At 50.5% G+C, this 70,335-nt stretch overlaps 4 long non-coding RNA genes across 6 annotated transcripts in view; all 4 read right to left on the reverse strand.

Annotated features, from left to right (window-relative positions):
* Positions 1-12,267: 12,267 nt before the first annotated feature.
* LOC142076713 (uncharacterized) lies at positions 12,268-29,329 on the reverse strand. Of its 2 annotated transcripts, XR_012671276.1 has the most exons (8): positions 29,276-29,329; positions 16,785-17,121; positions 15,745-15,807; positions 14,537-14,939; positions 14,101-14,316; positions 13,066-13,260; positions 12,849-12,934; positions 12,268-12,384 (listed from the first exon to the last, which is right to left on the reverse strand). It is a non-coding gene; the product is annotated as an uncharacterized LOC142076713 (long non-coding RNA). The 2 variants fall into 2 exon arrangements; XR_012671277.1 differs by lacking the exons at positions 14,537-14,939; positions 15,745-15,807; positions 16,785-17,121; positions 29,276-29,329 and adding an exon at positions 28,984-29,073.
* Positions 29,330-30,869: 1,540 nt separating this feature from the next.
* LOC142076714 (uncharacterized) lies at positions 30,870-49,609 on the reverse strand. Its single transcript, XR_012671278.1, has 4 exons — positions 48,227-49,609; positions 46,975-47,060; positions 46,394-46,510; positions 30,870-31,324 (listed from the first exon to the last, which is right to left on the reverse strand). It is a non-coding gene; the product is annotated as an uncharacterized LOC142076714 (long non-coding RNA).
* A 14,703-nt stretch (positions 49,610-64,312) lies between these two features.
* On the reverse strand, positions 64,313-66,323 carry LOC142076715 (uncharacterized). Of its 2 annotated transcripts, none has more exons than XR_012671280.1 (3): positions 65,785-66,323; positions 65,341-65,556; positions 64,313-64,400 (listed from the first exon to the last, which is right to left on the reverse strand). It is a non-coding gene; the product is annotated as an uncharacterized LOC142076715 (long non-coding RNA). The 2 variants fall into 2 exon arrangements; XR_012671279.1 differs by having other exon boundaries at positions 64,319-64,507.
* A 1,891-nt stretch (positions 66,324-68,214) lies between these two features.
* Positions 68,215-70,335, reverse strand: part of LOC142076716 (uncharacterized) — a 2,154-nt gene continuing 33 nt past the window's right edge. Inside the window, exons 1-3 of the long non-coding RNA XR_012671281.1 lie at positions 70,210-70,335; positions 69,574-69,678; positions 68,215-68,373 (exon numbers count right to left, since the gene is read on the reverse strand). The exon at positions 70,210-70,335 is cut by the window's right edge and continues 33 nt beyond it. This is a non-coding gene — a long non-coding RNA (uncharacterized LOC142076716). The remainder of the gene's footprint in view (positions 68,374-69,573; positions 69,679-70,209) is intronic.

Below are 70,335 nucleotides of genomic sequence, written 5' to 3' on the forward strand. Positions count from 1 at the left end.
TTTGTCCAGCGTCCCAGCCCACACCCTTCCCCACCTCACCTGATGGGGCTGCTGCTCAACCTTGCTGCTCCAAGGGGCTCTTTACGGGAGCTGTCTGTGGGTTTACCCACGGGTACCTGAAAGAGCGAGCAGAGCCACGTCTGTCCCTCTTTTACAGGACGTCCTCTTTTGCCTTCAGCGTGGCTGTGCTGGTGTCACGCTGTACAGCACAGCACCTTCAAACCCATACTGCAAGCAAAGTATCCCTCTCTCTAGAAGACCCATTCTTCTCTTCCTACCGTTTACATTTAACGACATGAGGTATTTAAATCCCATTTGCTGCTCTTCTGCCTACAAGAGGGCTAGCACTTCATTGTGTGTTCCAAGAAATCCATCTTATATTCTGCTTCCAAGAAGCTGTCATTTGGGCCAGTTTATGGCTCCGGGTAAGAAGTCTAAAGCCAAGGAATTTCCCTAAAATCTTTACCTTGAACTAGCACAGCTACAAGTCCTGAGATGTCATAGATGCCCAAACCTCTCAACCACTTTTTTCTTTTTAAACCAGAAGCTACCTTTGAAAATAATGAAGGAAGTGTAGCAATTTCCCTGTCAAGAGAAGAAGCTGGCACTTGTCCATCTCCTGGTATTCTGGCAATAAGTTTCTGTTGAACAGGAGGGTCTTCCTCGAGTATGATGAGGGATTTTTAACAGGTATATCTTTGTATATTTATCTATCTTTGCATCCGTGTGCGTGTGTGTTTGTACCCACTAGCAAATAGAGTCTGCTAAAATCTTATGATTTATCTTAAGATCGTGAATGATCCTCAGACTGCTGCTAAACACATATAGTCCCTTAGACATAAACCATTGTCCGAGTCTGAGACTAAGATTGGATCCAGCGGGGTCTTCTCTGAAGCTCGTGACTCAACGGGAGGGTCTCCCTTAATCTTTCTGTCCTTGGCCTCTCTATAAATCGTCCCAACTCAATTGTAACACGATACCCTGCTTTCGGCTGGGATAGAGGTAATTTTCTGGCTAATAGCCGGTATAGTGCTGTGTTTTGGATTTAGTATGAGAATAATGTTGATAACACGCTGATGTTTTAGTTGTTGCTAAGTAGTGTTTACACTAGCCAAGGGCTTCTCAGCTTCCCATGCTCGTTTCCTTTGTGCGCTTCATCTGTGGAGTAAGTGACAGAGTGAACCTTGCCATCGAACTCTGCTAAGTCATGCTGTTATCAATTTCTATTAAGATCACTTTCTGCTGATAGCTTCGACAGTGATTCCTTGAGCGGCCTCTAAACCGCTCATTCGTGATAGGCAGGAGCAGGCCCCTGGCTTCTGCAGGTGCACGTGAGGTCACTGGTGACCCAGTAGGTGGTAGGGCAGAAGCAGGGCCCTGGCTTGCGAAGGTGCTTTTGAGGTAACTGTTGTCCGAGCATGCGATTGGGAATGACAGGACTCCTGGCTCGTGCAGGTGCTTGCGATGTCACCGGTGGTGAGGATGTTTCAGACCAGGCGCAGGCCCCTGGCTTGTGCAGGGGCTTGTGACGTCTCTGGTGCAATGGTAGTTTAGAGGGCAGCAGCAGGCTGCTGGCTTTTGATGGTGCTTGTGAGGTCATAGGTGGCTGAGTGTGTGAAAGGGCAGGAGCAGGCCCCTTGCTTGTGCGGGCACTTGTGAGGTAACTCGCGGCTGAGTAGCTGTTTGGGTATGAAAGGACACCGGGCTGTGCATCTGCTTCTCACGTTCCCTTTGCCTGGGCAGCTGACTGGCTATGACGAGTTACCTGGCTCGTGCAGGCGTTTGTGAGGTCATGAGTGGCTGAGTAAGTGATAGGGCTAGAGATGCTGCATGATCCTAGTAGGTGATAGGACAGGAAGAGGACCCTGCTTTGTGTAGGTGCTTGTGATGTCACTGGTGGCTCTGTGGCTGATTGGGTATGAGAAGTCACCTGGCTTATGCGGCTACTTGGGATGTCACTGGTGGCTACCTGTTAGGGCAGGCACAGGCCCCTGCAGGGTTCAAGTGCTGGTGATTTCACTGGCGGCTCTGTAACTGTTATGGCAGGAGCATGCACTGTTGCGAAGCAGTGGAATGCACCTCACCCAAAGAGAGGGGCAGCGATATGTTTTACTGAGGTAAAATAATAATTTGACAGTTCAGGAAGTTCGATGGAATTTAAGAAAGTTTAACAGTGCTCTGACAAGGTTCAGCAAGTTTGATGGCAAGGTTCACCTTACTAATTACTGCATGGAAGAAACATGCAACGGAAAATCGAGTTAGAATGATTTACGTAGAGACTGGAGATGCAAAGAGTAAAGAGGACCTGCACAAGCCAGGTTCTCACGCCTGCCCTATCAGCTACTGAGCCACCCGTGACATCATAAGCATGTGCAAGACCAGGATTCATTCAATGTCCTATCAGCATTCCCGCCACCAGTGACATAAGACCTGAACAAGCCAGGTTCCTGCGCCTGTCCTATGAGCTTCTAAGCCACCAGTGACATAAACACCTGCACAAGGCCGTTTCCTGCCCCTGCTCTATCAGGAACTGTGCCACAGCTGACATAAACACCTACACAAGCTTAGTTCCTGCACATGCCCAATCAGGAACCGTGCCACAAATGACCTCGGAAGCACCTGCATGAGCCAGGTTCCAGCACCTGCCCTATCAGGTACTAAGCCAGGCGTGACATAAACAGCTGCACAAGCCACGTTGCCGCACTTGCCATGTGAGATGCACAGTTCACCAGTGACATCAAACAGCAGCATAAGCCTGGTTCCCGCGCCTGCAATATCAGCTAATGTGCCAGGCGTGACATCACAAGCCCCTGCACAAGCCAGCTTCCGTTCAATGCCCTATGAGCATTCCTGCCACCAGTGACATCACAGGCACCTGCCCAGTCAGGAACGGTGTCGTAACTGACATCACAAGCCCCTGCACAAGCCAGCTTCCGTTCAATGCCCTATGAGCATTCCTGCCACCAGTGACATCACAGGCACCTGCACAGGCCAGGTTCCTGCACCTGCCCAGTCAGGAACTGTGTCGTAACTGACATCACAAGCACCTGCACATGGGCACCAGCAGCCCATCTCGTCCCTCCTCCCAGAGCCACCTCTGGCCAGGAGGAGCTCAGAGAGACCTTCGAGAGACACTGACCGCTCTGCTGGCCCACCCACCTGCCCACAGGTCCCTCCAGGAAGAGCTTTAATCCCTGTTCAGCTGTTGGGATTGCCTTGGAAAAACAATACTCAGTTGGTACCAACAGGCTGAAAAGCCAAAGCCAGAATTAAAAACACGTGTTGAACTTGCATATGTAATTCATGGGGTAGTTTTTCTCTCTACGTGTAGAGTCCATTGGTGGGAACTGGTAACTGGCGGGACTGGTAAGAGCGCAAGTGTTGTGCATCCAGGGAGCCCCTGGCACTCGGGCTGGCACCTTTTGGGCCATGAAGCCCTCCGAGGACCCAGGCAGCAGCGCCTGCGGAAAACGCAGACAGCTGCCTGCAGCTGCCTGCCTGCAGAGGGGCCGCCTTTCACCAGAACGAAACTGAGGGACAAGGAGCCCCCAGGGCCCGGCGGCCGCTCGCCCCATCCCCGCCAGCCCCACAGCCACAGTGCCACCGCAGACCAAAGCCAGGTACGGGGTTGTGCGTGGGAGGGGACCACGGCGCAGCCTCCCCGGCCCCTGCCCCGACGGGACACCGCCTAGTCAGGAGAAACGCCCGAGCCGGGACTGGAGGGAAACGAGAGGTGCCGGGGCAGGAGGGACTGGGGGGCAGGCAGAGGCTGGGGCAAACCGGGACCCCAGCTGGGCAGGGCAAAAATATCTGCTCCAAGCGGGGCGGGGGCAGGGGCAGAATGACATGCCCCATGGGGGGCCAGGGGCACAAAGAGATGCCCTGACCAGGACAGGGACAAACCAAATGCCCAGACAGGGCGGGGCAAAACTAGCCACCCCAATTTGGGCAGGGGCATAAAAGGCCACCTGAGCAAGGCCACAGTAAAGCCAGGTACCCTGTGTGGGGAAGGGGCAAAACGAGCCTCCGCAAGCAAAGAGAGGAAAAACTCAGCCGTCCCGAGAGGGACATGAGGAAAGCAAGGCACCCGAGCAAGGCTGTGCCCAAACTGGAAGCCTCAAGCAAAACATGAAAAGAGAAAAGCCTCCCCGAGTGGAGCAGGGGCAAAACTAACTGCCCTGAGCTGAGCAGGAGTACAACTAACTGCCCTGAACAGGACTGGGGAAGAGCAGATGCCGCGAGTGGGGCAAGGGCCAAACCGAGCAGTTCAAGCGTGGCAGGAGTTACAACCAGCTGCCTCGTTGGGGCAGGAGCAATACTCACTGCCCTCCGGGCGAGACAAGGGGCTAAACCAGATGCTAAAAAGGCACCCCCAAACGCTTTTCAGAGCTCCAGGGTGAGAGAGCGGCTGGGTGGGGGCCTGGCAGCCAGCCAAGGTCCACCCAGCACGGTTGCTGAAGGTGCTTCTTTGGTAGCTCTAGTTCAGAGTCAGCCTGTGGTTGAATCTTGGGGGGCAGATAAAATTTATTGGAAATGAAGCTGTAAGCGATCAGGTGCTTTGCTACATGAGTCTCACGGACACAGTTCCTGTACCTGGGAAGAGTGGAAAAGAAACCCTCGGCAACCCGAATGTTCCAGCCAAAGCTGTGAACAGGCACGCTTACAGCCCGGGGCAGGTTTTTATTCATCCGGCTGGTGCGGCTCAGGGAAGAGGCGGGGGCTCTGCCAGCGGACGTACGGCCCTTCGCCGGCAGCGTGTGGGGAAGCCCAGCGGCTGCCGGCTGCCGGAGCTGCCCGGGCTGCGGCAGCTGCGTGGTCACGTGGCTCAAGGGGACACGTCCCCGTGCGGCCCCATGTCACAAAGGGGCAGTCATGCGGCACCCGCCCGGCGCTTGTGAGCTCACCTGGCCAGGGCTTGGTATCCTGAGGAGCGGGTCAGCGAAAGCTAGTTGGGCTGAGCTGGCCTTCGGGATAACTCGGCTCCTTCCTTTGCTACTTGCGTGCCTACTTTTTCCAACCATTTATCGTTTACTGCCCGCTTCTCTGCAACTCCCATCCTCTTTCAAAGGTGATTATGATTTGACTTTCAGGACAGATCATAGAGTAGGTAGATACGGGATAAAAGTATCGGCTGGTCTATACCTTCCGAGCTCTAGGCTTAGCTCTTACACCTTTATAGGCTGGCCAGGGCTATGGGCAGAGTTTCTACTTGCTAATTCTTAGTTCTTTGCCATATCCTAGGACAGGGAAGTAGGGGGGTGGCAGTGCAGTCTGAGGCGTTGGGCTCAGCCTAGAATGACAAGAAGCCCACCCTGACTGATGCGGTAGGAAGGGAGACAGAAAAGGAGCACGGCAAAGGCAGCCGTTAAAGCAGCGGCTGAAAGCCAGTCACTCCTGCATACAAGGTGGGCAAGCGTGGGCTCGAGAGCCAGAGGGCTCTGCTGCTAACGCTAGCCACAGGTAAGCAGCAGCTCCTCCTCAGAGAAGGTGACATGCAACGCAGTCTTTCAAAAGGGCCTTGGTAATTGCTGTCAACTGGAGTCCTGTGACAGGGTCAGTAGGGCCATCAGCCTGCAGCTCTGCAGCAGTTACAGGTACCACTGGAACACTTTGGATAGCGGATGCTGTTGTGTAGGTTGTGCTTGGGGGGGGTTTTAATCGTTTTATTGAGCTACAATTATTTCTTTGCCATCAGGTGACGGGATTGGCGCTGATCGTCTCTTTCTGGAGCGCGTCCTGACATCCTTTGTCATCCCAAACTTTCCCCTCTGTTCCTGAGAGGAGCGATGGCTGCAATGGGGAATGACTCCCGTGAGTAACGGCTTCACCAGCAGGCTTGGACTTTGTGAATCCCTAAAGGCAACGGACGTGGCTGGTGCTCCATCCCTGAACGTGGATGTGCTGACAACCTAGAGTGAATTCTGGGGTGTCTCCTGAGAGCAGCCAGACTTACCCAGGCGTTTTCAATTCGACACAGGAAAATGCATTTTGTCACTCCTCTGCCGCTATGTGCAAGACTTTGAAAGATGACATTGCTCGTAGAAAGATCTGACGTCAGTAGGGTTACTTTCTGTGCTAGGGACTTGCTTGTTTTCATCAAGTTACAATCGGGAAATGGGAAGACTTGCCCTGATAATCCAATTCAAGACTCTGGAGGGAAAGGAAGGTAGCCCGAGGCACAGAAATCAGAGTGTGGGTTTGTTGGACTTTAGCAAAGTAAGCAGGGGAACAGACTATTTTCCAAAACTGTTTCTTGCGATGGCAGTGTCAGGCTTCCCCCGATGTTTCTGTGTTGGAGGTTAGAGCTGGTTGTCCTGGGTGCTCCTGTACAGAACTCGACTTTTCAAATAGGCTTTCAGGCAACAATATCATCTCATCTCTTTTCAAATGTCATTTCCCTGCAGTCATTGCCGAGGGAATGGCTCCGCCACAAAGGATCCTCTGTCCCCCGGAGAAGATTTGCATGGAGTGGCAGCAAAGACAGAGAGCTGGAGCAGGACTCCATAACCTGGGCAATACCTGCTTCCTCAACTCCGTCCTGCAGTGCCTGACGTACACTCCCCCTCTGGCCAACTACCTGCTCTCTCGTGCGCACGGCCAGTCGTGTGAGTACTTTTATGAACTTCTCCTTGTAAATTTGTCGGGCACTTCCCAAGGATTCCCAGAATCTCGAATTTGATTTAGGAGAAAAGCATCCCTTCTTTGTCAGCCCCCCGAGTTGGTGTTCTTTGAACTCTCAAGCCTGAAGCCTCTTGTCCTACCTAGGTGTGTTCATCTTCAGAAAGGCACCGCTTTCTAGTCCCGGGTCTCGGGCCCTTTTCCTGCACATTAAACTCTCTTTGCTTATTGCACAGAAAACTTCTGTCAGTTAAGCATCTCTCTGAAGACAGTTTCCTATGCACTAAAATGTCCCGGGCTTGTTGGCACATTGGCACCTTGGCAGAAGAGTGGAGACTGTTCTTATAACTTCAAGATCTCCGTTAGGTTTGCCATTGCTATGGTACTTTGCTAACCTGAGAAGCTTGCTTCCCTCCCTCCCTCTTCAGGTCGTCAGCAAGGCTTCTGCATGATGTGCATAATGGAAGCGCACGTTAACGAGGTCCTGCATTCTTCAGCCAGTGCCATCCAACCTAAGGCTGTCATCCGGGTCCTCAGAAGTAAGTCATTTCAGGTGCTTTTACACGTTTCTTCCCTTCTTGTCAGAGAGAACTATTAACAACTTCTGTCTTAGGAATAGGAGAACATTTCCAGCCTGGCATGCAGGAAGATGCCCACGAGTTCTTAAGCTACACTATCAATGCCATGCAGAGAGCTCGTCCGAGTGGAAGCAGCGAGTAAGCACAAGCAAATTACCTTTGCAGTGTTCCTGAGCCCTCTGGACTCCTTGATGTTCTCCCATCAAGGAAACCCTATGCCCAGAGTTTTCACACAAAGCAAAACTCTTGGAGGAGATAACTCTCTGCCTTACGATTTGTTTCCAGCTTGGGCATCTCTTCTCAAGAAACTACCATCGTCCATCAAATATTTGGGGGCTTTCTGAGATCCAGAGGTACTTTTTAAAAATATTACCGTCCTTAGAATGATCTCTGGCTCCTTCTCTCTTTGTGGTAAACAAACTTCTAGTTTCTAGTATGCAGCAGTATGTCCAGTGCCTCTAAAGTAGTATGTGTTGGTTGTTGAAACGGGCAGAGTTAGTCTCCTTCCCAACCTGAGAAGCATTTCTCTTTGCCTTCCAGTAACGTGCTTGAGCTGCAAAGCCGTTTCCGACACCTACGAAGCATTCCTTGATATTCCTTTGGATATCAAGGTAAGATGGTTTGAAATTGTGGTGCACAATGTTTCAAGACCCCTGCAGGGGGCCTAGTTTATCTCCAGTAAGCTCCGTTGATTTAAAACTGTGGGCTGTTACCACGCAAGAGCTTGGTGCTGGATGGGGAGGGAACCGGGCTTCTGTGCTCCTTCGGTGGAAGTCCTGTAAACGGCCTCCCCGTGCTGGGTGTCAGCTGGGCAGAGAGTAAGGATGGCATCTACAGCCCTGATGACACTGCCATACCACCCTGCTTTGGACTACCTCAATTCGCCTCTGATTGCTGCTCGGATGGCTTTGATTGCTTTTGCTATTTTTGACCATGCGTACCACAGGCAACTCTGGTACCGCCCAGGGGTAGCTCTTTCTTGGGATAACGCTGGCACCACACGGGTAGCTATTTCTTGGGATTTTGGGTTTCCAGGAGCTTAGCGCTCTCCTTTCTTTCTCATCCAGGCAGCCTCATCTGTCACTGAAGCTCTGGAAGACTTTTTCAAACCTGAGCAGTTGGATGGTGAAAATGGCTATAAATGTAGCAAGTAAGATTATTACTAAAGACATCTTCATAGTAGATACTGGGTTACGGTATTGCATGTCCGGGAGCCCTAGTTACATTTTGACTTAATTGAGAAACACAGTCATGAGACAGCCTGGGTTTTTTCTTTTTTTTTCTTTCCCATACAACTAATCCACCCGAGTCATCCGGAACTTGGAAAATAATGCACTTGTTTCTAACACGGGTAATTTTTTTCCCTTCTGCCTGGATATTTGGAAAGCTTTGATGAGAATTTTCTTCCTGGCATTGTCTGCCCTGGAGGTGGTCAACCTTCCTAGCTATGAAGTTGCCCGCTGAACTACCCCCATGGCCAGAAGGGAGAAGACACGTCCCATACGCAGTGGTGAGCTGAAGCGAGGAAGAGCTCTGGACAGTGATTTGGCAACAGCAGCTGCCTCGAGAAAGCAATCAACAGTTTCATTTCCAAGGCTTTTTGGATGCTTGCGTCTCTGTCCAGGAGACCGCAGTCCTCGGAGCAATAGCAGCCTCTGCCGGCTCTCTGAACAGTGTCGTTCCTAGTTCTTGTAAAGACTGTAGACTGCTGCTCTCCAAAGTGAGCCACCCTAGACCGAAGCTACCTTCCGTGAGAGCGTACGGACTTAAGGGGTCTGAAATGCAAACCTGCGCATACGATAGTTGGGCAAAACAAGCCTTTACGCAACCATACGTGGATGGGGGGTGAAGCGGGGAGAAGATTGGTTGCAACAGTTGGGTCTGTGCTTGTTTTCAAGGTGTGAACAGCTGGCCACTGCGTCCAAGAGGCTTGCGATACATCGCTCCTCCAATGTCCTGACAGTGTGCTTGAAGAGATTCGATCCTTTCTCTGGCAGAAAGATTAGCAAGGTATGTATACAAGTGCACTGCAACTTTGTCTGCTTGGAAGGAGACCTTTCCCGAAGGAGAACCCTTTTTTGGAAGTTGTTAACGTCTGCACACGATGGCTATCGAGTGCAGCTGCCTAAGAAAAATCAATGCAATAGCTCTGGTAGCTGTGCCTTGCTCTTTCCCTTGTGGTAAGAGGAAAGTTCCAATGCGAAGATAAGCACTCCGCTGTGCTCGTAAAGAGCTGGTTTGGCCGAGAACAGTTTTCTGCCACTTCAATGACGAAATGGCAACGCCTTTTTTTGATGAACCGAGAAGATCTATTTCTATACCTCTAGCCTGTGTTTGGTGGCAAGGTTTTCTCAGGCTGCTTCCTAAAGACTCTCAGGATAACTTTTAGTCTTCTCGGTCTCTCTTTAGCTTGTGCAGTATCCGGAATATTTGGACCTTGGTGCATACATGTCTCAAGCGGCTGGAGAACCACTCCTCTACTCCTTGTATGCTGTCCTGGTGCATGAAGGTTCCAGCTGTCAGGCAGGACACTATTACTGCTTCGTGAAGGTAAAAGTCAACTCTGCGATTTGCGTTGGCGCATGGTGTCCTTCAGTGGTGTTCTCTCTGTGTTTTTGTGTTAAAAATCCTGCAGTTCATCTAAAGATAGCGTTGCCTTTCTTTGCAGGCCGGCGATGGACGGTGGTACAAGATGAATGATGACTCTGTAGGTCTTTGTGACATCAAGACGGTTCTCCGCCAGCGTCCGTATTTACTCTTCTATGCCAGGTAATAACAAGTGTGGAAGGGTGTTCCGAATACACTCCCTCTCCTGTTACTGATCGTGGTGGTGGTGTTCTCCTGTGGTGGGTTTTGCTTTCTGTCCTAGGAGAGAATGACTGTTTGTCTAGTTAAGTTCTGTCTGTTCTGCAGTTTGCCCGCTCCTTTCTTCTCCCTCCTTGTCTGGCACTAAACTCTTGTGCTGGTGTAAGTTGCTGGCTGTCTGCTCTCTGAGACTGGCTAGCTGCGAAAAGAGGCGAAATGGAGGTCCGAGAGGGTATAAAGATGAGTTACTGCTCTGAAAGGGACAGACGTGGCTGGAAGACCGTGATCTCATTTCCAGCTTCTAGCGCTGGTTCAGGCTTCTGCGTGTCACACCAAGTGCTGCCAGACAATGAAAGGATGAGACTGAAGGCACGAGGAGGCTGCGAGAACAACCCCAGACTAAGATCACTGTTGTTTCTCCAGGCACCATGATCTGAGCCCTGGAGCAGGTGCTGAATGCCAAGAGACAAAGAGCACTTGTGGGGCAAAGCTGGACCAAGTGCAGAAGAGTCCATTTTCTGGCGTCACCGTGGGACTGAGGAATCAAGAAGGTGGAGAAAATATGCAGAGGACCCAAAGGAAGAGACAAGCACGGGACTCTGCAGGAACTCCCCCTCAGCGCTGCGGCAGGAAGAGAGCGCGCTCTGACTCTGAGCAGGGGGGGAAGCTGAACAGAAGCCAACCAGACTGTCGCCTCCCAGCCCGAGGCGCACTCGCCACGCAGAAACGCAGAAGCGCGCTCACCGTCAGCCGGCGCCTGGCAGTGGGAACCTGTGCAGCTCTTCCCACAGGGAGAGAAACAGCCCCCGTGAATGGCAGAAGCTCCAGAGGGGAAAGCGTGCACGGCTTGAGCGGCCACAGAGCAGACACGCAGCCTGGCTCGGTAGGTGAGCAGCAGCCGGGGAAATACTCACTTGGACAACGTGCGCTCCCACCAGTGCCGGTTCACCCAGAGCCTGCAGGCTCTGGCCAGGCACACGGAAAAGAAACGTGCAGAAAGAGGAAACACGCCTGTGCAGAGGGGGATGAAAGTGCACCCAAAAGAAAGCGGTGAAAGGCAGAAGCGAGCATTCTGGTGATGCAGAATTGAAAAAGAAATGCAAGAAAGTGAAGAAGAAAAAGAAATCCAGAGAGAACTCCGGAGAGGAGGACTAAAAAGTAAGCATTTGCAGCATCACCAGCAAATGTTGCCTCACTCTTTGCCACGTGTTTCAGGTGCATGGCTTATGGACAGAAGCGTTCAGTACTTGTGACGGAGCTTGCCATCACAACCTGCAATTTACCATCAAAGGCCGCAGACAAACATTATCATAAGAATGCTAATCATCAAACTTGACGTTTAGGATCGAAACAATAAAATTGCATCATAACCAAACCCAGTCCTAAGTGGTGCTTCTGATTTCTGTAGAGAGTTTGACCATGTGAGAAAGAACAGACGGGTTTGGGGTTTTTTTGAAATTTTTTAACTCGAGACTTCCTTCATGAAAGCACCCGTGTGATCCAGAAGGGTGGAAGCTTTCTACACCTACTGAGCATATTAAATTAGCACGCAGAGATCTCAGGGAAAAAAAATGACCGGGAACAGAGCATCTTCAGCGCTGCTCGATTAGAGGCTCGGGTCGCCTTTGTGTGATTCATGTTGTCTTCTCCAGCTACTCAGCCACCAGGAACATGACAAGCACCTGAAAAAGCAACGGGCTAGTTCCTGCCACGAATGACATCACAGGCACCTAAGCAGGCCATGCGTCTTTTCCTATCCAGCTGCTACTCAGTCACAAGTGATATCACCCGCATCTGCACAAGTAATTTAAAAACTCCTACCCTATCCATTGCTCAGCAGCAAGTGACACCACAAGTACCTGCAGCAGAAGCCAGGTTCCTGCTCCTTCCCCGTCAGCTGCTCAGCCACCAGTGTCTTCACAAGGACCTGCACCCTCACTTTCCACATGCCATCTTTGTCACCTCCATCTCTACCTTGTCTCCTCTCTCTCCGGGCTCTTCTCTCTGCCAGGCACTTTCCTCAGTCACTCCATGACCTCCCAAGGCCTTTTACTGTTATTGTGCTTCTGTGGCAGATGTTACCTTGCAAGCACTGTCCCAGCCACGTGACCTGAACCTATTTCTCTTCTCCCTCTGCTTCGTGCTCTGGCTGTTTGATGCATTTTTTGACCTCGGAGGCCCTTGTACCCTGGCTCCCTCCTGCTCTTAAACCCTGCTCCTGCAAGAGAAGGGGCAATCAGTCAGTGTCTCCTCCATGGCATCTTACCTGCATCTCTCTGACATGCACATCTGGTGGGAACTGTCACCACCAGCCCCAGCTGTGCGTGAAGTCTTCTCCTGGCACAGGCGCAGCTCTGGGTGTGCTTGCTGTGGAACACGGCTCCTGAAGGAGAAGAGCAAAACTCAAAGTTGCTCCTGGGCAACGTCCTGCTGGGAGAGCTGATTTGAAGGCAGGTGTGCCGCAGGTCCTGAGGCTGGTCCAGGGGTGCTCCCTGTCCCCCAGCTCGGCCACAGCTCCCACATCTGGCTCCTTCCAGCAGGATTCTGGAAAGCCCGTTCCCAGCTGTGAGCGCCAGGCCAAGGGCACGGGGCAGAAACAGCCCCCACCCCCGAGGGTCCCAGCCCCCAACTGGCCTCTGCCCCCAAACTACTGAAACTTCCAAACAGGCTCTCCCTCTAACTGAATTACCTTCAGTTTTCAGAAAAGAAACTGTATGCTTTCCCTTATACCCTCAGACTACCGCAGGAATTAGCTGTATATTATCTGTATACTGTAATTCTGTAATGACCACCAACCTGAAAACCCTCCAAAGCATGGATGAGAAGCATCACTAACTACGCACCCACCTCTTAGTCCTCCTGCAGCAAGGAGCCAGTGCTCTGTGACCGAGCACTTCTGCATGGACACCTCTCTCTGACAGGAGACTGCCGGGCTGAAAACAAAACCAAAATCTTAAGTTGTCTTGGCTCCAGGGAAAGCAAAGAATATTTGATACCGATACAAACAAGTTCAAGAGAAAGCAGGATAGTGGAAAAGGCGGAAAATGTGATGTGTCTCACCCACCTTTAATTTCAGAGGAGGTTTCAAGGGTGGTTTTTTTTTCTCATGTACAGCACAGGTGAGGAAGCACACACCTGCCTTTTCAGGAGAACTGAAAAGAGTAAGACTATCAAGTCCGTGCAATTACTCTTCTTTGCAGGATACATGACTCCTTTTTTTACATCTCAGTGGAGAGCTTTAATTTACTATCACTAAGTTCTGATAAGGAAACAGCAAAACGTTCTCTGTAAATTTTTGAAAAGAATAGTAGACTGTTCATATAAACTGTAAATGACTTGTTTCCACTGTCAAAGGTTATAACGCTTTTGAGTATCTTTGCCATCTTCATCTTCTTTGCCAAGACTTTCTTCTGATAACGCTGTAACTACAGTACCTCAACATAACATTAAACTCTTCAAATATCCTTGCAGATTCTATGAAATCCAAAATGCCCTACATGGATGCCTACAGGTTTTGCTATTACCATCACATTTAAGCACCAATCGATCCTACCAAACCTAGAACCTGCAAAACCTGGAGACCAATTTACGCAAGACATGATGGAATTTACAAGCGGCACAGAGGAACATACGTATCCATCTTGTTCTGTCCTTGCCAGAACTGCTGGGTGACCTGTCATCAGCCTCAGTGACTAACAGCAGGCAAGACTCTCTCATCTGGCTTAGCGCAGATGCAGCTCCTAGGAAAACGGCTATTTCAGAAGTCAGGTCTTGTGATTTTGGGACAGCGTTTCAAGGAAATGTTTTAAATACTCTAGAATGGTAAGACTAAGCATGGTAATCTCACTCCAAGTCCTAGCTCTGCCACAGATTACATGAGCAATAACGGGCAAGTACCCGTTATTACTATTACTATTACCCGTTATTACTATTACCTATTACCCGTTATTACTATTACTACCTTTGGTAGTTTTTTTCTTGAAAGATGGTAAAAATGCAAAAAACCAGGGTATAATTATCTAGCAGGTTCTCATCGTAATACCCCCTCGCATTAATAGCTGGACACCAGGTAAGGAGTGTATGTGCTCTATTCACCTACCTACTCACTAAAACGAAGTAAATTTTAGTCCTTGGAAAGCACCACCTTTCTTTTTTCTTTTTTCTTTTTTTTTCTTTTCATGAAAAGGGTGGCGCTGCTTTCTGAATTCAAGATGAGGTACATGGAGTACACAGACAACTCGCTACGTATCTGAACTCCCAAGTCAAGCTCAGAAGCAGGACGGATCATGGCACTGATCGGCTGCATACAGGCCACCTGAAAAAAACCACACACACACACAAAAGAGAAAACTTCTGAGCATGGACTGGAAGTCACTGGTTCAGGACTTATTAGGAGGCCAGAAGATAACACAGCAGAAAAAAAGCAGTAAAGCCAAAGGCATTTCAGCCACACCAAATTCATCCCACTTCAAGCTCTCCAGCTCCTGAGTAAGATTTCAAGTGCCATGTCCACACAAACCTGAGGAACTAGGTACCTTCAGCGCCACCGAGGTTCCGCTCCCCAGGCCAGCCAAGAGGGGTTTGAATCGCTCCACCCCATCTGTTTCTGCTCTTCCAGCAAAAGTCTCCAGCACCTGCTCACAGCTGCACTGAGAGAGGATCAGCAGCTAACCCACAAGCCAGGGCAGGAGGGCGCACGTGCAGACCAATTACAAAATGAAGAGCCAGAGGCAGAAGAGAGACTCCACAGAGAGGCCAGTCGAAAGCTCAAGAGCAGCAAAAGGCAGGATTTCTGTCACCACGTCCACGCCTTCGCGTTGAGGCAGAGGGTACACAGAACCTTCACTGCATCGATCATCAGACAAGGGACTTTGATATCAACAGCTCTCGCCAGGAGCAGCACCCCCTCTTTTGTACCCAGCGGTGTTTGATTCCAAACTGAAAAGAAAGGAAAGCTGGAATTCATGTCCGAGACTAAGCCAGCTCTAAAGAAGAGTGAGATGGGAATGCCTCGTGATTGACAATGCTCTGAGGAATAACCATGAGAAAACACTTGTTCCAAAACCTTGTCCAAACCCCTGTGTTACCCTTGTTTCGGACAGGGCACAGAGGAGTGACAAGGAAGGGAGCGATGCATCTCAAACCACACGCTGCCAGCAAGAGAAAGCCTTTCAGGGAAACTTAAGAAGCCTCAAAGGAACATGTGGACTTGGGAGGAAACAGAGACTCTCCGTTTACCCAAGGAGAGCGGGGAAGAGCACACAGAGGGACAAGGAAGCGCCCCAGCTCATTCACGGGAAAGGGAAAACAGGTGTCCACTGCACAGGAGTGTCAAATAATAAAAATTTTAGAAACCCACAGATACAGAGAAAGACAAATGGGAAGAAATACTGAAGGGCATCAAGCCCTCATACGTAAGTTAAGAGGCATAATCAGAGAGGAGCAGAGAAAGCCACAAAAGAGGGCAGAGCAGCCAAAGTCCCACAGGCCTGTACAAATACACGGAAAGTGTTTTGTAAGTCCCAGGAAAGTATGTGATGGTGATGGTACCAGGAAATGTACAGTAGGAGAAAAAGCAAAACAAGCAACGGGACGATATCAAGGATTTACTAAAGAGCAGGAAACTTCCAGCACTATTTTCCCTGCCCATTCCAGCAACTGCTCTGAGATAACTGGGCAGACACCGTGCAGCGGGAGCTGTGGCTGTGTGAGGTTGTCTCTACACACTGCACAAGGCTCTTACCTGCTTGTGCATAAAGCCTTCAGGCACTGGATGGTCTCTTGTCTGCATCATGTACTATGTGACCTGCGAGGAAGAAAATCAGCGAGCTGACAAACTTATGGAACAAGACACCTCCTCTCTTTCCTCCAGAGCTCTTAGGTAAGGCGATGATGAGGCCCTCAGCACCCACAATCACACCAAGATTCCACCTTAATGGACTTTCAAAAGACGGTACGATAGGTTGTTTATGCAGGAAACCACCAGACTGAATTCCAATACAGCCAATATTCACACTGCTATCAATCGCCCCCCCTACTCACAAGAATCCCTCAGCTCAATCCCAAACACCTCCTCCCACCATCTCCATCTCAGGAGAGATCTTTAAGCCCCCAAGCAAACCACTGCCTCATCGCATCGTGAGCAACCTGCCCTGATCCTCTTTCTTCTTCCCTCCTGCCCTGGCCATACCTCCCTGAGCTGGTATTTTGTTCCCCCCTCACACAACCAGACCACATACAGACACAGTACTAATCCTGCGTTTGAAAATGTCTGCGGTCACCAGGGACCAGTCTTCCCCAGCCTCACCACTGTGTCGTGGTGAGCATCACTGAGGTAGCCGTCATCCATTCTCCTTACACCCTGGGACCAGGATGGCCACCCCGCTGGACACACTGGGAGAACAATCACGTGGAGAGGAAAGGGGTTGCCATTGGACCGTGAAAAAGCCCAGGGCTGAACCAGTTTCTCCAGGTGCTACAGTTCTTGGCCTGACCCCAGGCGTAACCAGTCCTGAGGAGCCACGGGGCAAACTGCAAATACTATCTGTTGGTCAGTTATTGCAGTATGTTCGGTATGATTATACCCGTCAAATTCAAACTCAGTAGGAAGAGGAAGAACACAGGAAGGTTAAGAACACTTGAAACCCAGATGGACGCAGAGCTCCATGTCTGTGGGGCTGCGCCAGGAGAGCCAGGAAGAGCGTGGAGCAGCAACGAGCCTTGTGGCTTTCTGGACACTATGACAGACACTCAGCAATGATGCCCACGCGATCAGCTGCTCACCCTGCAGCACCTTTTCCTCCTGGAGCCTTTTCAGGTCTCCAGCAGAGTGGCGAGGCCATCAGGACCGAAGCTCTGCACCCAGCTGTCAGGAACAGACAAAATCATCAGCACACACAAAAACCCCACGCGCTTTTGCACGGCCTCCACCCTTCCTCACCTCTACTCAGCCATAGCGCAGTTCCCAAGGTCAAAGCTCCCAGTTTCTCATTGACAGCCCTGGTTTTGTCCAGCGTCCCAGCCCACACCCTTCCCCACCTCACCTGATGGGGCTGCTGCTCAACCTTGCTGCTCCAAGGGGCTCTTTACGGGAGCTGTCTGTGGGTTTACCCACGGGTACCTGAAAGAGCGAGCAGAGCCACGTCTGTCCCTCTTTTACAGGACGTCCTCTTTTGCCTTCAGCGTGGCTGTGCTGGTGTCACGCTGTACAGCACAGCACCTTCAAACCCATACTGCAAGCAAAGTATCCCTCTCTCTAGAAGACCCATTCTTCTCTTCCTACCGTTTACATTTAACGACATGAGGTATTTAAATCCCATTTGCTGCTCTTCTGCCTACAAGAGGGCTAGCACTTCATTGTGTGTTCCAAGAAATCCATCTTATATTCTGCTTCCAAGAAGCTGTCATTTGGGCCAGTTTATGGCTCCGGGTAAGAAGTCTAAAGCCAAGGAATTTCCCTAAAATCTTTACCTTGAACTAGCACAGCTACAAGTCCTGAGATGTCATAGATGCCCAAACCTCTCAACCACTTTTTTCTTTTTAAACCAGAAGCTACCTTTGAAAATAATGAAGGAAGTGTAGCAATTTCCCTGTCAAGAGAAGAAGCTGGCACTTGTCCATCTCCTGGTATTCTGGCAATAAGTTTCTGTTGAACAGGAGGGTCTTCCTCGAGTATGATGAGGGATTTTTAACAGGTATATCTTTGTATATTTATCTATCTTTGCATCCGTGTGCGTGTGTTTGTACCCGCTAGCAAATATAGTCTGCTAAAATCTTATGATTTATCTCAAGATCGTGAATGAACCTCAGACTGCTGCTAAACACATATAGTCCCTTAGACATAAACCATTGTCCGAGTCTGAGACTAAGATTGGATCCAGCTGGGTCTTCTCTGAAGCTCGTGACTCAACGGGAGGGTCTCCCTTAATCTTTCTGTCCTTGGCCTCTCTATAAATCGTCCCAACTCAATTGTAACACGATACCCAGCTTTCGGCTGGGATAGAGGTAATTTTCTGGCTAATAGCCGGTATAGTGCTGTGTTTTGGATTTAGTATGAGAATAATGTTGATAACACGCTGATGTTTTAGTTGTTGCTAAGTAGTGTTTACACTAGCCAAGGGCTTCTCAGCTTCCCATGCTCGTTTCCTTTGTGCGCTTCATCTGTGGAGTAAGTGACAGAGGGAACCTTGCCGTCGAACTCTGCTAAGTCATGCTGTTATCAATTTCTATTAAGATCACTTTCTGCTGATAGCTTCGACAGCGATTCCTTGAGCGGCCTCTAAACCGCTCATTCGTGATAGGCAGGAGCAGGCCCCTGGCTTCTGCAGGTGCACGTGAGGTCACTGGTGACCCATTAGGTGGTAGGGCAGAAGCAGGGCCCTGGCTTGCGAAGGTGCTTTTGAGGTAACTGTTGTCCGAGCATGCGATTGGGAATGACAGGACTCCTGGCTCGTGCAGGTGCTTGCGATGTCACCGGTGGTGAGGATGTTTCAGACCAGGCGCAGGCCCCTGGCTTGTGCAGGGGCTTGTGACGTCTCTGGTGCAATGGTAGTTTAGAGGGCAGCAGCAGGCTGCTGGCTTTTGATGGTGCTTGTGAGGTCATAGGTGGCTGAGTGTGTGAAAGGGCAGGAGCAGGCCCCTTGCTTGTGCGGGCACTTGTGAGGTAACTCGCGGCTGAGTAGCTGTTTGGGTATGAAAGGACACCGGGCTGTGCATCTGCTTCTCACGTTCCCTTTGCCTGGGCAGCTGACTGGCTATGACGAGTTACCTGGCTCGTGCAGGCGTTTGTGAGGTCATGAGTGGCTGAGTAAGGGATAGGGCTAGAGATGCTGCATGATCCTAGTAGGTGATAGGACAGGAAGAGGACCCTGGTTTGTGTAGGTGCTTGTGATGTCACTGGTGGCTCTGTGGCTGATTGGGTATGAGAAGTCACCTGGCTTATGCGGCTACTTGGGATGTCACTGGTGGCTACCTGTTAGGGCAGGCACAGGCCCCTGCAGGGTTCCAGTGCTGGTGATTTCACTGGTGGCTCTGTAACTGTTATGGCAGGAGCATGCACTGTTGCGAAGCAGTGGAATGCACCTCACCCAAAGAGAGGAGCAGCGATATGTTTTACTGAGGTAAAATAATAATTTGACAGAGTTCAGGAAGTTCGATGGAATTTAAGAAAGTTTAACAGTGCTCTGACAAGGTTCAGCAAGTTTGATGGCAAGGTTCACCTTACTAATTACTGCATGGAAGAAACATGCAAAGGAAAATCGAGTTAGAATGATTTACGTAGAGACTGGAGATGCAAAGAGTAAAGAGGACCTGCACAAGCCAGGTTCTCACGCCTGCCCTATCAGCTACTGAGCCACCCGTGACATCATAAGCATGTGCAGGACCAGGATTCATTCAATGTCCTATCAGCATTCCCGCCACCAGTGACATAAGACCTGAACAAGCCAGGTTCCTGCGCCTGTCCTATGAGCTTCTAAGCCACCAGTGACATAAACACCTGCACAAGGCCGTTTCCTGCCCCTGCTCTATCAGGAACTGTGCCACAGCTGACATAAACACCTACACAAGCTTAGTTCCTGCACATGCCCAATCAGGAACCGTGCCACAAATGACCTCGGAAGCACCTGCATGAGCCAGGTTCCAGCACCTGCCCTATCAGGTACTAAGCCAGGCGTGACATAAACAGCTGCACAAGCCACGTTGCCGCACTTGCCATATGAGATGCACAGTTCACCAGTGACATCAAACAGCAGCATAAGCCTGGTTCCCGCGCCTGCAATATCAGCTAATGTGCCAGGCGTGACATCACAAGCCCCTGCACAAGCCAGCTTCCGTTCAATGCCCTATGAGCATTCCTGCCACCAGTGACATCACAGGCACCTGCCCAGTCAGGAACGGTGTCGTAACTGACATCACAAGCCCCTGCACAAGCCAGCTTCCGTTCAATGCCCTATGAGCATTCCTGCCACCAGTGACATCACAGGCACCTGCACAGGCCAGGTTCCTGCACCTGCCCAGTCAGGAACTGTGTCGTAACTGACATCACAAGCCCCTGCACATGGGCACCAGCAGCCCATCTCGTCCCTCCTCCCAGAGCCACCTCTGGCCAGGAGGAGCTCAGAGAGACCTTCGAGAGACACTGACCGCTCTGCTGGCCCACCCACCTGCCCACAGGTCCCTCCAGGAAGAGCTTTAATCCCTGTTCAGCTGTTGGGATTGCCTTGGAAAAACAATACTCAGTTGGTACCAACAGGCTGAAAAGCCAAAGCCAGAATTAAAAACACGTGTTGAACTTGCATATGTAATTCATGGGGTAGTTTTTCTCTCTACGTGTAGAGTCCATTGGTGGAAACTGGTAACTGGCGGGACTGGTAAGAGCGCAAGTGTTGCGCATCCAGGGAGCCCCTGGCACTCGGGCTGGCACCTTTTGGGCCATGAAGCCCTCCGAGGACCCAGGCAGCAGCGCCTGCGGAAAACGCAGGCAGCTGCCTGCAGCTGCCTGCCTGCAGAGGGGCCGCCTTTCACCGGAACGAAACTGAGGGACAAGGAGCCCCCAGGGCCCGGCGGCCGCTCGTCCCATCCCCGCCAGCCCCACAGCCACAGTGCCACCGCAGACCAAAGCCAGGTACGGGGCTGTGCTTGGGAGGGGACCACGGCGCAGCCTCCCCGGCCCCTGCCCCGACGGGACACCGCCTAGTCAGGAGAAACGCCCGAGCCGGGACTGGAGGGAAACGAGAGGTGCCGGGGCAGGAGGGACTGGGGGGCAGGCAAAGGCTGGGGCAAACCGGGACCCCAGCTGGGCAGGGCAAAAATATCTGCTCCAAGCGGGGCGGGGGCAGGGGCAGAATGACATGCCCCATGGGGGGCCAGGGGCACAAAGAGATGCCCTGACCAGGACAGGGACAAACCAAATGCCCAGACAGGGCGGGGCAAAACTAGCCACCCCAATTTGGGCAGGGGCATAAAAGGCCACCTGAGCAAGGCCACAGTAAAGCCAGGTACCCTGTGTGGGGAAGGGGCAAAACGAGCCTCTGCAAGCAAAAGAGGGGAAAACCTCAGCCGTCCCGAGAGGGACATGAGGAAAGCAAGGCACCCGAGCAAGGCTGTGCCCAAACTGGATGCCTCAAGCAAAACATGAAAAGAGAAAAGCCTCCCCGAGTGGAGCAGGGGCAAAACTAACTGCCCTGAGCTGAGCAGGAGTACAACTAACTGCCCTGAACAGGACTGGGGAAGAGCAGATGCCGCGAGTGGGGCAAGGGCCAAACCGAGCAGTTCAAGCGTGGCAGGAGTTACAACCAGCTGCCTCGTTGGGGCAGGAGCAATACTCACTGCCCTCCGGGCGAGGCAAGGGGCTAAACCAGATGCTAAAAAGGCACCCACAAGCGCTTTTCAGAGCTCCAGGGTGAGAGAGCGGCTGGGTGGGGGCCTGGCAGCCAGCCAAGGTCCACCCAGCACGGTTGCTGAAGGTGCTTCTTTGGTAGCTCTAGTTCAGAGTCAGCCTGTGGTTGAATCTTGGGGGGCAGATAAAATTTATTGGAAATGAAGCTGTAAGCGATCAGGTGCTTTGCTACATGAGTCTCACGGACACAGTTCCTGTACCTGGGAAGAGTGGAAAAGAAACCCTCGGCAACCCGAATGTTCCAGCCAAAGCTGTGAACAGGCACGCTTACAGCCCGGGGCAGGTTTTTATTCATCCGGCTGGTGCGGCTCAGGGAAGAGGCGGGAGCTCTGCCAGCGGACGTACGGCCCTTCGCCGGCAGCGTGTGGGGAAGCCCAGCGGCTGCCGGCTGCCGGAGCTGCCCGGGCTGCGGCAGCTGCGTGGTCACGTGGCTCAAGGGGACACGTCCCCGTGCGGCCCCATGTCACAGAGGGGCAGTCATGCGGCACCCGCCCGGCGCTTGTGAGCTCACCTGGCCAGGGCTTGGTATCCTGAGGAGCGGGTCAGCGAAAGCTAGTTGGGCTGAGCTGGCCTTCGGGATAACTCGGCTCCTTCCTTTGCTACTTGCGTGCCTACTTCTTTCCAACCATTTATCGTTTACTGCCCGCTTCTCTGCAACTCCCATCCTCTTTCAAAGGTGATTATGATTTGACTTTCAGGACAGATCATAGAGTAGGTAGATACGGGATAAAAGTATCGGCTGGTCTATACCTTCCGAGCTCTAGGCTTAGCTATTACACCTTTATAGGCTGGCCAGGGCTATGGGCAGAGTTTCTACTTGCTAATTCTTAGTTCTTTGCCATATCCTAGGACAGGGAAGTAGGGGGGTGGCAGTGCAGTCTGAGGCGTTGGGCTCAGCCTAGAATGACAAGAAGCCCACCCTGACTGATGCGGTAGGAAGGGAGACAGAAAAGGAGCACGGCAAAGGCAGCCGTTAAAGCAGCGGCTGAAAGCCAGTCACTCCTGCATACAAGGTGGGCAAGCGTGGGCTGGCGAGCCAGAGGGCTCTGCTGCTAACGCTAGCCACAGGTAAGCAGCAGCTCCTCCTCAGAGAAGGTGACATGCAACGCAGTCTTTCAAAAGGGCCTTGGTAATTGCTGTCAACTGGAGTCCTGTGACAGGGTCAGTAGGGCCATCAGCCTGCAGCTCTGCAGCAGTTACAGGTACCACTGGAACACTTTGGATAGCGGATGCTGTTGTGCAGGTTGTGCTTGGGGGGGGTTTTAATCGTTTTATTGAGCTACAATTATTTCTTTGCCATCAGGTGACGGGATTGGCGCTGATCGTCTCTTTCTGGAGCGCGTCCTGACATCCTTTGTCATCCCAAACTTTCCCCTCTGTTCCTGAGAGGAGCGATGGCTGCAATGGGGAATGACTCCCGTGAGTAACGGCTTCACCAGCAGGCTTGGACTTTGTGAATCCCTAAAGGCAACGGACGTGGCTGGTGCTCCATCCCTGAACGTGGATGTGCTGACAACCTAGAGTGAATTCTGGGGTGTTTCCTGAGAGCAGCCAGACTTACCCAGGCGTTTTCAATTCGACACAGGAAAATGCATTTTGTCACTCCTCTGCCACTATGTGCAAGACTTTGAAAGATGGCATTGCTCGTAGAAAGATCTGACATCAGTGGGGTTACTTTCTGTGCTAGGGACTTGCTTGTTTTCATCAAGTTACAATCAGGAAAAGGGAAGACTTGCCCTGATAATCCAATTCAAGACTCTAGAGGGAAAGGAAGGTAGCCTGAGGCACAGAAATCAGAGTGTGGGTTTGTTGGACTTTCAGCAAAGTAAGCAGGGGAACAGACTATTTTCCAAAACTGTTTCTTGCGATGGCAGTGTCAGGCTTCCCCCGATGTTTCTGTGTTGGAGGTTAGAGCTGGTTGTCCTGGGTGCTCCTGTACAGAACTCGACTTTTCAAATAGGCTTTCAGGCAACAATATCATCTCATCTCTTTTCAAATGTCATTTCCCTGCAGTCATTGCCGAGGGAATGGCTCCGCCACAAAGGATCCTCTGTCCCCCGGAGAAGATTTGCATGGAGTGGCAGCAAAGACAGAGAGCTGGAGCAGGACTCCATAACCTGGGCAATACCTGCTTCCTCAACTCCGTCCTGCAGTGCCTGACGTACACTCCCCCTCTGGCCAACTACCTGCTCTCTCGTGCGCACGGCCAGTCGTGTGAGTACTTTTATGAACTTCTCCTTGTAAATTTGTCGGGCACTTCCCAAGGATTCCCAGAATCTCGAATTTGATTTAGGAGAAAAGCATCGCTTCTTTGTCAGCCCCCCGAGTTGGTGTTCTTTGAACTCTCAAGCTAGAAGCCTCTTGTCCTACCCAGGTGTGTTCATCTTCAGAAAGGCACCGCTTTCTAGTCCCGGGTCTCGGGCCCTTTTCCTGCACGTTAAACTCTCTTTGCTTATTGCACAGAAAACTTCTGTCAGTTAAGCATCTCTCTGAAGACAGTTTCCTATGCACTAAAATGTCCCGGGCTTGTTGGCACATTGGCACCTTGGCAGAAGAGTGGAGACTGTTCTTATAACTTCAAGATCTCCGTTAGGTTTGCCGTTGCTATGGTACTTTGCTAACCTGAGAAACTTGCTTCCCTCCCTCCCTCTTCAGGTCGTCAGCAAGGCTTCTGCATGATGTGCATAATGGAAGCGCACGTTAACGAGGTCCTGCATTCTTCAGCCAGTGCCATCCAACCTAAGGCTGTCATCCGGGTCCTCAGAAGTAAGTCATTTCAGGTGCTTTTACACGTTTCTTCCCTTCTTGTCAGAGAGAACTATTAACAACTTCTGTCTTAGGAATAGGAGAACATTTCCAGCCTGGCATGCAGGAAGATGCCCACGAGTTCTTAAGCTACACTATCAATGCCATGCAGAGAGCTCGTCCGAGTGGAAGCAGCGAGTAAGCACAAGCAAATTACCTTTGCAGTGTTCCTGAGCCCTCTGGACTCCTTGATGTTCTCCCATCAAGGAAACCCTATGCCCAGAGTTTTCACACAAAGCAAAACTCTTGGAGGAGATAACTCTCTGCCTTACGATTTGTTTCCAGCTTGGGCATCTCTTCGCAAGAAACTACCATCGTCCATCAAATATTTGGGGGCTTTCTGAGATCCAGAGGTACTTTTTAAAAATATTACCGTCCTTAGAATGATCTCTGGCTCCTTCTCTCTTTGTGGTAAACAAACTTCTAGTTTCTAGTATGCAGCAGTATGTCCAGTGCCTCTAAAGTAGTATGTGTTGGTTGTTGAAACGGGCAGAGTTAGTCTCCTTCCCAACCTGAGAAGCATTTCTCTTTGCCTTCCAGTAACGTGCTTGAGCTGCAAAGCCGTTTCCGACACCTACGAAGCATTCCTTGATATTCCTTTGGATATCAAGGTAAGATGGTTTGAAATTGTGGTGCACAATGTTTCAAGACCCCTGCAGGGGGCCTAGTTTATCTCCAGTAAGCTCCGTTGATTTAAAACTGTGGGCTGTTACCACGCAAGAGCTTGGTGCTGGATGGGGAGGGAACCGGGCTTCTGTGCTCCTTCGGTGGAAGTCCTGTAAACGGCCTCCCCGTGCTGGGTGTCAGCTGGGCAGAGAGTAAGGATGGCATCTACAGCCCTGATGACACTGCCATACCACCCTGCTTTGGACTACCTCAATTCGCCTCTGATTGCTGCTCGGATGGCTTTGATTGCTTTTGCTATTTTTGACCATGCGTACCACAGGCAACTCTGGTACCGCCCAGGGGTAGCTCTTTCTTGGGATAACGCTGGCACCACACGGGTAGCTATTTCTTGGGATTTTGGGTTTCCAGGAGCTTAGCGCTCTCCTTTCTTTCTCATCCAGGCAGCCTCATCTGTCACTGAAGCTCTGGAAGACTTTTTCAAACCTGAGCAGTTGGATGGTGAAAATGGCTATAAATGTAGCAAGTAAGATTATTACTAAAGACATCTTCATAGTAGATACTGGGTTACGGTATTGCATGTCCGGGAGCCCTAGTTACATTTTGACTTAATTGAGAAACACAGTCATGAGACAGCCTGGGTTTTTTCTTTTTTTTTCTTTCCCATACAACTAATCCACCCGAGTCATCGGGAACTTGGAAAATAATGCACTTGTTTCTAACACGGGTAATTTTTTTCCCTTCTGCCTGGATATTTGGAAAGCTTTGATGAGAATTTTCTTCCTGGCATTGTCTGCCCTGGAGGTGGTCAACCTTCCTAGCTATGAAGTTGCCCGCTGAACTACCCCCATGGCCAGAAGGGAGAAGACATGTCCCATACGCAGTGGTGAGCTGAAGCGAGGAAGAGCTCTGGACAGTGATTTGGCAACAGCAGCTGCCTCGAGAAAGCAATCAACAGTTTCATTTCCAAGGCTTTTTGGATGCTTGCGTCTCTGTCCAGGAGACCGCAGTCCTCGGAGCAATAGCAGCCTCTGCCGGCTCTCTGAACAGTGTCGTTCCTAGTTCTTGTAAAGACTGTAGACTGCTGCTCTCCAAAGTGAGCCACCCTAGACCGAAGCTACCTTCCGTGAGAGCGTACGGACTTAAGGGGTCTGAAATGCAAACCTGCGCATACGATAGTTGGGCAAAACAAGCCTTTACGCAACCATACGTGGATGGGGGGTGAAGCGGGGAGAAGATTGGTTGCAACAGTTGGGTCTGTGCTTGTTTTCAAGGTGTGAACAGCTGGCCACTGCGTCCAAGAGGCTTGCGATACATCGCTCCTCCAATGTCCTGACAGTGTGCTTGAAGAGATTCGATCCTTTCTCTGGCAGAAAGATTAGCAAGGTATGTATACAAGTGCACTGCAACTTTGTCTGCTTGGAAGGAGACCTTTCCCGAAGGAGAACCCTTTTCTGGAAGTTGTTAACGTCTGCACACGATGGCTATCGAGTGCAGCTGCCTAAGAAAAATCAATGCAATAGCTCTGGTAGCTGTGCCTTGCTCTTTCCCTTGTGGTAAGAGGAAAGTTCCAATGCGAAGATAAGCACTCCGCTGTGCTCGTAAAGAGCTGGTTTGGCCGAGAACAGTTTTCTGCCACTTCAATGACGAAATGGCAACGCCTTTTTTTGATGAACCGAGAAGATCTATTTCTATACCTCTAGCCTGTGTTTGGTGGCAAGGTTTTCTCAGGCTGCTTCCTAAAGACTCTCAGGATAACTTTTAGTCTTCTCGGTCTCTCTTTAGCTTGTGCAGTATCCGGAATATTTGGACCTTGGTGCATACATGTCTCAAGCGGCTGGAGAACCACTCCTCTACTCCTTGTATGCTGTCCTGGTGCATGAAGGTTCCAGCTGTCAGGCAGGACACTATTACTGCTTCGTGAAGGTAAAAGTCAACTCTGCGATTTGCGTTGGCGCATGGTGTCCTTCAGTGGTGTTCTCTCTGTGTTTTTGTGTTAAAAATCCTGCAGTTCATCTAAAGATAGCGTTGCCTTTCTTTGCAGGCCGGCGATGGACGGTGGTACAAGATGAATGATGACTCTGTAGGTCTTTGTGACATCAAGACGGTTCTCCGCCAGCGTCCGTATTTACTCTTCTATGCCAGGTAATAACAAGTGTGGAAGGGTGTTCCGAATACACTCCCTCTCCTGTTACTGATCGTGGTGGTGGTGTTCTCCTGTGGTGGGTTTTGCTTTCTGTCCTAGGAGAGAATGACTGTTTGTCTAGTTAAGTTCTGTCTGTTCTGCAGTTTGCCCGCTCCTTTCTTCTCCCTCCTTGTCTGGCACTAAACTCTTGCGCTGGTGTAAGTTGCTGGCTGTCTGCTCTCTGAGACTGGCTAGCTGCAAAAAGAGGCGAAATGGAGGTCCGAGAGGGTATAAAGATGAGTTACTGCTCTGAAAGGGACAGACGTGGCTGGAAGACCGTGATCTCATTTCCAGCTTCTAGTGCTGGTTCAGGCTTCTGCGGGTCACACCAAGTGCTGCCAGACAATGAAAGGATGAGACTGAAGGCACGAGGAGGCTGCGAGAACAACCCTAGACTAAGATCGCTGTTGTTTCTCCAGGCACCATGATCTGAGCCCTGGAGCAGGTGCTGAATGCCAAGAGACAAAGAGCACTTGTGGGGCAAAGCTGGACCAAGTGCAGAAGAGTCCATTTTCTGGCGTCACCGTGGGACTGAGGAATCAAGAAGGTGGAGAAAATATGCAGAGGACCCAAAGGAAGAGACAAGCACGGGACTCTGCAGGAACTCCCCCTCAGCGCTGCGGCAGGAAGAGAGCGCGCTCTGACTCTGAGCAGGGGGGGAAGCTGAACAGGAGCCAACCAGACTGTCGCCTCCCAGCCCGAGGCGCACTCGCCACGCAGAAACGCAGAAGCGCGCTCACCGTCAGCCGGCGCCTGGCAGTGGGAACCTGTGCAGCTCTTCCCACAGGGAGAGAAACAGCCCCCGTGAATGGCAGAAGCTCCAGAGGGGAAAGCGTGCACGGCTTGAGCGGCCACAGAGCAGACACGCAGCCTGGCTCGGTAGGTGAGCAGCAGCCGGGGAAATACTCACTTGGACAACGTGCGCTCCCACCAGTGCCGGTTCACCCAGAGCCTGCAGGCTCTGGCCAGGCACACGGAAAAGAAACGTGCAGAAAGAGGAAACACGCCTGTGCAGAGGGGGATGAAAGTGCACCCAAAAGAAAGCGGTGAAAGGCAGAAGCGAGCATTCTGGTGATGCAGAATTGAAAAAGAAATGCAAGAAAGTGAAGAAGAAAAAGAAATCCAGAGAGAACTCCGGAGAGGAGGACTAAAAAGTAAGCATTTGCAGCATCACCAGCAAATGTTGCCTCACTCTTTGCCACGTGTTTCAGGTGCATGGCTTATGGACAGAAGCGTTCAGTACTTGTGACGGAGCTTGCCATCACAACCTGCAATTTACCATCAAAGGCCGCAGACAAACATTATCATAAGAATGCTAATCATCAAACTTGACGTTTAGGATCGAAACAATAAAATTGCATCATAACCAAACCCAGTCCTAAGTGGTGCTTCTGATTTCTGTAGAGAGTTTGACCATGTGAGAAAGAACAGACGGGTTTGGGGTTTTTTTGAAATTTTTTAACTCAAGACTTCCTTTATGAAAGCACCCGTGTGATCCAGAAGGGTGGAAGCTTTCTACACCTACTGAGCATATTAAATTAGCACGCAGAGATCTCAGGGAAAAAAAATGACCGGGAACAGAGCATCTTCAGCGCTGCTCGATTAGAGGCTCGGGTCGCCTTTGTGTGATTCATGTTGTCTTCTCCAGCTACTCAGCCACCAGGAACATGACAAGCACCTGAAAAAGCAACGGGCTAGTTCCTGCCACGAATGACATCACAGGCACCTAAGCAGGCCATGCGTCTTTTCCTATCCAGCTGCTACTCAGTCACAAGTGATATCACCCGCATCTGCACAAGTAATTTAAAAACTCCTACCCTATCCATTGCTCAGCAGCAAGTGACACCACAAGTACCTGCAGCAGAAGCCAGGTTCCTGCTCCTTCCCCGTCAGCTGCTCAGCCACCAGTGTCTTCACAAGGACCTGCACCCTCACTTTCCACATGCCATCTTTGTCACCTCCATCTCTACCTTGTCTCCTCTCTCTCCGGGCTCTTCTCTCTGCCAGGCACTTTCCTCAGTCACTCCATGACCTCCCAAGGCCTTTTACTGTTATTGTGCTTCTGTGGCAGATGTTACCTTGCAAGCACTGTCCCAGCCACGTGACCTGAACCTATTTCTCTTCTCCCTCTGCTTCGTGCTCTGGCTGTTTGATGCATTTTTTGACCTCCTAGGCCCTTGTACCCTGGCTCCCTCCTGCTCTTAAACCCTGCTCCTGCAAGAGAAGGGGCAATCAGTCAGTGTCTCCTCCATGGCATCTTACCTGCATCTCTCTGACATGCACATCTGGTGGGAACTGTCACCATCAGCCCCAGCTGTGCGTGAAGTCTTCTCCTGGCACAGGCACAGCTCTGGGTGTGCTTGGTGTGGAACACGGCTCCTGAAGGAGAAGAGCAAAACTCAAAGTTGCTCCTGGGCAACGTCCTGCTGGGAGAGCTGATTTGAAGGCAGGTGTGCCGCAGGTCCTGAGGCTGGTCCAGGGGTGCTCCCTGTCCCCCAGCTCGGCCACAGCTCCCACATCTGGCTCCTTCCAGCAGGATTCTGGAAAGCCCGTTCCCAGCTGTGAGCGCCAGGCCAAGGGCACGGGGCAGAAACAGCCCCCACCCCCGAGGGCCCCAGCCCCCAACTGGCCTCTGCCCCCAAACTACTGAAACTTCCAAACAGGCTCTCCCTCTAACTGAATTACCTTCAGTTTTCAGAAAAGAAACTGTATGCTTTCCCTTATACCCTCAGACTACCGCAGGAATTAGCTGTATATTATCTGTATACTGTAATTCTGTAATGACCAGCAACCAGAAAACCCTCCAAAGCATGGATGAGAAGCATCACTAACTACGCACCCACCTCTTAGTCCTCCTGCAGCAAGGAGCCAGTGCTCTGTGACCGAGCACTTCTGCATGGACACCTCTCTCTGACAGGAGACTGCCGGGCTGAAAACAAAACCAAAATCTTAAGTTGTCTTGGCTCCAGGGAAAGCAAAGAATATTTGATACCGATACAAACAAGTTCAAGAGAAAGCAGGATAGTGGAAAAGGCGGAAAATGTGATGTGTCTCACCCACCTTTAATTTCAGAGGAGGTTTCAAGGGTGGTTTTTTTTTCTCATGTACAGCACAGGTGAGGAAGCACACACCTGCCTTTTCAGGAGAACTGAAAAGAGTAAGACTATCAAGTCCGTGCAATTACTCTTCTTTGCAGGATACATGACTCCTTTTTTTACATCTCAGTGGAGAGCTTTAATTTACTATCACTAAGTTCTGATAAGGAAACAGCAAAACGTTCTCTGTAAATTTTTGAAAAGAATAGTAGACTGTTCATATAAACTGTAAATGACTTGTTTCCACTGTCAAAGGTTATAACGCTTTTGAGTATCTTTGCCATCTTCATCTTCTTTGCCAAGACTTTCTTCTGATAACGCTGTAACTACAGTACCTCAACATAACATTAAACTCTTCAAATATCCTTGCAGATTCTATGAAATCCAAAATGCCCTACATGGATGCCTACAGGTTTTGCTATTACCATCACATTTAAGCACCAATCGATCCTACCAAACCTACAACCTGCAAAACCTGGAGACCAATTTACGCAAGACATGATGGAATTTACAAGTGGCACAGAGGAACATACGTATCCATCTTGTTCTGTCCTTGCCAGAACTGCTGGGTGACCTGTCATCAGCCTCAGTGACTAACAGCAGGCAAGACTCTCTCATCTGGCTTAGCGCAGATGCAGCTCCTAGGAAAACGGCTATTTCAGAAGTCAGGTCTTGTGATTTTGGGACAGTGTTTCAAGGAAATGTTTTAAATACTCTAGAATGGTAAGACTAAGCATGGTAATCTCACTCCAAGTCCTAGCTCTGCCACAGATTACATGAGCAATAACGGGCAAGTACCCGTTATTACTATTACTATTACCCGTTATTACTATTACCTATTACCCGTTATTACTATTACTACCTTTGGTAGTTTTTTTCTTGAAAGATGGTAAAAATGCAAAAAACCAGGGTATAATTATCTAGCAGGTTCTCATCGTAATACCCCCTCGCATTAATAGCTGGACACCAGGTAAGGAGTGTATGTGCTCTATTCACCTACCTACTCACTAAAACTAAGTAAATTTTAGTCCTTGGAAAGCACCACCTTTCTTTTTTCTTTTTTCTTTTTTTTTCTTTTCATGAAAAGGGTGGCGCTGCTTTCTGAATTCAAGATGAGGTACATGGAGTACACAGACAACTCGCTACGTATCTGAACTCCCAAGTCAAGCTCAGAAGCAGGACGGATCATGGCACTGATCGGCTGCATACAGGCCACCTGAAAAAAACCACACACACACACAAAAGAGAAAACTTCTGAGCATGGACTGGAAGTCACTGGTTCAGGACTTATTAGGAGGCCAGAAGATAACACAGCAGAAAAAAAGCAGTAAAGCCAAAGGCATTTCAGCCACACCAAATTCATCCCACTTCAAGCTCTCCAGCTCCTGAGTAAGATTTCAAGTGCCATGTCCACACAAACCTGAGGAACTAGGTACCTTCAGCGCCACCGAGGTTCCGCTCCCCAGGCCAGCCAAGAGGGGTTTGAATCGCTCCACCCCATCTGTTTCTGCTCTTCCAGCAAAAGTCTCCAGCACCTGCTCACAGCTGCAATGAGAGAGGATCAGCAGCTACCCACAAGCCAGGGCAGGAGGGCGCACGTGCAGACCAATTACAAAATGAAGAGAAGAGCCAGAGGCAGAAGAGAGACTCCACAGAGAGGCCAGTCGAAAGCTCAAGAGCAGCAAAAGGCAGGATTTCTGTCACCACGTCCACGCCTTCGCGTTGAGGCAGAGGGTACACAGAACCTTCACTGCATCGATCATCAGACAAGGGACTTTGATATCAACAGCTCTCGCCAGGAGCAGCACCCCCTCTTTTGTACCCAGCGGTGTTTGATTCCAAACTGAAAAGAAAGGAAAGCTGGAATTCATGTCCGAGACTAAGCCAGCTCTAAAGAAGAGTGAGATGGGAATGCCTCGTGATTGACAATGCTCTGAGGAATAACCATGAGAAAACACTTGTTCCAAAACCTTGTCCAAACCCCTGTGTTACCCTTGTTTCGGACAGGGCACAGAGGAGTGACAAGGAAGGGAGCGATGCATCTCAAACCACACGCTGCCAGCAAGAGAAAGCCTTTCAGGGAAACTTAAGAAGCCTCAAAGGAACATGTGGACTTGGGAGGAAACAGAGACTCTCCGTTTACCCAAGGAGAGCGGGGAAGAGCACACAGAGGGACAAGGAAGCGCCCCAGCTCATTCACGGGAAAGGGAAAACAGGTGTCCACTGCACAGGAGTGTCAAATAATAAAAATTTTAGAAACCCACAGATACAGAGAAAGACAAATGGGAAGAAATACTGAAGGGCATCAAGCCCTCATACGTAAGTTAAGAGGCATAATCAGAGAGGAGCAGAGAAAGCCACAAAAGAGGGCAGAGCAGCCAAAGTCCCACAGGCCTGTACAAATACACGGAAAGTGTTTTGTAAGTCCCAGGAAAGTATGTGATGGTGATGGTACCAGGAAATGTACAGTAGGAGAAAAAGCAAAACAAGCAACGGGACGATATCAAGGATTTACTAAAGAGCAGGAAACTTCCAGCACTATTTTCCCTGCCCATTCCAGCAACTGCTCTGAGATAACTGGGCAGACACCGTGCAGCGGGAGCTGTGGCTGTGTGAGGTTGTCTCTACACACTGCACAAGGCTCTTACCTGCTTGTGCATAAAGCCTTCAGGCACTGGATGGTCTCTTGTCTGCATCATGTACTATGTGACCTGCGAGGAAGAAAATCAGCGAGCTGACAAACTTATGGAACAAGACACCTCCTCTCTTTCCTCCAGAGCTCTTAGGTAAGGCGATGATGAGGCCCTCAGCACCCACAATCACACCAAGATTCCACCTTAATGGACTTTCAAAAGACGGTACGATAGGTTGTTTATGCAGGAAACCACCAGACTGAATTCCAATACAGCCAATATTCACACTGCTATCAATCGCCCCCCCTACTCACAAGAATCCCTCAGCTCAATCCCAAACACCTCCTCCCACCATCTCCATCTCAGGAGAGATCTTTAAGCCCCCAAGCAAACCACTGCCTCATCGCATCGTGAGCAACCTGCCCTGATCCTCTTTCTTCTTCCCTCCTGCCCTGGCCATACCTCCCTGAGCTGGTATTTTGTTCCCCCCTCACACAACCAGACCACATACAGACACAGTACTAATCCTGCGTTTGAAAATGTCTGCGGTCACCAGGGACCAGTCTTCCCCAGCCTCACCACTGTGTCGTGGTGAGCATCACTGAGGTAGCCGTCATCCATTCTCCTTACACCCTGGGACCAGGATGGCCACCCCGCTGGACACACTGGGAGAACAATCACGTGGAGAGGAAAGGGGTTGCCATTGGACCGTGAAAAAGCCCAGGGCTAAACCAGGTTCTCCAGGCGCTACAGTTCTTGGCCTGACCCCAGGAGTAACCAGTCCTGAGGAGCCACGGGGCAAACTGCAAATACTATCTGTTGGTCAGTTATTGCAGTATGTTCGGTATGATTATACCCGTCAAATTCAAACTCAGTAGGAAGAGGAAGAACACAGGAAGGTTAAGAACACTTGAAACCCAGATGGACGCAGAGCTCCATGTCTGTGGGGCTGCGCCAGGAGAGCCAGGAAGAGCGTGGAGCAGCAACGAGCCTTGTGGCTTTCTGGACACTATGACAGACACTCAGCAATGATGCCCACGCGATCAGCTGCTCACCCTGCAGCACCTTTTCCTCCTGGAGCCTTTTCAGGTCTCCAGCAGAGTGGCGAGGCCATCAGGACCGAAGCTCTGCACCCAGCTGTCAGGAACAGACAAAATCATCAGCACACACAAAAACCCCACGCACTTTTGCACGGCCTCCACCCTTCCTCACCTCTACTCAGCCATAGCGCAGTTCCCAAGGTCAAAGCTCCCAGTTTCTCATTGACAGCCCTGGTTTTGTCCAGCGTCCCAGCCCACACCCTTCCCCACCTCACCTGATGGGGCTGCTGCTCAACCTTGCTGCTCCAAGGGGCTCTTTACGGGAGCTGTCTGTGGGTTTACCCACGGGTACCTGAAAGAGCGAGCAGAGCCACGTCTGTCCCTCTTTTACAGGACGTCCTCTTTTGCCTTCAGCGTGGCTGTGCTGGTGTCACGCTGTACAGCACAGCACCTTCAAACCCATACTGCAAGCAAAGTATCCCTCTCTCTAGAAGACCCATTCTTCTCTTCCTACCGTTTACATTTAACGACATGAGGTATTTAAATCCCATTTGCTGCTCTTCTGCCTACAAGAGGGCTAGCACTTCATTGTGTGTTCCAAGAAATCCATCTTATATTCTGCTTCCAAGAAGCTGTCATTTGGGCCAGTTTATGGCTCCGGGTAAGAAGGCTAAAGCCAAGGAATTTCCCTAAAATCTTTACCTTGAACGAGCACAGCTACAAGTCCTGAGATGTCATAGATGCCCAAATCACTCAACCACTTTTTTCTTTTTAAACCAGAAGCTACCTTTGAAAATAATGAAGGAAGTGTAGCAATTTCCCTGTCAAGAGAAGAAGCTGGCACTTGTCCATCTCCTGGTATTCTGGCAATAAGTTTCTGTTGAACAGGAGGGTCTTCCTCGAGTATGATGAGGGATTTTTAACAGGTATATCTTTGTATATTTATCTATCTTTGCATCCGTGTGCGTGTGTTTGTACCCGCTAGCAAATATAGTCTGCTAAAATCTTATGATTTATCTCAAGATCGTGAATGAACCTCAGACTGCTGCTAAACACATATAGTCCCTTAGACATAAACCATTGTCCGAGTCTGAGACTAAGATTGGATCCAGCTGGGTCTTCTCTGAAGCTCGTGACTCAACGGGAGGGTCTCCCTTAATCTTTCTGTCCTTGGCCTCTCTATAAATCGTCCCAACTCAATTGTAACACGATACCCAGCTTTCGGCTGGGATAGAGGTAATTTTCTGGCTAATAGCCGGTATAGTGCTGTGTTTTGGATTTAGTATGAGAATAATGTTGATAACACGCTGATGTTTTAGTTGTTGCTAAGTAGTGTTTACACTAGCCAAGGGCTTCTCAGCTTCCCATGCTCGTTTCCTTTGTGCGCTTCATCTGTGGAGTAAGTGACAGAGGGAACCTTGCCGTCGAACTCTGCTAAGTCATGCTTTTATCAATTTCTATTAAGATCACTTTCTGCTGATAGCTTCGACAGCGATTCCTTGAGCGGCCTCTAAACCGCTCATTCGTGACAGGCAGGAGCAGGCCCCTGGCTTCTGCAGGTGCACGTGAGGTCACTGGTGACCCAGTAGGTGGCAGGGCAGAAGCAGGCCCCTGGCTTGCGAAGGTGCTTTTGAGGTAACTGTTGTCCGAGCATGCGATTGGGAATGACAGGACTCCTGGCTCGTGCAGGTGCTTGCGATGTCACCGGTGGTGAGGATGTTTCAGACCAGGCGCAGGCCCCTGGCTTGTGCAGGGGCTTGTGACGTCTCTGGTGCAATGGTAGTTTAGAGGGCAGCAGCAGGCTGCTGGCTTTTGATGGTGCTTGTGAGGTCATAGGTGGCTGAGTGTGTGAAAGGGCAGGAGCAGGCCCCTTGCTTGTGCGGGCACTTGTGAGGTAACTCGCGGCTGAGTAGCTGTTTGGGTATGAAAGGACACCGGGCTGTGCATCTGCTTCTCACGTTCCCTTTGCCTGGGCAGCTGACTGGCTATGACGAGTTACCTGGCTCGTGCAGGCGTTTGTGAGGTCATGAGTGGCTGAGTAAGTGATAGGGCTAGAGATGCTGCATGATCCTAGTAGGTGATAGGACAGGAAGAGGACCCTGGTTTGTGTAGGTGCTTGTGATGTCACTGGTGGCTCTGTGGCTGATTGGGTATGAGAAGTCACCGGGCTTATGCGGCTACTTGGGATGTCACTGGTGGCTACCTGTTAGGGCAGGCACAGGCCCCTGCAGGGTTCCAGTGCTGGTGATTTCACTGGCGGCTCTGTAACTGTTATGGCAGGAGCATGCACTGTTGCGAAGCAGTGGAATGCACCTCACCCAAAGAGAGGAGCAGCGATATGTTTTACTGAGGTAAAATAATAATTTGACAGAGTTCAGGAAGTTCGATGGAATTTAAGAAAGTTTAACAGTGCTCTGACAAGGTTCAGCAAGTTTGATGGCAAGGTTCACCTTACTAATTACTGCATGGAAGAAACATGCAACGGAAAATCGAGTTAGAATGATTTACGTAGAGACTGGAGATGCAAAGAGTAAAGAGGACCTGCACAAGCCAGGTTCTCACGCCTGCCCTATCAGCTACTGAGCCACCCGTGACATCATAAGCATGTGCAGGACCAGGATTCACTCAATGTCCTATCAGCATTCCCGCCACCAGTGACATAAGACCTGAACAAGCCAGGTTCCTGCGCCTGTCCTATGAGCTTCTAAGCCACCAGTGACATAAACACCTGCACAAGGCCGTTTCCTGCCCCTGCTCTATCAGGAACTGTGCCACAGCTGACATAAACACCTACACAAGCTTAGTTCCTGCACATGCCCAATCAGGAACCGTGCCACAAATGACCTCGGAAGCACCTGCATGAGCCAGGTTCCAGCACCTGCCCTATCAGGTACTAAGCCAGGCGTGACATAAACAGCTGCACAAGCCATGTTGCTGCACTTGCCATGTGAGATGCACAGTTCACCAGTGACATCAAACAGCAGCATAAGCCTGGTTCCCGCTCCTGCAATATCAGCTAATGTGCCAGGCGTGACATCACAAGCCCCTGCACAAGCCAGCTTCCGTTCAATGCCCTATGAGCATTCCTGCCACCAGTGACATCACAGGCACCTGCCCAGTCACAAACTGTGTCGTAACTGACATCACAAGCCCCTGCACAAGCCAGCTTCCGTTCAATGCCCTATGAGCATTCCTGCCACCAGTGACATCACAGGCACCTGCCCAGTCAGGAACGGTGTCGTAACTGACATCACAAGCCCCTGCACAAGCCAGCTTCCGTTCAATGCCCTATGAGCATTCCTGCCACCAGTGACATCACAGGCACCTGCACAGGCCAGGTTCCTGCACCTGCCCAGTCAGGAACTGTGTCGTAACTGACATCACAAGCCCCTGCACATGGGCACCAGCAGCCCATCTCGTCCCTCCTCCCAGAGCCACCTCTGGCCAGGAGGAGCTCAGAGAGACCTTCGAGAGACACTGACCGCTCTGCTGGCCCACCCACCTGCCCACAGGTCCCTCCAGGAAGAGCTTTAATCCCTGTTCAGCTGTTGGGATTGCCTTGGAAAAACAACACTCAGTTGGTACCAACAGGCTGAAAAGCCAAAGCCAGAATTAAAAACACGTGTTGAACTTGCATATGTAATTCATGGGGTAGTTTTTCTCTCTACGTGTAGAGTCCATTGGTGGAAACTGGTAACTGGCGGGACTGGTAAGAGCGCAAGTGTTGCGCATCCAGGGAGCCCCTGGCACTCGGGCTGGCACCTTTTGGGCCATGAAGCCCTCCGAGGACCCAGGCAGCAGCGCCTGCGGAAAACGCAGACAGCTGCCTGCAGTTGCCTGCCTGCAGAGGGGCCGCCTTTCACCGGAACGAAACTGAGGGACAAGGAGCCCCCAGGGCCCGGCGGCCGCTCGTCCCATCCCCGCCAGCCCCACAGCCACAGTGCCACCGCAGACCAAAGCCAGGTACGGGGTTGTGCTTGGGAGGGGACCACGGCGCAGCCTCCCCGGCCCCTGCCCCGACGGGACACCGCCTAGTCAGGAGAAACGCCCGAGCCGGGACTGGAGGGAAACGAGAGGTGCCGGGGCAGGAGGGACTGGGGGGCAGGCAGAGGCTGGGGCAAACCGGGACCCCAGCTGGGCAGGGCAAAAATATCTGCTCCAAGCGGGGCGGGGGCAGGGGCAGAATGACATGCCCCATGGGGGGCCAGGGGCACAAAGAGATGCCCTGACCAGGACAGGGACAAACCAAATGCCCAGACAGGGCGGGGCAAAACTAGCCACCCCAATTTGGGCAGGGGCATAAAAGGCCACCTGAGCAAGGCCACAGTAAAGCCAGGTACCCTGTGTGGGGAAGGGGCAAAACGAGCCTCCGCAAGCAAAGAGGGGAAAAACTCAGCCGTCCCGAGAGGGACATGAGGAAAGCAAGGCACCCGAGCAAGGCTGTGCCCAAACTGGATGCCTCAAGCAAAACATGAAAAGAGAAAAGCCTCCCCGAGTGGAGCAGGGGCAAAACTAACTGCCCTGAGCTGAGCAGGAGTACAACTAACTGCCCTGAACAGGACTGGGGAAGAGCAGATGCCGCGAGTGGGGCAAGGGCCAAACCGAGCAGTTCAAGCGTGGCAGGAGTTACAACCAGCTGCCTCGTTGGGGCAGGAGCAATACTCACTGCCCTCCGGGCGAGACAAGGGGCTAAACCAGATGCTAAAAAGGCACCCCCAAACGCTTTTCAGAGCTCCAGGGTGAGAGAGCGGCTGGGTGGGGGCCTGGCAGCCAGCCAAGGTCCACCCAGCACGGTTGCTGAAGGTGCTTCTTTGGTAGCTCTAGTTCAGAGTCAGCCTGTGGTTGAATCTTGGGGGGCAGATAAAATTTATTGGAAATGAAGCTGTAAGCGATCAGGTGCTTTGCTACATGAGTCTCACGGACACAGTTCCTGTACCTGGGAAGAGTGGAAAAGAAACCCTCAGCAACCCGAATGTTCCAGCCAAAGCTGTGAACAGGCACGCTTACAGCCCGGGGCAGGTTTTTATTCATCCGGCTGGTGCGGCTCAGGGAAGAGGCGGGAGCTCTGCCAGCGGACGTACGGCCCTTCGCCGGCAGCGTGTGGGGAAGCCCAGCGGCTGCTGGCTGCCGGAGCTGCCCGGGCTGCGGCAGCTGCGTGGTCACGTGGCTCAAGGGGACACGTCCCCGTGCGGCCCCATGTCACAAAGGGGCAGTCATGCGGCACCCGCCCGGCGCTTGTGAGCTCACCTGGCCAGGGCTTGGTATCCTGAGGAGCGGGTCAGCGAAAGCTAGTTGGGCTGAGCTGGCCTTCGGGATAACTCGGCTCCTTCCTTTGCTACTTGCGTGCCTACTTCTTTCCAACCATTTATCGTTTACTGCCCGCTTCTCTGCAACTCCCATCCTCTTTCAAAGGTGATTATGATTTGACTTTCAGGACAGATCATAGAGTAGGTAGATACGGGATAAAAGTATCGGCTTGTCTATACCTTCCGAGCTCTAGGCTTAGCTATTACACCTTTATAGGCTGGCCAGGGCTATGGGCAGAGTTTCTACTTGCTAATTCTTAGTTCTTTGCCATATCCTAGGACAGGGAAGTAGGGGGGTGGCAGGGCAGTCTGAGGCGTTGGGCTCAGCCTAGAATGACAAGAAGCCCACCCTGACTGATGCGGTAGGAAGGGAGACAGAAAAGGAGCACGGCAAAGGCAGCCGTTAAAGCAGCGGCTGAAAGCCAGTCACTCCTGCATACAAGGTGGGCAAGCGTGGGCTGGCGAGCCAGAGGGCTCTGCTGCTAACGCTAGCCACAGGTAAGCGGCAGCTCCTCCTCAGAGAAGGTGACATGCAACGCAGTCTTTCAAAAGGGCCTTGGTAATTGCTGTCAACTGGAGTCCTGTGACAGGGTCAGTAGGGCCATCAGCCTGCAGCTCTGCAGCAGTTACAGGTACCACTGGAACACTTTGGATAGCGGATGCTGTTGTGCAGGTTGTGCTTGGGGGGGGTTTTAATCGTTTTATTGAGCTACAATTATTTCTTTGCCATCAGGTGACGGGATTGGCGCTGATCGTCTCTTTCTGGAGCGCGTCCTGACATCCTTTGTCATCCCAAACTTTCCCCTCTGTTCCTGAGAGGAGCGATGGCTGCAATGGGGAATGACTCCCGTGAGTAACGGCTTCACCAGCAGGCTTGGACTTTGTGAATCCCTAAAGGCAACGGACGTGGCTGGTGCTCCATCCCTGAACGTGGATGTGCTGACAACCTAGAGTGAATTCTGGGGTGTTTCCTGAGAGCAGCCAGACTTACCCAGGCGTTTTCAATTCGACACAGGAAAATGCATTTTGTCACTCCTCTGCCACTATGTGCAAGACTTTGAAAGATGGCATTGCTCGTAGAAAGATCTGACATCAGTGGGGTTACTTTCTGTGCTAGGGACTTGCTTGTTTTCATCAAGTTACAATCAGGAAAAGGGAAGACTTGCCCTGATAATCCAATTCAAGACTCTAGAGGGAAAGGAAGGTAGCCTGAGGCACAGAAATCAGAGTGTGGGTTTGTTGGACTTTCAGCAAAGTAAGCAGGGGAACAGACTATTTTCCAAAACTGTTTCTTGCGATGGCAGTGTTAGGCTTCCCCCGATGTTTCTGTGTTGGAGGTTAGAGCTGGTTGTCCTGGGTGCTCCTGTACAGAACTCGACTTTTCAAATAGGCTTTCAGGCAACAATATCATCTCATCTCTTTTCAAATGTCATTTCCCTGCAGTCATTGCCGAGGGAATGGCTCCGCCACAAAGGATCCTCTGTCCCCCGGAGAAGATTTGCATGGAGTGGCAGCAAAGACAGAGAGCTGGAGCAGGACTCCATAACCTGGGCAATACCTGCTTCCTCAACTCCGTCCTGCAGTGCCTGACGTACACTCCCCCTCTGGCCAACTACCTGCTCTCTCGTGCGCACGGCCAGTCGTGTGAGTACTTTTATGAACTTCTCCTTGTAAATTTGTCGGGCACTTCCCAAGGATTCCCAGAATCTCGAATTTGATTTAGGAGAAAAGCATCCCTTCTTTGTCAGCCCCCCGAGTTGGTGTTCTTTGAACTCTCAAGCTAGAAGCCTCTTGTCCTACCTAGGTGTGTTCATCTTCAGAAAGGCACCGCTTTCTAGTCCCGGGTCTCGGGCCCTTTTCCTGCACGTTAAACTCTCTTTGCTTATTGCACAGAAAACTTCTGTCAGTTAAGCATCTCTCTGAAGACAGTTTCCTATGCACTAAAATGTCCCGGGCTTGTTGGCACATTGGCACCTTGGCAGAAGAGTGGAGACTGTTCTTATAACTTCAAGATCTCCGTTAGGTTTGCCGTTGCTATGGTACTTTGCTAACCTGAGAAACTTGCTTCCCTCCCTCCCTCTTCAGGTCGTCAGCAAGGCTTCTGCATGATGTGCATAATGGAAGCGCACGTTAACGAGGTCCTGCATTCTTCAGCCAGTGCCATCCAACCTAAGGCTGTCATCCGGGTCCTCAGAAGTAAGTCATTTCAGGTGCTTTTACACGTTTCTTCCCTTCTTGTCAGAGAGAACTATTAACAACTTCTGTCTTAGGAATAGGAGAACATTTCCAGCCTGGCATGCAGGAAGATGCCCACGAGTTCTTAAGCTACACTATCAATGCCATGCAGAGAGCTCGTCCGAGTGGAAGCAGCGAGTAAGCACAAGCAAATTACCTTTGCAGTGTTCCTGAGCCCTCTGGACTCCTTGATGTTCTCCCATCAAGGAAACCCTATGCCCAGAGTTTTCACACAAAGCAAAACTCTTGGAGGAGATAACTCTCTGCCTTACGATTTGTTTCCAGCTTGGGCATCTCTTCGCAAGAAACTACCATCGTCCATCAAATATTTGGGGGCTTTCTGAGATCCAGAGGTACTTTTTAAAAATATTACCGTCCTTAGAATGATCTCTGGCTCCTTCTCTCTTTGTGGTAAACAAACTTCTAGTTTCTAGTATGCAGCAGTATGTCCAGTGCCTCTAAAGTAGTATGTGTTGGTTGTTGAAACGGGCAGAGTTAGTCTCCTTCCCAACCTGAGAAGCATTTCTCTTTGCCTTCCAGTAACGTGCTTGAGCTGCAAAGCCGTTTCCGACACCTACGAAGCATTCCTTGATATTCCTTTGGATATCAAGGTAAGATGGTTTGAAATTGTGGTGCACAATGTTTCAAGACCCCTGCAGGGGGCCTAGTTTATCTCCAGTAAGCTCCGTTGATTTAAAACTGTGGGCTGTTACCACGCAAGAGCTTGGTGCTGGATGGGGAGGGAACCGGGCTTCTGTGCTCCTTCGGTGGAAGTCCTGTAAACGGCCTCCCCGTGCTGGGTGTCAGCTGGGCAGAGAGTAAGGATGGCATCTACAGCCCTGGTGACACTGCCATACCACCCTGCTTTGGACTACCTCAATTCGCCTCTGATTGCTGCTCGGATGGCTTTGATTGCTTTTGCTATTTTTGACCATGCGTACCACAGGCAACTCTGGTACCGCCCAGGGGTAGCTCTTTCTTGGGATAATGCTGGCACCACACGGGTAGCTATTTCTTGGGATTTTGGGTTTCCAGGAGCTTAGCGCTCTCCTTTCTTTCTCATCCAGGCAGCCTCATCTGTCACTGAAGCTCTGGAAGACTTTTTCAAACCTGAGCAGTTGGATGGTGAAAATGGCTATAAATGTAGCAAGTAAGATTATTACTAAAGACATCTTCATAGTAGATACTGGGTTACGGTATTGCATGTCCGGGAGCCCTAGTTACATTTTGACTTAATTGAGAAACACAGTCATGAGACAGCCTGGGTTTTTTCTTTTTTTTTCTTTCCCATACAACTAATCCACCCGAGTCATCCGGAACTTGGAAAATAATGCACTTGTTTCTAACACGGGTAATTTTTTTCCCTTCTGCCTGGATATTTGGAAAGCTTTGATGAGAATTTTCTTCCTGGCATTGTCTGCCCTGGAGGTGGTCAACCTTCCTAGCTATGAAGTTGCCCGCTGAACTACCCCCATGGCCAGAAGGGAGAAGACACGTCCCATACGCAGTGGTGAGCTGAAGCGAGGAAGAGCTCTGGACAGTGATTTGGCAACAGCAGCTGCCTCGAGAAAGCAATCAACAGTTTCATTTCCAAGGCTTTTTGGATGCTTGCGTCTCTGTCCAGGAGACCGCAGTCCTCGGAGCAATAGCAGCCTCTGCCGGCTCTCTGAACAGTGTCGTTCCTAGTTCTTGTAAAGACTGTAGACTGCTGCTCTCCAAAGTGAGCCACCCTAGACCGAAGCTACCTTCCGTGAGAGCGTACGGACTTAAGGGGTCTGAAATGCAAACCTGCGCATACGATAGTTGGGCAAAACAAGCCTTTACGCAACCATACGTGGATGGGGGGTGAAGCGGGGAGAAGATTGGTTGCAACAGTTGGGTCTGTGCTTGTTTTCAAGGTGTGAACAGCTGGCCACTGCGTCCAAGAGGCTTGCGATACATCGCTCCTCCAATGTCCTGACAGTGTGCTTGAAGAGATTCGATCCTTTCTCTGGCAGAAAGATTAGCAAGGTATGTATACAAGTGCACTGCAACTTTGTCTGCTTGGAAGGAGACCTTTCCCGAAGGAGAACCCTTTTTTGGAAGTTGTTAACGTCTGCACACGATGGCTATCGAGTGCAGCTGCCTAAGAAAAATCAATGCAATAGCTCTGGTAGCTGTGCCTTGCTCTTTCCCTTGTGGTAAGAGGAAAGTTCCAATGCGAAGATAAGCACTCCGCTGTGCTCGTAAAGAGCTGGTTTGGCCGAGAACAGTTTTCTGCCACTTCAATGACGAAATGGCAACGCCTTTTTTTGATGAACCGAGAAGATCTATTTCTATACCTCTAGCCTGTGTTTGGTGGCAAGGTTTTCTCAGGCTGCTTCCTAAAGACTCTCAGGATAACTTTTAGTCTTCTCGGTCTCTCTTTAGCTTGTGCAGTATCCGGAATATTTGGACCTTGGTGCATACATGTCTCAAGCGGCTGGAGAACCACTCCTCTACTCCTTGTATGCTGTCCTGGTGCATGAAGGTTCCAGCTGTCAGGCAGGACACTATTACTGCTTCGTGAAGGTAAAAGTCAACTCTGCGATTTGCGTTGGCGCATGGTGTCCTTCAGTGGTGTTCTCTCTGTGTTTTTGTGTTAAAAATCCTGCAGTTCATCTAAAGATAGCGTTGCCTTTCTTTGCAGGCCGGCGACGGACGGTGGTACAAGATGAATGATGACTCTGTAGGTCTTTGTGACATCAAGACGGTTCTCCGCCAGCGTCCATATTTACTCTTCTATGCCAGGTAATAACAAGTGTGGAAGGGTGTTCCGAATACACTCCCTCTCCTGTTACTGATCGTGGTGGTGGTGTTCTCCTGTGGTGGGTTTTGCTTTCTGTCCTAGGAGAGAATGACTGTTTGTCTAGTTAAGTTCTGTCTGTTCTGCAGTTTGCCCGCTCCTTTCTTCTCCCTCCTTGTCTGGCACTAAACTCTTGCGCTGGTGTAAGTTGCTGGCTGTCTGCTCTCTGAGACTGGCTAGCTGCGAAAAGAGGCGAAATGGAGGTCCGAGAGGGTATAAAGATGAGTTACTGCTCTGAAAGGGACAGACGTGGCTGGAAGACCGTGATCTCATTTCCAGCTTCTAGTGCTGGTTCAGGCTTCTGCGTGTCACACCAAGTGCTGCCAGACAATGAAAGGATGAGACTGAAGGCACGAGGAGGCTGCAAGAACAACCCTAGACTAAGATCGCTGTTGTTTCTCCAGGCACCGTGATCTGAGCCCTGGAGCAGGTGCTGAATGCCAAGAGACAAAGAGCACTTGTGGGGCAAAGCTGGACCAAGTGCAGAAGAGTCCATTTTCTGGCGTCACCGTGGGACTGAGGAATCAAGAAGGTGGAGAAAATATGCAGAGGACCCAAAGGAAGAGACAAGCACGGGACTCTGCAGGAACTCCCCCTCAGCGCTGCGGCAGGAAGAGAGCGCGCTCTGACTCTGAGCAGGGGGGGAAGCTGAACAGAAGCCAACCAGACTGTCGCCTCCCAGCCCGAGGCGCACTCGCCACGCAGAAACGCAGAAGCGCGCTCACCGTCAGCCGGCGCCTGGCAGTGGGAACCTGTGCAGCTCTTCCCACAGGGAGAGAAACAGCCCCCGTGAATGGCAGAAGCTCCAGAGGGGAAAGCGTGCACGGCTTGAGCGGCCACAGAGCAGACACGCAGCCTGGCTCGGTAGGTGAGCAGCAGCCGGGGAAATACTCACTTGGACAGCGTGCGCTCCCACCAGTGCCGGTTCACCCAGAGCCTGCAGGCTCTGGCCAGGCACACGGAAAAGAAACGTGCAGAAAGAGGAAACACGCCTGTGCAGAGGGGGATGAAAGTGCACCCAAAAGAAAGCGGTGAAAGGCAGAAGCGAGCATTCTGGTGATGCAGAATTGAAAAAGAAATGCAAGAAAGTGAAGAAGAAAAAGAAATCCAGAGAGAACTCCGGAGAGGAGGACTAAAAAGTAAGCATTTGCAGCATCACCAGCAAATGTTGCCTCACTCTTTGCCACGTGTTTCAGGTGCATGGCTTATGGACAGAAGCGTTCAGTACTTGTGACGGAGCTTGCCATCACAACCTGCAATTTACCATCAAAGGCCGCAGACAAACATTATCATAAGAATGCTAATCATCAAACTTGACGTTTAGGATCGAAACAATAAAATTGCATCATAACCAAACCCAGTCCTAAGTGGTGCTTCTGATTTCTGTAGAGAGTTTGACCATGTGAGAAAGAACAGACGGGTTTGGGGTTTTTTTGAAATTTTTTAACTCAAGACTTCCTTTATGAAAGCACCCGTGTGATCCAGAAGGGTGGAAGCTTTCTACACCTACTGAGCATATTAAATTAGCACGCAGAGATCTCAGGGAAAAAAAATGACCGGGAACAGAGCATCTTCAGCGCTGCTCGATTAGAGGCTCGGGTCGCCTTTGTGTGATTCATGTTGTCTTCTCCAGCTACTCAGCCACCAGGAACATGACAAGCACCTGAAAAAGCAACGGGCTAGTTCCTGCCACGAATGACATCACAGGCACCTAAGCAGGCCATGCGTCTTTTCCTATCCAGCTGCTACTCAGTCACAAGTGATATCACCCGCATCTGCACAAGTAATTTAAAAACTCCTACCCTATCCATTGCTCAGCAGCAAGTGACACCACAAGTACCTGCAGCAGAAGCCAGGTTCCTGCTCCTTCCCCGTCAGCTGCTCAGCCACCAGTGTCTTCACAAGGACCTGCACCCTCACTTTCCACATGCCATCTTTGTCACCTCCATCTCTACCTTGTCTCCTCTCTCTCCGGGCTCTTCTCTCTGCCAGGCACTTTCCTCAGTCACTCCATGACCTCCCAAGGCCTTTTACTGTTATTGTGCTTCTGTGGCAGATGTTACCTTGCAAGCACTGTCCCAGCCACGTGACCTGCACCTATTTCTCTTCTCCCTCTGCTTCGTGCTCTGGCTGTTTGATGCATTTTTTGACCTCGGAGGCCCTTGTACCCTGGCTCCCTCCTGCTCTTAAACCCTGCTCCTGCAAGAGAAGGGGCAATCAGTCAGTGTCTCCTCCATGGCATCTTACCTGCATCTCTCTGACATGCACATCTGGTGGGAACTGTCACCATCAGCCCCAGCTGTGCGTGAAGTCTTCTCCTGGCACAGGCGCAGCTCTGGGTGTGCTTGGTGTGGAACACGGCTCCTGAAGGAGAAGAGCAAAACTCAAAGTTGCTCCTGGGCAACGTCCTGCTGGGAGAGCTGATTTGAAGGCAGGTGTGCCGCAGGTCCTGAGGCTGGTCCAGGGGTGCTCCCTGTCCCCCAGCTCGGCCACAGCTCCCACATCTGGCTCCTTCCAGCAGGATTCTGGAAAGCCCGTTCCCAGCTGTGAGCGCCAGGCCAAGGGCACGGGGCAGAAACAGCCCCCACCCCCGAGGGCCCCAGCCCCCAACTGGCCTCTGCCCCCAAACTACTGAAACTTCCAAACAGGCTCTCCCTCTAACTGAATTACCTTCAGTTTTCAGAAAAGAAACTGTATGCTTTCCCTTATACCCTCAGACTACCGCAGGAATTAGCTGTATATTATCTGTATACTGTAATTCTGTAATGACCAGCAACCAGAAAACCCTCCAAAGCATGGATGAGAAGCATCACTAACTACGCACCCACCTCTTAGTCCTCCTGCAGCAAGGAGCCAGTGCTCTGTGACCGAGCACTTCTGCATGGACACCTCTCTCTGACAGGAGACTGCCGGGCTGAAAACAAAACCAAAATCTTAAGTTGTCTTGGCTCCAGGGAAAGCAAAGAATATTTGATACCGATACAAACAAGTTCAAGAGAAAGCAGGATAGTGGAAAAGGCGGAAAATGTGATGTGTCTCACCCACCTTTAATTTCAGAGGAGGTTTCAAGGGTGGTTTTTTTTTCTCATGTACAGCACAGGTGAGGAAGCACACACCTGCCTTTTCAGGAGAACTGAAAAGAGTAAGACTATCAAGTCCGTGCAATTACTCTTCTTTGCAGGATACATGACTCCTTTTTTTACATCTCAGTGGAGAGCTTTAATTTACTATCACTAAGTTCTGATAAGGAAACAGCAAAACGTTCTCTGTAAATTTTTGAAAAGAATAGTAGACTGTTCATATAAACTGTAAATGACTTGTTTCCACTGTCAAAGGTTATAACGCTTTTGAGTATCTTTGCCATCTTCATCTTCTTTGCCAAGACTTTCTTCTGATAACGCTGTAACTACAGTACCTCAACATAACATTAAACTCTTCAAATATCCTTGCAGATTCTATGAAATCCAAAATGCCCTACATGGATGCCTACAGGTTTTGCTATTACCATCACATTTAAGCACCAATCGATCCTACCAAACCTACAACCTGCAAAACCTGGAGACCAATTTACGCAAGACATGATGGAATTTACAAGTGGCACAGAGGAACATACGTATCCATCTTGTTCTGTCCTTGCCAGAACTGCTGGGTGACCTGTCATCAGCCTCAGTGACTAACAGCAGGCAAGACTCTCTCATCTGGCTTAGCGCAGATGCAGCTCCTAGGAAAACGGCTATTTCAGAAGTCAGGTCTTGTGATTTTGGGACAGTGTTTCAAGGAAATGTTTTAAATACTCTAGAATGGTAAGACTAAGCATGGTAATCTCACTCCAAGTCCTAGCTCTGCCACAGATTACATGAGCAATAACGGGCAAGTACCCGTTATTACTATTACTATTACCCGTTATTACTATTACCTATTACCCGTTATTACTATTACTACCTTTGGTAGTTTTTTTCTTGAAAGATGGTAAAAATGCAAAAAACCAGGGTATAATTATCTAGCAGGTTCTCATCGTAATACCCCCTCGCATTAATAGCTGGACACCAGGTAAGGAGTGTATGTGCTCTATTCACCTACCTACTCACTAAAACTAAGTAAATTTTAGTCCTTGGAAAGCACCACCTTTCTTTTTTCTTTTTTCTTTTTTTTTCTTTTCATGAAAAGGGTGGCGCTGCTTTCTGAATTCAAGATGAGGTACATGGAGTACACAGACAACTCGCTACGTATCTGAACTCCCAAGTCAAGCTCAGAAGCAGGACGGATCATGGCACTGATCGGCTGCATACAGGCCACCTGAAAAAAACCACACACACACACAAAAGAGAAAACTTCTGAGCATGGACTGGAAGTCACTGGTTCAGGACTTATTAGGAGGCCAGAAGATAACACAGCAGAAAAAAAGCAGTAAAGCCAAAGGCATTTCAGCCACACCAACCTCATCCCACTTCAAGCTCTCCAGCTCCTGAGTAAGATTTCAAGTGCCATGTCCACACAAACCTGAGGAACTACGTACCTTCAGCGCCACCGACGTTCCGCTCCCCAGGCCAGCCAAGAGGGGTTTGAATCGCTCCACCCCATCTGTTTCTGCTCTTCCAGCAAAAGTCTCCAGCACCTGCTCACAGCTGCACTGAGAGAGGATCAGCAGCTACCCACAAGCCAGGGCAGGAGGGCGCACGTGCAGACCAATTACAAAATGAAGAGAAGAGCCAGAGGCAGAAGAGAGACTCCACAGAGAGGCCAGTCGAAAGCTCAAGAGCAGCAAAAGGCAGGATTTCTGTCACCACGTCCACGCCTTCGCGTTGAGGCAGAGGGTACACAGAACCTTCACTGCATCGATCATCAGACAAGGGACTTTGATATCAACAGCTCTCGCCAGGAGCAGCACCCCCTCTTTTGTACCCAGCGGTGTTTGATTCCAAACTGAAAAGAAAGGAAAGCTGGAATTCATGTCCGAGACTAAGCCAGCTCTAAAGAAGAGTGAGATGGGAATGCCTCGTGATTGACAATGCTCTGAGGAATAACCATGAGAAAACACTTGTTCCAAAACCTTGTCCAAACCCCTGTGTTACCCTTGTTTCGGACAGGGCACAGAGGAGTGACAAGGAAGGGAGCGATGCATCTCAAACCACACGCTGCCAGCAAGAGAAAGCCTTTCAGGGAAACTTAAGAAGCCTCAAAGGAACATGTGGACTTGGGAGGAAACAGAGACTCTCCGTTTACCCAAGGAGAGCGGGGAAGAGCACACAGAGGGACAAGGAAGCGCCCCAGCTCATTCACGGGAAAGGGAAAACAGGTGTCCACTGCACAGGAGTGTCAAATAATAAAAATTTTAGAAACCCACAGATACAGAGAAAGACAAATGGGAAGAAATACTGAAGGGCATCAAGCCCTCATACGTAAGTTAAGAGGCATAATCAGAGAGGAGCAGAGAAAGCCACAAAAGAGGGCAGAGCAGCCAAAGTCCCACAGGCCTGTACAAATACACGGAAAGTGTTTTGTAAGTCCCAGGAAAGTATGTGATGGTGATGGTACCAGGAAATGTACAGTAGGAGAAAAAGCAAAACAAGCAACGGGACGATATCAAGGATTTACTAAAGAGCAGGAAACTTCCAGCACTATTTTCCCTGCCCATTCCAGCAACTGCTCTGAGATAACTGGGCAGACACCGTGCAGCGGGAGCTGTGGCTGTGTGAGGTTGTCTCTACACACTGCACAAGGCTCTTACCTGCTTGTGCATAAAGCCTTCAGGCATTGGATGGTCTCTAGTCTGCATCATGTACTATGTGACCTGCGAGGAAGAAAATCAGCGAGCTGACAAACTTATGGAACAAGACACCTCCTCTCTTTCCTCCAGAGCTCTTAGGTAAGGCGATGATGAGGCCCTCAGCACCCACAATCACACCAAGATTCCACCTTAATGGACTTTCAAAAGACGGTACGATAGGTTGTTTATGCAGGAAACCACCAGACTGAATTCCAATACAGCCAATATTCACACTGCTATCAATCGCCCCCCCTACTCACAAGAATCCCTCAGCTCAATCCCAAACACCTCCTCCCACCATCTCCATCTCAGGAGAGATCTTTAAGCCCCCAAGCAAACCACTGCCTCATCGCATCGTGAGCAACCTGCCCTGATCCTCTTTCTTCTTCCCTCCCGCCCTGGCCATACCACCCTGAGCTGGTATTTTGTTCCCTCCTCACACAACCAGACCACATACAGACACAGTACTAATCCTGCGTTTGAAAATGTCTGCGGTCACCAGGGACCAGTCTTCCCCAGCCTCACCACTGTGTCATGGTGAGCATCACTGAGGTAGCCGTCATCCATTCTCCTTACACCCTGGGACCAGGATGGCCACCCCGCTGGACACACTGGGAGAACAATCACGTGGAGAGGAAAGGGGTTGCCATTGGACCGTGAAAAAGCCCAGGGCTGAACCAGTTTCTCCAGGTGCTACAGTTCTTGGCCTGACCCCAGGAGTAACCAGTCCTGAGGAGCCACGGGGCAAACTGCAAATACTATCTGTTGGTCAGTTATTGCAGTATGTTCGGTATGATTATACCAGTCAAATTCAAACTCAGTAGGAAGAGGAAGAACACAGGAAGGTTAAGAACACTTGAAACACAGATGGACGCAGAGCTCCATGTCTGTGGGGCTGCGCCAGGAGAGCCAGGAAGAGCGTGGAGCAGCAACGAGCCTTGTGGCTTTCTGGACACTATGACAGACACTCAGCAATGATGCCCACGCGATCAGCTGCTCACCCTGCAGCACCTTTTCCTCCTGGAGCCTTTTCAGATCTCCAGCAGAGTGGCGAGGCCATCAGGACCGAAGCTCTGCACCCAGCTGTCAGGAACAGACAAAATCATCAGCACACACAAAAACCCCACGCACTTTTGCACGGCCTCCACCCTTCCTCACCTCTACTCAGCCATAGCGCAGTTCCCAAGGTCAAAGCTCCCAGTTTCTCATTGACAGCCCTGGTTTTGTCCAGCGTCCCAGCCCACACCCTTCCCCACCTCACCTGATGGGGCTGCTGCTCAACCTTGCTGCTCCAAGGGGCTCTTTACGGGAGCTGTCTGTGGGTTTACCCACGGGTACCTGAAAGAGCGAGCAGAGCCACGTCTGTCCCTCTTTTACAGGACGTCCTCTTTTGCCTTCAGCGTGGCTGTGCTGGTGTCACGCTGTACAGCACAGCACCTTCAAACCCATACTGCAAGCAAAGTATCCCTCTCTCTAGAAGACCCATTCTTCTCTTCCTACCGTTTACATTTAACGACATGAGGTATTTAAATCCCATTTGCTGCTCTTCTGCCTACAAGAGGGCTAGCACTTCATTGTGTGTTCCAAGAAATCCATCTTATATTCTGCTTCCAAGAAGCTGTCATTTGGGCCAGTTTATGGCTCCGGGTAAGAAGGCTAAAGCCAAGGAATTTCCCTAAAATCTTTACCTTGAACGAGCACAGCTACAAGTCCTGAGATGTCATAGATGCCCAAATCACTCAACCACTTTTTTCTTTTTAAACCAGAAGCTACCTTTGAAAATAATGAAGGAAGTGTAGCAATTTCCCTGTCAAGAGAAGAAGCTGGCACTTGTCCATCTCCTGGTATTCTGGCAATAAGTTTCTGTTGAACAGGAGGGTCTTCCTCGAGTATGATGAGGGATTTTTAACAGGTATATCTTTGTATATTTATCTATCTTTGCATCCGTGTGCGTGTGTTTGTACCCGCTAGCAAATATAGTCTGCTAAAATCTTATGATTTATCTCAAGATCGTGAATGAACCTCAGACTGCTGCTAAACACATATAGTCCCTTAGACATAAACCATTGTCCGAGTCTGAGACTAAGATTGGATCCAGCTGGGTCTTCTCTGAAGCTCGTGACTCAACGGGAGGGTCTCCCTTAATCTTTCTGTCCTTGGCCTCTCTATAAATCGTCCCAACTCAATTGTAACACGATACCCTGCTTTCGGCTGGGATAGAGGTAATTTTCTGGCTAATAGCCGGTGTAGTGCTGTGTTTTGGATTTAGTATGAGAATAATGTTGATAACACGCTGATGGTTTAGTTGTTGCTAAGTAGTGTTTACACTAGCCAAGGACTTCTCAGCTTCCCATGCTCGTTTCCTTTGTGCGCTTCATCTGTGGAGTAAGTGACAGAGGGAACCTTGCCATCGAACTCTGCTAAGTCATGCTTTTATCAATTTCTATTAAGATCACTTTCTGCTGATAGCTTCGACAGCGATTCCTTGAGCGGCCTCTAAACCGCTCATTCGTGATAGGCAGGAGCAGGCCCCTGGCTTCTGCAGGTGCACGTGAGGTCACTGGTGACCCAGTAGGTGGTAGGGCAGAAGCAGGGCCCTGGCTTGCGAAGGTGCTTTTGAGGTAACTGTTGTCCGAGCATGCGATTGGGAATGACAGGACTCCTGGCTCGTGCAGGTGCTTGCGATGTCACCGGTGGTGAGGATGTTTCAGACCAGGCGCAGGCCCCTGGCTTGTGCAGGGGCTTGTGATGTCTCTGGTGCAATGGTAGTTTAGAGGGCAGCAGCAGGCTGCTGGCTTTTGATGGTGCTTGTGAGGTCATAGGTGGCCGAGTGTGTGAAAGGGCAGGAGCAGGCCCCTTGCTTGTGCGGGCACTTGTGAGGTAACTCGCGGCTGAGTAGCTGTTTGGGTATGAAAGGACACCGGGCTGTGCATCTGCTTCTCACGTTCCCTTTGCCTGGGCAGCTGACTGGCTATGACGAGTTACCTGGCTCGTGCAGGCGTTTGTGAGGTCATGAGTGGCTGAGTAAGTGATAGGGCTAGAGATGCTGCATGATCCTAGTAGGTGATAGGACAGGAAGAGGACCCTGCTTTGTGTAGGTGCTTGTGATGTCACTGGTGGCTCTGTGGCTGATTGGGTATGAGAAGTCACCTGGCTTATGCGGCTACTTGGGATGTCACTGGTGGCTACCTGTTAGGGCAGGCACAGGCCCCTGCAGGGGTCAAGTGCTGGTGATTTCACTGGCGGCTCTGTAACTGTTATGGCGGGAGCATGCACTGTTGCGAAGCAGTGGAATGCACCTCACTCAAAGGAGAGGAGCAGCGATATGTTTTACTGAGGTAAAATAATAATTTGACAGAGTTCAAGAAGTTCGATGGAATTTAAGAAACTTTAACAGTGCTCTGACAAGGTTCAGCAAGTTTGATGGCAAGGTTCACCTTACTAATTACTGCATGGAAGAAACATGCAACGGAAAATCGAGTTAGAATGATTTACATAGAGACTGGAGATGCAAAGAGTAAAGAGGACCTGCACAAGCCAGGTTCTCACGCCTGCCCTATCAGCTACTGAGCCACCCGTGACATCATAAGCATGTGCAGGACCAGGATTCATTCAATGTCCTATCAGCATTCCCGCCACCAGTGACATAAGACCTGAACAAGCCAGGTTCCTGCGCCTGTCCTATGAGCTTCTAAGCCACCAGTGACATAAACACCTGCACAAGGCCGTTTCCTGCCCCTGCTCTATCAGGAACTGTGCCACAGCTGACATAAACACCTACACAAGCTTAGTTCCTGCACATGCCCAATCAGGAACCGTGCCACAAATGACCTCGGAAGCACCTGCATGAGCCAGGTTCCAGCACCTGCCCTATCAGGTACTAAGCCAGGCGTGACATAAACAGCTGCACAAGCCATGTTGCTGCACTTGCCATGTGAGATGCACAGTTCACCAGTGACATCAAACAGCAGCATAAGCCTGGTTCCCGCTCCTGCAATATCAGCTAATGTGCCAGGCGTGACATCACAAGCCCCTGCACAAGCCAGCTTCCGTTCAATGCCCTATGAGCATTCCTGCCACCAGTGACATCACAGGCACCTGCCCAGTCACGAAATGTGTCGTAACTGACATCACAAGCCCCTGCACAAGCCAGGTTCCGTTCAATGCCCTATGAGCATTCCTGCCACCAGTGACATCACAGGCACCTGCCCAGTCAGGAACGGTGTCGTAACTGACATCACAAGCCCCTGCACAAGCCAGCTTCCGTTCAATGCCCTATGAGCATTCCTGCCACCAGTGACATCACAGGCACCTGCACAGGCCAGGTTCCTGCACCTGCCCAGTCAGGAACTGTGTCGTAACTGACATCACAAGCCCCTGCACATGGGCACCAGCAGCCCATCTCGTCCCTCCTCCCAGAGCCACCTCTGGCCAGGAGGAGCTCAGAGAGACCTTCGAGAGACACTGACCGCTCTGCTGGCCCACCCACCTGCCCACAGGTCCCTCCAGGAAGAGCTTTAATCCCTGTTCAGCTGTTGGGATTGCCTTGGAAAAACAATACTCACTTGGTACCAACAGGCTGAAAAGCCAAAGCCAGAATTAAAAACACGTGTTGAACTTGCATATGTAATTCATGGGGTAGTTTTTCTCTCTACGTGTAGAGTCCATTGGTGGAAACTGGTAACTGGCGGGACTGGTAAGAGCGCAAGTGTTGCGCATCCAGGGAGCCCCTGGCACTCGGGCTGGCACCTTTTGGGCCATGAAGCCCTCCGAGGACCCAGGCAGCAGCGCCTGCGGAAAACGCAGGCAGCTGCCTGCAGCTGCCTGCCTGCAGAGGGGCCGCCTTTCACCGGAACGAAACTGAGGGACAAGGAGCCCCCAGGGCCCGGCGGCCGCTCGCCCCATCCCCGCCAGCCCCACAGCCACAGTGCCACCGCAGACCAAAGCCAGGTACGGGGTTGTGCTTGGGAGGGGACCACGGCGCAGCCTCCCCGGCCCCTGCCCCGACGGGACACCGCCTAGTCAGGAGAAACGCCCGAGCCGGGACTGGAGGGAAACGAGAGGTGCCGGGGCAGGAGGGACTGGGGGGCAGGCAGAGGCTGGGGCAAACCGGGACCCCAGCTGGGCAGGGCAAAAATATCTGCTCCAAGCGGGGCGGGGGCAGGGGCAGAATGACATGCCCCATGGGGGGCCAGGGGCACAAAGAGATGCCCTGACCAGGACAGGGACAAACCAAATGCCCAGACAGGGCGGGGCAAAACTAGCCACCCCAATTTGGGCAGGGGCATAAAAGGCCACCTGAGCAAGGCCACAGTAAAGCCAGGTACCCTGTGTGGGGAAGGGGCAAAACGAGCCTCCGCAAGCAAAAGAGGGGAAAAACTCAGCCGTCCCGAGAGGGACATGAGGAAAGCAAGGCACCCGAGCAAGGCTGTGCCCAAACTGGATGCCTCAAGCAAAACATGAAAAGAGAAAAGCCTCCCCGAGTGGAGCAGGGGCAAAACTAACTGCCCTGAGCTGAGCAGGAGTACAACTAACTGCCCTGAACAGGACTGGGGAAGAGCAGATGCTGCGAGTGGGGCAAGGGCCAAACCGAGCAGTTCAAGCGTGGCAGGAGTTACAACCAGCTGCCTCGTTGGGGCAGGAGCAATACTCACTGCCCTCCGGGCGAGACAAGGGGCTAAACCAGATGCTAAAAAGGCACCCCCAAACGCTTTTCAGAGCTCCAGGGTGAGAGAGCGGCTGGGTGGGGGCCTGGCAGCCAGCCAAGGTCCACCCAGCACGGTTGCTGAAGGTGCTTCTTTGGTAGCTCTAGTTCAGAGTCAGCCTGTGGTTGAATCTTGGGGGGCAGATAAAATTTATTGGAAATGAAGCTGTAAGCGATCAGGTGCTTTGCTACATGAGTCTCACGGACACAGTTCCTGTACCTGGGAAGAGTGGAAAAGAAACCCTCGGCAACCCGAATGTTCCAGCCAAAGCTGTGAACAGGCACGCTTACAGCCCGGGGCAGGTTTTTATTCATCCGGCTGGTGCGGCTCAGGGAAGAGGCGGGAGCTCTGCCAGCGGACGTACGGCCCTTCGCCGGCAGCGTGTGGGGAAGCCCAGCGGCTGCCGGCTGCCGGAGCTGCCCGGGCTGCGGCAGCTGCGTGGTCACGTGGCTCAAGGGGACACGTCCCCGTGCGGCCCCATGTCACAAAGGGGCAGTCATGCGGCACCCGCCCGGCGCTTGTGAGCTCACCTGGCCAGGGCTTGGTATCCTGAGGAGCGGGTCAGCGAAAGCTAGTTGGGCTGAGCTGGCCTTCGGGATAACTCGGCTCCTTCCTTTGCTACTTGCGTGCCTACTTCTTTCCAACCATTTATCGTTTACTGCCCGCTTCTCTGCAACTCCCATCCTCTTTCAAAGGTGATTATGATTTGACTTTCAGGACAGATCATAGAGTAGGTAGATACGGGATAAAAGTATCGGCTGGTCTATACCTTCCGAGCTCTAGGCTTAGCTATTACACCTTTATAGGCTGGCCAGGGCTATGGGCAGAGTTTCTACTTGCTAATTCTTAGTTCTTTGCCATATCCTAGGACAGGGAAGTAGGGGGGTGGCAGTGTAGTCTGAGGCGTTGGGCTCAGCCTAGAATGACAAGAAGCCCACCCTGACTGATGCGGTAGGAAGGGAGACAGAAAAGGAGCACGGCAAAGGCAGCCGTTAAAGCAGCGGCTGAAAGCCAGTCACTCCTGCATACAAGGTGGGCAAGCGTGGGCTGGAGAGCCAGAGGGCTCTGCTGCTAACGCTAGCCACAGGTAAGCAGCAGCTCCTCCTCAGAGAAGGTGACATGCAACGCAGTCTTTCAAAAGGGCCTTGGTAATTGCTGTCAACTGGAGTCCTGTGACAGGGTCAGTAGGGCCATCAGCCTGCAGCTCTGCAGCAGTTACAGGTACCGCTGGAACACTTTGGATAGCGGATGCTGTTGTGCAGGTTGTGCTTGGGGGGGGTTTTAATCGTTTTATTGAGCTACAATTATTTCTTTGCCATCAGGTGACGGGATTGGCGCTGATCGTCTCTTTCTGGAGCGTGTCCTGACATCCTTTGTCATCCCAAACTTTCCCCTCTGTTCCTGAGAGGAGCGATGGCTGCAATGGGGAATGACTCCCGTGAGTAACGGCTTCACCAGCAGGCTTGGACTTTGTGAATCCCTAAAGGCAACGGACGTGGCTGGTGCTCCATCCCTGAACGTGGATGTGCTGACAACCTAGAGTGAATTCTGGGGTGTTTCCTGAGAGCAGCCAGACTTACCCAGGCGTTTTCAATTCGACACAGGAAAATGCATTTTGTCACTCCTCTGCCACTATGTGCAAGACTTTGAAAGATGGCATTGCTCGTAGAAAGATCTGACATCAGTAGGGTTACTTTCTGTGCTAGGGACTTGCTTGTTTTCATCAAGTTACAATCAGGAAAAGGGAAGACTTGCCCTGATAATCCAATTCAAGACTCTAGAGGGAAAGGAAGGTAGCCCGAGGCACAGAAATCAGAGTGTGGGTTTGTTGGACTTTCAGCAAAGTAAGCAGGGGAACAGACTATTTTCCAAAACTGTTTCTTGCGATGGCAGTGTCAGGCTTCCCCCGATGTTTCTGTGTTGGAGGTTAGAGCTGGTTGTCCTGGGTGCTCCTGTACAGGACTCGACTTTTCAAATAGGCTTTCAGGCAACAATATCATCTCATCTCTTTTCAAATGTCATTTCCCTGCAGTCATTGCCGAGGGAATGGCTCCGCCACAAAGGATCCTCTGTCCCCCGGAGAAGATTTGCATGGAGTGGCAGCAAAGACAGAGAGCTGGAGCAGGACTCCATAACCTGGGCAATACCTGCTTCCTCAACTCCGTCCTGCAGTGCCTGACGTACACTCCCCCTCTGGCCAACTACCTGCTCTCTCGTGCGCACGGCCAGTCGTGTGAGTACTTTTATGAACTTCTCCTTGTAAATTTGTCGGGCACTTCCCAAGGATTCCCAGAATCTCGAATTTGATTTAGGAGAAAAGCATCCCTTCTTTGTCAGCCCCCCGAGTTGGTGTTCTTTGAACTCTCAAGCTAGAAGCCTCTTGTCCTACCTAGGTGTGTTCATCTTCAGAAAGGCACCGCTTTCTAGCCCCGGGTCTCGGGCCCTTTTCCTGCACGTTAAACTCTCTTTGCTTATTGCACAGAAAACTTCTGTCAGTTAAGCATCCCTCTGAAGACAGTTTCCTATGCACTAAAATGTCCCGGGCTTGTTGGCACATTGGCACCTTGGCAGAAGAGTGGAGACTGTTCTTATAACTTCAAGATCTCCGTTAGGTTTGCCATTGCTATGGTACTTTGCTAACCTGAGAAGCTTGCTTCCCTCCCTCCCTCTTCAGGTCGTCAGCAAGGCTTCTGCATGATGTGCATAATGGAAGCGCACGTTAACGAGGTCCTGCATTCTTCAGCCAGTGCCATCCAACCTAAGGCTGTCATCCGGGTCCTCAGAAGTAAGTCATTTCAGGTGCTTTTACACGTTTCTTCCCTTCTTGTCAGAGAGAACTATTAACAACTTCTGTCTTAGGAATAGGAGAACATTTCCAGCCTGGCATGCAGGAAGATGCCCACGAGTTCTTAAGCTACACTATCAATGCCATGCAGAGAGCTCGTCCGAGTGGAAGCAGCGAGTAAGCACAAGCAAATTACCTTTGCAGTGTTCCTGAGCCCTCTGGACTCCTTGATGTTCTCCCATCAAGGAAACCCTATGCCCAGAGTTTTCACACAAAGCAAAACTCTTGGAGGAGATAACTCTCTGCCTTACGATTTGTTTCCAGCTTGGGCATCTCTTCGCAAGAAACTACCATCGTCCATCAAATATTTGGGGGCTTTCTGAGATCCAGAGGTACTTTTTAAAAATATTACCGTCCTTAGAATGATCTCTGGCTCCTTCTCTCTTTGTGGTAAACAAACTTCTAGTTTCTAGTATGCAGCAGTATGTCCAGTGCCTCTAAAGTAGTATGTGTTGGTTGTTGAAACGGGCAGAGTTAGTCTCCTTCCCAACCTGAGAAGCATTTCTCTTTGCCTTCCAGTAACGTGCTTGAGCTGCAAAGCCGTTTCCGACACCTACGAAGCATTCCTTGATATTCCTTTGGATATCAAGGTAAGATGGTTTGAAATTGTGGTGCACAATGTTTCAAGACCCCTGCAGGGGGCCTAGTTTATCTCCAGTAAGCTCCGTTGATTTAAAACTGTGGGCTGTTACCACGCAAGAGCTTGGTGCTGGATGGGGAGGGAACCGGGCTTCTGTGCTCCTTCGGTGGAAGTCCTGTAAACGGCCTCCCCGTGCTGGGTGTCAGCTGGGCAGAGAGTAAGGATGGCATCTACAGCCCTGGTGACACTGCCATACCACCCTGCTTTGGACTACCTCAATTCGCCTCTGATTGCTGCTCGGATGGCTTTGATTGCTTTTGCTATTTTTGACCATGCGTACCACAGGCAACTCTGGTACCGCCCAGGGGTAGCTCTTTCTTGGGATAATGCTGGCACCACACGGGTAGCTATTTCTTGGGATTTTGGGTTTCCAGGAGCTTAGCGCTCTCCTTTCTTTCTCATCCAGGCAGCCTCATCTGTCACTGAAGCTCTGGAAGACTTTTTCAAACCTGAGCAGTTGGATGGTGAAAATGGCTATAAATGTAGCAAGTAAGATTATTACTAAAGACATCTTCATAGTAGATACTGGGTTACGGTATTGCATGTCCGGGAGCCCTAGTTACATTTTGACTTAATTGAGAAACACAGTCATGAGACAGCCTGGGTTTTTTCTTTTTTTTTTCTTTCCCATACAACTAATCCACCCGAGTCATCCGGAACTTGGAAAATAATGCACTTGTTTCTAACACGGGTAATTTTTTTCCCTTCTGCCTGGATATTTGGAAAGCTTTGATGAGAATTTTCTTCCTGGCATTGTCTGCCCTGGAGGTGGTCAACCTTCCTAGCTATGAAGTTGCCCGCTGAACTACCCCCATGGCCAGAAGGGAGAAGACATGTCCCATACGCAGTGGTGAGCTGAAGCGAGGAAGAGCTCTGGACAGTGATTTGGCAACAGCAGCTGCCTCGAGAAAGCAATCAACAGTTTCATTTCCAAGGCTTTTTGGATGCTTGCGTCTCTGTCCAGGAGACCGCAGTCCTCGGAGCAATAGCAGCCTCTGCCGGCTCTCTGAACAGTGTCGTTCCTAGTTCTTGTAAAGACTGTAGACTGCTGCTCTCCAAAGTGAGCCACCCTAGACCGAAGCTACCTTCCGTGAGAGCGTACGGACTTAAGGGGTCTGAAATGCAAACCTGCGCATACGATAGTTGGGCAAAACAAGCCTTTACGCAACCATACGTGGATGGGGGGTGAAGCGGGGAGAAGATTGGTTGCAACAGTTGGGTCTGTGCTTGTTTTCAAGGTGTGAACAGCTGGCCACTGCGTCCAAGAGGCTTGCGATACATCGCTCCTCCAATGTCCTGACAGTGTGCTTGAAGAGATTCGATCCTTTCTCTGGCAGAAAGATTAGCAAGGTATGTATACAAGTGCACTGCAACTTTGTCTGCTTGGAAGGAGACCTTTCCCGAAGAAGAACCCTTTTTTGGAAGTTGTTAACGTCTGCACACGATGGCTATCGAGTGCAGCTGCCTAAGAAAAATCAATGCAATAGCTCTGGTAGCTGTGCCTTGCTCTTTCCCTTGTGGTAAAAGGAAAGTTCCAATGCGAAGATAAGCACTCCGCTGTGCTCGTAAAGAGCTGGTTTGGCCGAGAACAGTTTTCTGCCACTTCAATGACGAAATGGCAACGCCTTTTTTTGATGAACCGAGAAGATCTATTTCTATACCTCTAGCCTGTGTTTGGTGGCAAGGTTTTCTCAGGCTGCTTCCTAAAGACTCTCAGGATAACTTTTAGTCTTCTCGGTCTCTCTTTAGCTTGTGCAGTATCCGGAATATTTGGACCTTGGTGCATACATGTCTCAAGCGGCTGGAGAACCACTCCTCTACTCCTTGTATGCTGTCCTGGTACATGAAGGTTCCAGCTGTCAGGCAGGACACTATTACTGCTTCGTGAAGGTAAAAGTCAACTCTGCGATTTGCGTTGGCGCATGGTGTCCTTCAGTGGTGTTCTCTCTGTGTTTTTGTGTTAAAAATCCTGCAGTTCATCTAAAGATAGCGTTGCCTTTCTTTGCAGGCCGGCGATGGACGGTGGTACAAGATGAATGATGACTCTGTAGGTCTTTGTGACATCAAGACGGTTCTGCGCCAGCGTCCGTATTTACTCTTCTATGCCAGGTAATAACAAGTGTGGAAGGGTGTTCCGAATACACTCCCTCTCCTGTTACTGATCGTGGTGGTGGTGTTCTCCTGTGGTGGGTTTTGCTTTCTGTCCTAGGAGAGAATGACTGTTTGTCTAGTTAAGTTCTGTCTGTTCTGCAGTTTGCCCGCTCCTTTCTTCTCCCTCCTTGTCTGGCACTAAACTCTTGCGCTGGTGTAAGTTGCTGGCTGTCTGCTCTCTGAGACTGGCTAGCTGCGAAAAGAGGCGAAATGGAGGTCCGAGAGGGTATAAAGATGAGTTACTGCTCTGAAAGGGACAGACGTGGCTGGAAGACCGTGATCTCATTTCCAGCTTCTAGTGCTGGTTCAGGCTTCTGCGTGTCACACCAAGTGCTGCCAGACAATGAAAGGATGAGACTGAAGGCACGAGGAGGCTGCAAGAACAACCCTAGACTAAGATCGCTGTTGTTTCTCCAGGCACCATGATCTGAGCCCTGGAGCAGGTGCTGAATGCCAAGAGACAAAGAGCACTTGTGGGGCAAAGCTGGACCAAGTGCAGAAGAGTCCATTTTCTGGCGTCACCGTGGGACTGAGGAATCAAGAAGGTGGAGAAAATATGCAGAGGACCCAAAGGAAGAGACAAGCACGGGACTCTGCAGGAACTCCCCCTCAGCGCTGCGGCAGGAAGAGAGCGCGCTCTGACTCTGAGCAGGGGGGGAAGCTGAACAGAAGTCAACCAGACTGTCGCCTCCCAGCCCGAGGCGCACTCGCCACGCAGAAACGCAGAAGCGCGCTCACCGTCAGCCGGCGCCTGGCAGTGGGAACCTGTGCAGCTCTTCCCACAGGGAGAGAAACAGCCCCCGTGAATGGCAGAAGCTCCAGAGGGGAAAGCGTGCACGGCTTGAGCGGCCACAGAGCAGACACGCAGCCTGGCTCGGTAGGTGAGCAGCAGCCGGGGAAATACTCACTTGGACAGCGTGCGCTCCCACCAGTGCCGGTTCACCCAGAGCCTGCAGGCTCTGGCCAGGCACACGGAAAAGAAACGTGCAGAAAGAGGAAACACGCCTGTGCAGAGGGGGATGAAAGTGCACCCAAAAGAAAGCGGTGAAAGGCAGAAGCGAGCATTCTGGTGATGCAGAATTGAAAAAGAAATGCAAGAAAGTGAAGAAGAAAAAGAAATCCAGAGAGAACTCCGGAGAGGAGGACTAAAAAGTAAGCATTTGCAGCATCACCAGCAAATGTTGCCTCACTCTTTGCCACGTGTTTCAGGTGCATGGCTTATGGACAGAAGCGTTCAGTACTTGTGACGGAGCTTGCCATCACAACCTGCAATTTACCATCAAAGGCCGCAGACAAACATTATCATAAGAATGCTAATCATCAAACTTGACGTTTAGGATCGAAACAATAAAATTGCATCATAACCAAACCCAGTCCTAAGTGGTGCTTCTGATTTCTGTAGAGAGTTTGACCATGTGAGAAAGAACAGACGGGTTTGGGGTTTTTTTGAAATTTTTTAACTCAAGACTTCCTTTATGAAAGCACCCGTGTGATCCAGAAGGGTGGAAGCTTTCTACACCTACTGAGCATATTAAATTAGCACGCAGAGATCTCAGGGAAAAAAAATGACCGGGAACAGAGCATCTTCAGCGCTGCTCGATTAGAGGCTCGGGTCGCCTTTGTGTGATTCATGTTGTCTTCTCCAGCTACTCAGCCACCAGGAACATGACAAGCACCTGAAAAAGCAACGGGCTAGTTCCTGCCACGAATGACATCACAGGCACCTAAGCAGGCCATGCGTCTTTTCCTATCCAGCTGCTACTCAGTCACAAGTGATATCACCCGCATCTGCACAAGTAATTTAAAAACTCCTACCCTATCCATTGCTCAGCAGCAAGTGACACCACAAGTACCTGCAGCAGAAGCCAGGTTCCTGCTCCTTCCCCGTCAGCTGCTCAGCCACCAGTGTCTTCACAAGGACCTGCACCCTCACTTTCCACATGCCATCTTTGTCACCTCCATCTCTACCTTGTCTCCTGTCTCTCCGGGCTCTTCTCTCTGCCAGGCACTTTCCTCAGTCACTCCATGACCTCCCAAGGCCTTTTACTGTTATTGTGCTTCTGTGGCAGATGTTACCTTGCAAGCACTGTCCCAGCCACGTGACCTGCACCTATTTCTCTTCTCCCTCTGCTTCGTGCTCTGGCTGTTTGATGCATTTTTTGACCTCCTAGGCTCTTGTACCCTGGCTCCCTCCTGCTCTTAAACCCTGCTCCTGCAAGAGAAGGGGCAATCAGTCAGTGTCTCCTCCATGGCATCTTACCTGCATCTCTCTGACATGCACATCTGGTGGGAACTGTCACCATCAGCCCCAGCTGTGCGTGAAGTCTTCTCCTGGCACAGGCGCAGCTCTGGGTGTGCTTGCTGTGGAACACGGCTCCTGAAGGAGAAGAGCAAAACTCAAAGTTGCTCCTGGGCAACGTCCTGCTGGGAGAGCTGATTTGAAGGCAGGTGTGCCGCAGGTCCTGAGGCTGGTCCAGGGGTGCTCCCTGTCCCCCAGCTCGGCCACAGCTCCCACATCTGGCTCCTTCCAGCAGGATTCTGGAAAGCCCGTTCCCAGCTGTGAGCGCCAGGCCAAGGGCACGGGGCAGAAACAGCCCCCACCCCCGAGGGCCCCAGCCCCCAACTGGCCTCTGCCCCCAAACTACTGAAACTTCCAAACAGGCTCTCCCTCTAACTGAATTACCTTCAGTTTTCAGAAAAGAAACTGTATGCTTTCCCTTATACCCTCAGACTACCGCAGGAATTAGCTGTATATTATCTGTATACTGTAATTCTGTAATGACCACCAACCCGAAAACCCTCCAAAGCGTGGATGAGAAGCATCACTAACTACGCACCCACCTCTTAGTCCTCCTGCAGCAAGGAGCCAGTGCTCTGTGACCGAGCACTTCTGCATGGACACCTCTCTCTGACAGGAGACTGCCGGGCTGAAAACAAAACCAAAATCTTAAGTTGTCTTGGCTCCAGGGAAAGCAAAGAATATTTGATACCGATACAAACAAGTTCAAGAGAAAGCAGGATAGTGGAAAAGGCGGAAAATGTGATGTGTCTCACCCACCTTTAATTTCAGAGGAGGTTTCAAGGGTGTTTTTTTTTTCTCATGTACAGCACAGGTGAGGAAGCACACACCTGCCTTTTCAGGAGAACTGAAAAGAGTAAGACTATCAAGTCCGTGCAATTACTCTTCTTTGCAGGATACATGACTCCTTTTTTTACATCTCAGTGGAGAGCTTTAATTTACTATCACTAAGTTCTGATAAGGAAACAGCAAAACGTTCTCTGTAAATTTTTGAAAAGAATAGTAGACTGTTCATATAAACTGTAAATGACTTGTTTCCACTGTCAAAGGTTATAACGCTTTTGAGTATCTTTGCCATCTTCATCTTCTTTGCCAAGACTTTCTTCTGATAACGCTGTAACTACAGTACCTCAACATAACATTAAACTCTTCACATATCCTTGCAGATTCTATGAAATCCAAAATGCCCTACATGGATGCCTACAGGTTTTGCTATTACCATCACATTTAAGCACCAATCGATCCTACCAAACCTACAACTTGCAAAACCTGGAGACCAATTTACGCAAGACATGATGGAATTTACAAGCGGCACAGAGGAACATACGTATCCATCTTGTTCTGTCCTTGCCAGAACTGCTGGGTGACCTGTCATCAGCCTCAGTGACTAACAGCAGGCAAGACTCTCTCATCTGGCTTAGCGCAGATGCAGCTCCTAGGAAAACGGCTATTTCAGAAGTCAGGTCTTGTGATTTTGGGAAAGCGTTTCAAGGAAATGTTTTAAATACTCTAGAATGGTAAGACTAAGCATGGTAATCTCACTCCAAGTCCTAGCTCTGCCACAGATTACATGAGCAATAACGGGCAAGTACCCGTTATTACTATTACTATTACCCATTATTACTATTACCCGTTATTACTATTACTACCTTTGGTAGTTTTTTTCATGAAAGATGGTAAAAATGCAAAAAACCAGGGTATAATTATCTAGCAGGTTCTCATCGTAATACCCCCTCGCATTAATAGCTGGACACCAGGTAAGGAGTGTATGTGCTCTGTTCACCTACCTACTCACTAAAACTAAGTAAATTTTAGTCCTTGGAAAGCACTACCTTTCCTTTTTCTTTTTTCTTTTTTTTTCTTTTCATGAAAAGGGTGGCGCTGCTTTCTGAATTCAAGATGAGGTACATGGAGTACACAGACAACTCGCTACGTATCTGAACTCCCAAGTCAAGCTCAGAAGCAGGACGGATCATGGCACTGATCGGCTGCATACAGGCCACCTGAAAAAAACCACACACACACACAAAAGAGAAAACTTCTGAGCATGGACTGGAAGTCACTGGTTCAGGACTTATAAGGAGGCCAGAAGATAACACAAAGCCGCAGCAGAAAAAAAGCAGTAAAGCCAAAGGCATTTCAGCCACACCAACCTCATCCCACTTCAAGCTCTCCAGCTCCTGAGTAACAGTTCAAGTGCCATGTCCACACAAACCTGAGGAACTACGTACCTTCAGCGCCACCGAGGTTCCGCTCCCCAGGCCAGCCAAGAGGGGTTTGAATCGCTCCACCCCATCTGTTTCTGCTCTTCCAGCAAAAGTCTCCAGCACCTGCTCACAGCTGCACTGAGAGAGGATCAGCAGCTACCCACAAGCCAGGGCAGGAGGGCGCACGTGCAGACCAATTACAAAATGAAGAGAAGAGCCAGAGGCAGAAGAGAGACTCCACAGAGAGGCCAGTCGAAAGCTCAAGAGCAGCAAAAGGCAGGATTTCTGTCACCACGTCCACGCCTTCGCGTTGAGGCAGAGGGTACACAGAACCTTCACTGCATCGATCATCAGACAAGGGACTTTGATATCAACAGCTCTCGCCAGGAGCAGCACCCCCTCTTTTGTACCCAGCGGTGTTTGATTCCAAACTGAAAAGAAAGGAAAGCTGGAATTCATGTCCGAGACTAAGCCAGCTCTAAAGAAGAGTGAGATGGGAATGCCTCGTGATTGACAATGCTCTGAGGAATAACCATGAGAAAACACTTGTTCCAAAACCTTGTCCAAACCCCTGTGTTACCCTTGTTTCGGACAGGGCACAGAGGAGTGACAAGGAAGGGAGCGATGCATCTCAAACCACACGCTGCCAGCAAGAGAAAGCCTTTCAGGGAAACTTAAGAAGCCTCAAAGGAACATGTGGACTTGGGAGGAAACAGAGACTCTCCGTTTACCCAAGGAGAGCGGGGAAGAGCACACAGAGGGACAAGGAAGCGCCCCAGCTCATTCACGGGAAAGGGAAAACAGGTGTCCACTGCACAGGAGTGTCAAATAATAAAAATTTTAGAAACCCACAGATACAGAGAAAGACAAATGGGAAGAAATACTGAAGGGCATCAAGCCCTCATACGTAAGTTAAGAGGCATAATCAGAGAGGAGCAGAGAAAGCCACAAAAGAGGGCAGAGCAGCCAAAGTCCCACAGGCCTGTACAAATACACGGAAAGTGTTTTGTAAGTCCCAGGAAAGTATGTGATGGTGATGGTACCAGGAAATGTACAGTAGGAGAAAAAGCAAAACAAGCAACGGGACGATATCAAGGATTTACTAAAGAGCAGGAAACTTCCAGCACTATTTTCCCTGCCCATTCCAGCAACTGCTCTGAGATAACTGGGCAGACACCCTGCAGCGGGAGCTGTGGCTGTGTGAGGTTGTCTCTACACACTGCACAAGGCTCTTACCTGCTTGTGCATAAAGCCTTCAGGCATTGGATGGTCTCTTGTCTGCATCATGTACTATGTGACCTGCGAGGAAGAAAATCAGCGAGCTGACAAACTTATGGAACAAGACACCTCCTCTCTTTCCTCCAGAGCTCTTAGGTAAGGCGATGATGAGGCCCTCAGCACCCACAATCACACCAAGATTCCACCTTAATGGACTTTCAAAAGACGGTACGATAGGTTGTTTATGCAGGAAACCACCAGACTGAATTCCAATACAGCCAATATTCACACTGCTATCAATCGCCCCCCCTACTCACAAGAATCCCTCAGCTCAATCCCAAACACCTCCTCCCACCATCTCCATCTCAGGAGAGATCTTTAAGCCCCCAAGCAAACCACTGCCTCATCGCATCGTGAGCAACCTGCCCTGATCCTCTTTCTTCTTCCCTCCTGCCCTGGCCATACCACCCTGAGCTGGTATTTTGTTCCCTCCTCACACAACCAGACCACATACAGACACAGTACTAATCCTGCGTTTGAAAATGTCTGCGGTCACCAGGGACCAGTCTTCCCCAGCCTCACCACTGTGTCGTGGTGAGCATCACTGAGGTAGCCGTCATCCATTCTCCTTACAACCTGGGACCAGGATGGCCACCCCGCTGGACACACTGGGAGAACAATCACGTGGAGAGGAAAGGGGTTGCCATTGGACCGTGAAAAAGCCCAGGGCTGAACCAGGTTCTCCAGGCGCTACAGTTCTTGGCCTGACCCCAGGAGTAACCAGTCCTGAGGAGCCACGGGGCAAACTGCAAATACTATCTGTTGGTCAGTTATTGCAGTATGTTCGGTATGATTATACCCGTCAAATTCAAACTCAGTAGGAAGAGGAAGAACACAGGAAGGTTAAGAACACTTGAAACACAGATGGACGCAGAGCTCCATGTCTGTGGGGCTGCGCCAGGAGAGCCAGGAAGAGCGTGGAGCAGCAACGAGCCTTGTGGCTTTCTGGACACTATGACAGACACTCAGCAATGATGCCCACGCGATCAGCTGCTCACCCTGCAGCACCTTTTCCTCCTGGAGCCTTTTCAGGTCTCCAGCAGAGTGGCGAGGCCATCAGGACCGAAGCTCTGCACCCAGCTGTCAGGAACAGACAAAATCATCAGCACACACAAAAACCCCACGCGCTTTTGCACGGCCTCCACCCTTCCTCACCTCTACTCAGCCATAGCGCAGTTCCCAAGGTCAAAGCTCCCAGTTTCTCATTGACAGCCCTGGTTTTGTCCAGCGTCCCAGCCCACACCCTTCCCCACCTCACCTGATGGGGCTGCTGCTCAACCTTGCTGCTCCAAGGGGCTCTTTACGGGAGCTGTCTGTGGGTTTACCCACGGGTACCTGAAAGAGCGAGCAGAGCCACGTCTGTCCCTCTTTTACAGGACGTCCTCTTTTGCCTTCAGCGTGGCTGTGCTGGTGTCACGCTGTACAGCACAGCACCTTCAAACCCATACTGCAAGCAAAGTATCCCTCTCTCTAGAAGACCCATTCTTCTCTTCCTACCGTTTACATTTAATGACATGAGGTATTTAAACCCCATTTGCTGCTCTTCTGCCTACAAGAGGGCTAGCACTTCATTGTGTGTTCCAAGAAATCCATCTTATATTCTGCTTCCAAGAAGCTGTCATTTGGGCCAGTTTATGGCTACGGGTAAGAAGGCTAAAGCCAAGGAATTTCCCTAAAATCTTTACCTTGAACGAGCACAGCTACAAGTCCTGCAATGTCATAGATGCCCAAATCACTCAACCACTTTTTTTTTTTTTAAAACCAGAAGCTACCTTTGAAAATAATGAAGGAAGTGTAGCAATTTCCCTGTCAAGAGAAGAGGCTGGCACTTGTCCATCTCCTGGTATTCTGGCAATAAGTTTCTGTTGAACAGGAGGGTCTTCCTCGAGTATGATGAGTATCTTGAATTAGAAAGGAAGTCATACGCTTTTGTGAATGACTTCTGTTTGCTTTATAGGAAGACAAGTTGCTGCGCTATGCCTGTGTGTCTCAACATCGGCTCTGCATTTCAGAAACCGAACGTGGAAAATCCTTGGCTAATGATGCACTGAACCCTAAATCCCACTCTGGGGAGAAAAAAAAAAAGAAAAAGAAAAAATAGTATACACTTCTGGAAAAGTCAAAGTGAAACCACCTGCCTACCTGTGATGATATCCAGCATGAGCAGCTACTGAAAGGACTCAAAAGCTGTGACCCATAACGTCCCAGTCACATTTAAAGACAAAGCCCCAGACAAACCCCCACCTCTAGCCAAGACCTCCGACCCCTCTCCAATTCCAGGTCCCTGGCAGGCTGGCCTTATTCTGCTTCACGAACTGATAGCATTAGTTGCCTTTGCTGGGAAGCAGCAAGCCCCCTGAAAGAGATATACAGGGCCTGCCAGAATCAAGAGCAGGAAGGAAGGGCTGAGCTGGAACTCAAAAACTTCCGAATTTTTTGTTTAGAAGCCAGGCTGGAGTTTTTGTGCTGGAGCCTGTAGCACCTGCTCCCGAGGACCCCAGCACAGGGGCAGCAGCGAGGGTCAGAAATACTCACGGCACTGGATGTGTGCAGATAACAGGACACCATCTCCCTCTTGACCATAGTGTCTTTCTCCCGCAGAGGCTGCTGCTTCTTCTTGGTTAGGTTTGTATCCAGCTGCTGAAAAAAAGCACAGCAGTTTTTAAACACTCTTACTCTTGGAGCAGGGCTCAGCAAGCAAAACACCATTTAGGGGACAATCTATTACAAATGTGTGGTGGCAAATATGACTGCTATCAAGCTTATCCGATATTCATTGGATTTCAGTTCCATTAGAAAGCTAAAATCCACTGGGAGAGAAACCAGAGATACGGCTCGAACTAAAACCTGCTTTCAGCCTTTTGAGGCAAGTTTACTCTTCTCTTTTTTCTTTAAACTCTGTCCCAAGCAAATCAAGGAGGACCAGCCAGGAGGACCAGAAGTGTCCGAAACAAACCACTATTGAACAGCTCATTTTGATCTGAGAAAGAGCAGGCCAAACGATAAAAGCAGAGCCTCCTCAAAGAGGAGGTACATGCAAGCAGAAGAGGTGAAGCAGGCCAGTGGAAGACTTCAGAAATCATCTCCGCTCCTCTACTTGCTACAGAGGCGTTGCCACAGAAAAGTAGAAAATACTAGTGCACGGAGAGAGGGAATACGACGTTAGCTTACCAGCATCTGCTCACAGAGCGCCAGCACACGTCCCCCTGGTGCTTTCTGACGTGTCTGTCCCGAGGCAGAGATGCCCGTAGAGGCAGAGGAGGTGCTCGGACCTGGATCGGACTTCTCCCTTTTCTT

The sequence above is a fragment of the Calonectris borealis genome, unplaced genomic scaffold, assembly GCF_964195595.1.
Source record: "Calonectris borealis unplaced genomic scaffold, bCalBor7.hap1.2 HAP1_SCAFFOLD_96, whole genome shotgun sequence".
In the NCBI taxonomy this organism is placed as follows: domain Eukaryota; kingdom Metazoa; phylum Chordata; class Aves; order Procellariiformes; family Procellariidae; genus Calonectris; species Calonectris borealis.